General features: G+C 34.2%; 1 protein-coding gene across 3 annotated transcripts; it reads left to right on the top strand.

Moving 5' to 3' along the window:
• Positions 1–2,817: 2,817 nt before the first annotated feature.
• On the top strand, positions 2,818–10,083 carry LOC107848653 (probable serine/threonine-protein kinase ndrA). Of its 3 annotated transcripts, none has more exons than XM_016693427.2 (4): positions 5,245–5,666; positions 8,290–8,374; positions 8,617–8,748; positions 8,819–9,419. In XM_016693427.2, exons 2-4 carry the CDS (start codon positions 8,309–8,311, stop codon positions 8,909–8,911), a joined length of 291 nt encoding a protein of 96 aa, XP_016548913.2. In that variant the 5' UTR covers positions 5,245–5,666; positions 8,290–8,308; the 3' UTR covers positions 8,912–9,419. The 3 variants fall into 3 exon arrangements, 2 of the variants coding, with proteins under 2 accessions (XP_047254874.1, XP_016548913.2); XR_007046790.1 differs by lacking the exon at positions 8,819–9,419 and adding an exon at positions 9,852–10,083 and having other exon boundaries at positions 5,250–5,666; XM_047398918.1 differs by lacking the exons at positions 8,290–8,374; positions 8,617–8,748; positions 8,819–9,419 and adding exons at positions 2,818–2,952; positions 6,963–7,255 and having other exon boundaries at positions 5,506–5,666.
• Positions 10,084–72,089: the final 62,006 nt, after the last annotated feature.

Below are 72,089 nucleotides of genomic sequence, written 5' to 3' on the forward strand. Positions count from 1 at the left end.
TTGGGTATACACTGGACATCACTTGTAATTAGTCATTACTTCTCATGGTGATCTACTCTTTCTCAGAGCAAAAGACATAGCAACATACACTGGTTAGGCTACGATTTGGGTCCAACGACTTGTCAAGACTCCCTGTGACTAGTAGTCTAAGTCATAGTAAGGACAGTGAGGATAAAATTTTGGAAATTTTAAAGGACTAAAAGTCCGGGGAAGGATCATTCGTCCTCGAATCATTGGTCGAGGCATACATTAGCATGATTTAAACTAGAAATTCACTCACTTACCTTTAGAAAAGACAAAAAAACAAAGTTATTGAGATCATATACATACCTTAATCATGATTTTTCAATATAGGGAATAGGAAGGGATACTTTGACTTCATGTCCTCCTCGATTTCCCAAGTAGCTTCCTCATACTTTTGGTTTCTCCAAAGAACCTTTACCGAAGCCATGTTCTTCACCCACAATCGATGAACTTGCCGATCCAATATTTCCACTGGAACTTCCTTATAAGGAAAGGAATTCTAAATGCCCCCACCATCTAAAGGAACAACCAATGAAGGATCAGTCATGCACTTCCTCAACATCATAATATTAAAGACCGAATGAATGGAGCTCAAGAAAGAAGGCAAATCCAATTCATATGCCAAACATTGTCAGTCTTCTTTTAAAATAAATAAGGACCAACATTATGGGGAATATGCTTCCCATTCTTCTAAGTCAACTTAGTCAATGGGGAAGCAATAGAATATATACATTCCACAAAACTTCTATAATAACCGGCTTAACCCAAGAATCTTCAAAGGTCGGTTGGAGTCATGGGTCTAGGACACTTCTTAACCACTATAAATTTTTATGGATCCACCATGATCCATTCATTATAAACAACATGACTTAGATAAGTAACAATATTTAACCAGAACTCACACTTGAAGAACTTCGCATACAACCACTGATCTTTCAAGGTTTGCAACACAAGCTGGAGGTGATCAGCATGATATGCCTCACTCTTAAAATACACCATTATATCATCAATAAATACAATCATGAATAAACCACGAACTGATGGAATAATCAGTTCATAAGATCAAAAAGTGTTGTTGGGCATTAGTGTAACCAAAGGTCGTCACCAAAAACTAAAAATGACCATGCTGGGTTTAGAAAGCAGCCTTAGGGATATCCACTTCTCTAATCTTCAACTTATGGTAACTTAACCAAAGATCAATTTTGGAATAGTACTTAGCACACTAAAGCTGATCAAAGAGATCATCAATCCTTTGAAGAGGATACTTATTTTTCACGGTCACCTTATTCAATTGCAATAGTCTATGCACATTCGAAGGGACTCATCCTTCTTACACAAAAATAGAATTAGAGCACCCTAAGGAGAAACACAAGGGGGAATAAAACCCTTATTTAGAATATTTTTCAACTTCTCTTTGAGTTATTTTAACTTAGCTGGAGCCATTCCATATGGAGGGAAAGAAAAATGATGAGTGTTTGAAAGAAGATCAATCCCAAAATCAATTTCTACTATAGACTAATATCATATAAGCCCTATAGATCCTTCTATCCATAATGAAGTCACCCATAGGGGTAGAAACTGAGAAGGGATCTATAATATGCTCAGGATCAAAACCAAAATGAATAGCCACATAAAGGGTCACATAAGAGAGGGTAGACCCAGGATTAAGTAGACAATATATATCACGAGAAAAAAATTTGAGCATACCAATAACAACATCGAGGGATGCCTGAGAATCTTAGGAGGATGCAAGACAACACAGATGGTTCCAACCATTGTGGGAGCCAGAAGCAAAAGTAGAACCCTTTAGTGCAGGAGCTAAGGAAATATCAACAGTGATCTTATTTTCCTCAAAACCAACCCTAGAAGGACAATCTCTCTGTATATAACTAATCTGACCATATTTAAAGCACTTATTTCATACTTCTTCACAATCACCATGATGCACCTAAACATAAAATCTACAAGAAGGATATGATAGAGCTGACTAAGCCCCACTAGCCTGAGGCTGCGCACCCTATACCCTAGGACCAACACTATTCTAAAATTAACAATCACCCGAGAACGTTGGATAAGGAGCACTAGACGTAGAGTAGAAACCAAAATTACCCCACTTTATTTTAGACAATTTTCCACAATCTCCACCGCTCTGCTACTGACCTTCACCCTGATCCAAGTATTGAAACTTATTATACCGCTTATTACTCATCTCTGCTTGCTTCTTCTCTTCCTCTTCCATTCATTGCATATAAACCACAAGCCTTGATATACCCATATTTTTTTTCAAAAAAGGGGCCTTGCTTTCCAAGACAAATCACAAAAATAATTCAAAAGAAATTTCCTCATTCTAGCCCTTATGCTAGACAATAAATCCAAAGCATAACGCGACAACTGATGAATCTTCCACTAAAATAAAATGGTCTATTTAAGACTAATATTTAGGGACTGAAATATAATCTTATCTTTAAAAGTATATTTATTGAGACGAGATTATATTCTGGTCCCTAATTATGCAATTTATTGTAAAGATATAAAATCTGGTCCTAAAAAAAAATTTAACTGGTCCCTATTAATAATTTAGAGTCTTAAATGGGAAAGAAATACTGCCAAAACTCTAGTAAAATTTTTAATAAAAATAAAATTTATTTTAGCTAATAATTAATAAAACATATAATAAGGATCCATAAAAAATATTTCTTTATATAAAAATTAAAAAAATTATCGTTCTTCTCTTAAGAATATAATTATAATTAATACAAACCTTCTCCATACTGAATTAATGAATTTGGCCCTAATTTGCATTTCTCAATTTTTTCTTCTCACTGTGTGCGCAATTCTCTCCTAACTGTGTAAAATTCTCCTTAGCTACTTTCTTTGATTGGTAGTAGGATTCATGAGTGCAAACTTATTGTTACTTGATTCCCTGAGGTGAGCACTACTTTATTTTTCCACTCCAACTTGTTTTGTGTTTTATCATAAATCTGGTGTTAATTTGCATAAGTTTCAATGAATCTAGTGTCTTTTTTATCTGGATTTGGTACAATTTTATTTATATTGTTCTGGGTATGTCTAATTCCTTAATATGATGATTACTTTCTAATAAATTTGGTACTTGTAATGTTGTCAGTAACTCTAGCATAAAACCACCATTTGTTTTCTTTTTATTCGTCACTGTGATTGGGGCTGAGTCATTTCCATATGTACCAAGAGTCATTACCTTCTATTTATTCATCTTTGTTTATTCATCGCTATAATTTGTCACTGTAAATCATTATGGTAAACTTTTCTTGGGTTCATGAATTGTAACAAGAGATAACATAAGGATTTACTACTTTTATGCTTATGATAAAAGATAATTTTCCTTTTATGGATCCAAAATAGGGTACGCATCCATAAAAGGGTGTTTTGAATGTTACTGTTACACGGTGGGAGAGAGAACTCTAACATAATTACTATTACACAATCATAAAGGATTTAGAAAGAAGGTCGATTGAAAAAATCCTCTTTATCTTTTAATATAGTTGTAACTAGCTGCTTTTATCTTATTCTGGTGAATAACTTTTCTAAAAACCTACTAGCAAATATGATTGACACATGTTGTTTTGGGGCTACATATGTTTATATTTTTGCTGATTGGGGTGGATTTTTCATTCCACTATTCTTGATGGGGTTATAGCTAACTAAGTTATCTCTCCTCTTTTTCTGAAAAGTTTTTTTATACCTGTTGACTTCTATTATGAACTGTCCAACTGCTCGTAGGCATGACCTCCTTTCTGCATAAAAGTATAACGCGATTAGCATCTCCAAAGAAGGAAGTATTGAGTATTATTAAATTTTTTTGCTTAGTAATTGTCCAGCCCAAAAGTAAAACAGGTGAACATAGTGCAGTATTTGTTGGAAAAGGTGATAATTTAGTTTTGGTGAAGTCTTAACTCATGTTTCTGCTATGTTCACACAAATATTTTATTCTTTGTTCTGAGTGATTTCCTAGTGGATGTATCTCTTCGCTTTGGTAGTTTTACTATTATCAAATGATTCTAGTTTGATTTTTATATGTTGCCCTCTTGTTCAAATAACTTGGTTGCAAAATTATACTTTTAATGTTTAAACATTAAAGACACCATAAACATGTTCTTGGTTTCTTCAAGATCTGGATTGTTAACATAGCACCAGGTTATGATATTGGTGAGTGATAATTAAAGAAATTATATATTATATTTTTTACTTGCCTTTTGTTTGTCAACTTTTTGTCCTTTGTGCATTATAGTTAGTTATTTCCTGTCAAGTAAAATATCTATAATTATTGATGGAATTTTAGCTCATAAGTAGATATATTGTGATTGCTGTGTGGAAATAGAGTATTTGTTATGCAACTTTTCTACTTGATCTTATTCTTATCAGTTAAATTAATGTCAGATTTGAACTTATGACCTTTTGTATCTCCTCTCTTGATTGGTTGAGCATAGAATGGTACTGATATATGGCATTATTTCTTTTCCACTAAAATTCATGGGCTGGGAAAGTAGCTGCTTGTTCACTCTCATTTAGGTTGAGCATAATATGGTCATAATTAATGTTTGAGATAATTAATATTTTTTTGATCCTGAATGACTCGGTTTTCATTTGCCTTTGTAAGGTTGGCTCCTTACTAGTGTTGGAAAAATCATTCTTTGTATCTATAGTTATCTACTTCCTATGAAAAGCGAAAAATGCAATTCTTATTTCCAGTCCTTAGACAGATAATCTTGTTGTAGAAAAGGTAGGCTTAAGAAGTGTAGGTCTCTCTTAGAATGGAGGTTAATGGTAGAGGTTTATCATAGTTGTATATTGTTTTCTTACCATTGTATACACTCTCACACACACAAAATAGTATGGTGTGATGGTTAATTTAGATGCGCATTTTAAGCTTGTCTGGTAACCTTCTGAAAAATTGATGATGAAGCTGAAAAGGACAGCTCTAATTGTATTCTGTGCATGTAAACTTTCGATTTTGAAGCCCTTTGCATCAACTTTGAGTTTCTTGTGCAGGTAAGGAGGTGAATTTTGAGAACTCTATAAAATAGAAATAAAACAGAGTGTTGTTTGCAGGGACCACCTATAATGTATATACCATTGTTATTGATGAAAGGTAAGTTTTGAAAGACATATACAGAGAAGCTGTGTATTTTTTATATAATCAGAAGTTAGCTTTTAGCCATTTACATGTTAAATAAAGAATAAAGTTAGCTGTCAGGTGTAGTTTGTGTCACTGTGCGTATAAGTTAGAATGTCTCAATTTTCTATAGTACCAGTGTAGTTAGTAATAGCATTGATATACCTCTATTTTATATTTTTTTATTATTTTTAACATTAGCCACTTCTTTTGCGGTGAGCGCTTTAACTAATTCTAGTGCAACAAAATAACTGTATTATAATTCTAGCCACTTCTTTAATGTATCTCTCATATATTATTGTCTATGAACTGTATGTGATTACTGCTAGAAAGGAAATTGGAAAGCTCTGGTGTACCAGAGGAAGAACAAATGAACCTTCTAAAGGAATTGGAGAAAAAAGAGACAGAGTATATCCGACAAAAGCATCACAAGATATATGTTGCTGATTTTGAGATTTTGACAATCATAGGAAGAGGAGCTTTTGGAGAGGTTTGAGATTCATTCTCTCTTTAGATTGAAAAATATCATTCTCTAAGGATTCTGTTTTGTTAGTGGACTGTTCGACCATCATGATTGAATTATATGTTATGAAATAATAAGAACTTACTATAGAATTGGTTTCTCACCCATACATTTCAATAATCGACTGCTTCATATGCTTAATCAGAAGGATCATGTTCGATGAATTCATTCCATTCTCATGCAAAATTTACAATTATTTTGTACATTCTCAAGATGCAATAGAAAAAATATTTAATAATTAGACCATGAATAATTTAATTAGAGTCACTGATGATGCTTTGCTTTTGGTATCTCTCACTATTTTTACGTAGCTAGTTATTATAATAATTGTTGTTATTGGGACGCCCTAAGTGTGAAAGTCTTAATTGCTTCCCAAGGCTTCTGTACTATTCAGGTAAATTAATGCTCTTGGAAGATAAATTTCCTTTGGTCTTTCTATTGGACATTAAGGGCCACGTGGTACATTAAACTCCAGTTATGCATTGGTTCTGGGGAAGGAATGGACCATATTTCATCTATTATAAATAATCTTACCTTATATTTCTGCAAGAGGTTGTTTCCACATTTTAAATCCACGACCTCATAGTCATACAAAATGTGTTTCTTGTTTACCATCCCTGATAATAAGTTGTTGATTCTTATTCAAATCTATTTTATGGGTCAGGTTGTGCCCAGATAAAGTATCTAGAAATATATATGCAATAAAAAAGCTGAAGAAGTCGAAAATACTTAGTAGGGGGCAGGTGACACCATATCCTTCCTAAGGATCCAATTATCACTTTGCTCAACAAGAGTTTATTCCTAGTACTTTTGTCTACTCCTTATATCAATATTTGCAGGGAAATATAGCATACCTTTCTACTTCTCTTGTGAAAATCCAGCTAAATATGTGACAATACTGATTCCTCTGAACCCTACCAATGTTGCAGGGCAACTGCGTTTCAGTAGAAGGCTCTTTGCTTTTAATTCAAGTATATCCCCTCCAACTTTCAAGTCATTAATGTCAAAATACGAATTTCTCTACACCCTTATGTAATATATTAAACCTCTTTCTCTATCTAAATAATTTCCAAACTAGAACAATGAGAAAACTTGAAACCTTATCTTCTATAATCCTTCCTCAGACCTCACCCCACCATAACCAAAAAAAAGCATCCAAGAACAACTACAGTTGTCTAGACATTAGTTTTATGCATGAAATAACAAGATATACTCTTTATTTTAAGAAGTGATCTGATTTATTAACATCTCTTTGCATTACAGGTTGAACATGTTAGGGCCAAAAGGAATTTGCTTGCTGAAGTAGCAAGCCACTTTATTGTAAAACTTTTTTATTCTTTCCAAGATTTTGACTACTTGTATCTAGTAATGGAATATCTTCCTGGTGGTTATATGATGATGTTGCTGATGAGGGAGGAGACATTAACTTCGCAAGATTTTACATTACTCAAAGTGTTTTGTCCATAGAGTCTATTCATAAGCATAACAACATTCACAAGTAGTTAATCTGTACTTGGTAAACAATAATGGTATACACTGTAGACCTCTGCGAAAGATTTGAAATCGTCTCAATGGGTTATGTCTTTTACATAATGATTTTTTTGCAGGGATATGAAACCTAATAATCTTGTTTTGGACAAAAATGTCCATATGATGCTCTCTGATTTTGGTCTATGCAAGCCCCGTGACCATTCGAATTCATTGCCTATAAATGAAAATGAAATTATGGATGGTGAGAAAAGGGGATCTGCTAACAAGTGAACTGGTTAGAATAGCTCCCTTGAACAATAGCAGCATTGGTAAATAAATAGGAAAAAATTAGTAAGTATTAACAGAAACACAACTTATCTTATATATTATAAACTTAAATCCAGAATCCTTATTTTGCTTAATTTCTCAAGGATCATAGATGTCCAGAATAAAAATTAAAAATTGGAAAAAAAAAAAGTAATATGTAATACCAGAACAATTATATATAGTACTAGAACAATTGGTTCCAAGATAATAACATACTTTTCTCCATAAGTTTAGGATCTGGACTTGCACATTCTAGCTTCACATGAGTAATGTAAATGAACTAGAAAAATCATTTACTATTCAAAGAAATGACCTTTTGTTGCTACCTTAATTCCATAACATATTTGTTAATTAGTTGCCAGAACCTTTAATAGATCCTTGTGGTCGGGCCCTTTCCCGGACCCTGTACATAGAGCTGGCTTTAGTGCATTAGACTGTCCATTTTTTGCAGAACCTTTAATATTACCTGTTTCTCTAGAAGGCATTTTCGACAGTGCGCACTCCTAACTATATTGCTCCTGAGGTTTAACTGAAGAAAGGTTATGGAGTGGCATGTGATTAGTTAGTTTTCTTATCTGTGATTAATGTGGATTTGGATTGGCAGGGGTTTTAAAACTTTTGATTGTTTTCCTTTTCAAACTTTAAACATGACTGTTTAATGTACTGGTTGCTGAACGTAGCGCACATGTTTCACTTTATATTCTTTCTTTTAGGTATAATCACCTTGATTAGACAACGTAAAGGACATAGACCTAATCCATTATCCTCTTCTTCTTTTTTTGGCTTCATTTAGGTGGTCACTTGGCGCCATCATGTATGAGATGCTCGTTGGTTATCCCCCTTTCTACTTTGAAGACCCAATAACAACATATAGAAAGGTATAGTGGTCCACAAAAGTGTGTGTATATTCTTTAAGAAGCATTGACAGTACAAAATTTACATCTTTGGAAAGGAAATCTACTTTTTCCTGTTCAACATTAATAAATTCGTTAACAATTAAATTATATTATGAATACTTTGAAATGCTTGTGCAACTGTCCCATTTTATGGTAGTTCAGTCAGGTTTCTTACGTAGCATGATTTAAAGTCTATGCCTTTGATACTTATTCTGGTTCTATAGACTGTTCATTGGAGAAATCATATAACGTATCTAGAGGAAGCAAGATTGACTTCCAAAGCCAAAGACCTGATATGTAGGCTGCTTTGTGATGCTGAAAATCGCCTTAGCTGTCAAGGATCAGAGCAAATAAAGGTTTGTGCTACAAGGATAGTCTTATTTTTTTGATCAATTGTATATTCTTACATTTTATTAATACAATCAGGTTCACCCCTGGTTCAAAGACATAAAGTGGGATAAACTTTATGACATGGAGGCAACATATAAGCTAGAAGTAAATGATGATGTTGATACTTGAAATTTTATGAAGTTTTATGAGATGAATTACCATTTATGTCTTGTTCCATTTATGCTTTCTTTTTCCCAAATTTTAAAGAGTTTGTGAGAAGTGATATTTCATCTTTTTAATTTAATCATGACAATATGTCCACACAGTTCACTACTACACAAGCTACCTTAGGAGGTATGTTGTGATCAAAAGTTAACCTTGGTGATCTTATGACCAACCTTTGTTATTTTGTTAAACCTTGTTATTTTACTACGTAATATTTATCTCTACGCGTACACAGTGGCAAACAGTGAGTGTAACCTATAAGTTCACTGGAACAATAGATTTTGTGTAGATTTTATATATGTATTAAAACATCCACTAAATAACTATAAGGCTTAAACTCCATGATCTATAGATTAAAAGTTTGTATGGTTATATTCAACCACGACAAGATCAAAATTTTGTTGCCCTGAAGATTATTTTCCAGTTGAGTCCTATTAGTTTACTTTTCACCATTTATAAACCAACTTTATTTAGTAGTATCTTAATAGATCCTACATCTGCATACCTATCAAAGGAAAATACAAAACTAGCACATATAGAATTCAAGAAATATATCTTGTGTTAACGTGGATATGGGATCCCATATAAGTTGCCAGTAGTCTTTTTAGTATGGTCAAAAACTTGTAAGTCAGCATAGTGATAAATGTGAGATTTAAAGTAGTCAATACAAGTCTGGTGTTGCAAATTGAAAGGAAACAAGTACGTAATTTTTCATATTCATCTCATAGTAATTTTTCATATGTATCTCATAGTTGGACTTAGTTTTAAACTCTGTGTACTTGTTTTATCCATTGGCTAAGTTAGTTCTCCAGTGATGTAGTGTGTTCTAATTCATTACTTCTTACATATATTAAATTATATATAAATAGTTATTAATTGTGTCTCTAAAATTTTGTTCTTACAGATTTTTGAAGATTGAAGTTACAAGTGAAGATGCTAGTTCAGAGAATGCAAGGGCTTATTATTATTTTTCTAAGAACATTATATAAACTTGACATCAAATTTTAGGTCGGGATGTTAATTGGTTAAGTTTTTTTTTTTGTTTATAAAATATTGAAACTATTGACATCATATAGCTCGGGATGTTAATTGGTTAAGTTTTTATTGTTTATCAAATATTAAAACAATATTTATCATTCTTTGACATTTTCAGTAGTTATTTTTTATTTAGCAATGAAACATATAAATTTTATGATTTTAGTAGCAATCTAGGACGAGTTATATTTTTCGTCTCTAAAGGTTAATCAAGGATGAGTTAGTTGCTAGTCTCTAAAGGTTAATTTAAGATGAGGTAGTCTCTCTTCTCTAAATTTTAGTCTAGGATGAGTTAGATGCATATCGTTATAGATTAATTCAGGACAAGGTAGTTACTCATCACTAAAAACATTTAGCGACTAGAAAATAACTACTTTTTAAAGATGAAAATCCTCTATAAGGGACTAGATATACAGTCTATAAAAGTGTTTTTGAGACCAGATATGTTACCGTCTCTAATGATTAATGACCAGCTAGAGTACGTCGTCGCAAAAAACCTTTAGCGAAGTAGGTTATAAGGACGAGCTGCGACCAACATTTTCTCGTTCTAAAAGATTATTTGCGACCAGAATTGGGCCTTTAGGGATGGGAATTCCCTTCCCTAGTGGTTGGTTTTCTTGTAGTGTTCAAGGAATACCCTTTTAATATCATCCTACCTTGCTTCAAATTCTTGAATTCCTTAGAATTTTCCTCTCTCAACTCTTGAGGAAAGAAGCGATCAAGAAAAGAACTAGTGAAGTCATCCTATAAAGCAAACTTAGCACCATCGCCCCTAGACTGGTCCTATTTCTTATATCACTGATACGTACATCCTTCAACTGATAGGCCACAAACTCCACACCCTCCATATCAGTAGCACGAATCATACTAAAAATATTTTCTATCTCATCAATGAAATTTTAATGATCTTTCCCAACTTTAGAACATGTGAAAGTCAAAGGAGTCAACCTCATAAATTGACCAACTCTAGTATCCTAAGAAGATGGGGCAACGAAAACAACATACTCAGTCTAAGAGTCCACCAACTGGGTCAGCAAATGGATCAACTGGCAAAACTACACACTAGAAAAACCAGCCTAAGGTGTCAAAAGAGGGCTAGGGGGATCCGGTGGAACTCTACTAGGGCAATCAGAAGCAATGAACCTAGAATGGGTTTGAAATCTTTCAGCAGAATGAGCTTCCTCAATATTATTCTCTTATAGGACAGATGACTTTTTCACGAGCATTAGATCTTCTAGGAGGCATTAACTTAAAAGCAAACATATGATAATTAGATGAGATTTCAATAAGATATACTCTATAGCCCAACATAGATAGACAAGAAAGGGAAATACTCCTAAATGCCTCATAGTATTTCCCTTATGTGTGTGTCCCGCTACACACCCAGAAAAGAGACTCTACGTAACACAGCTTTGTGGATACCCAATTACACCCAACCTAGGATTAGATATAAATATTTTTCATGATCGAACAAGGCCCTATCCATAATGGGTATCTCAAGTACACCGAGGACCAAAGACCACCCCCTGCACCTAACCAACAGAACACAACACCCTTAATACTGAATAAATTTTGAACATATGATAAGATAACAAAAATTGAGCTCAAAATTCTATAACAATAAATGGTAACCGATGAAACACAACCAACCCACATCACCACCCAAGTCTATTTTAATACAATAAAGCCTTCTAAATAAAACAAAAATTAATAAAGCAATGGGATATGCCCTCGACCCAGACAATGATAATGTCAATATTAATGATAATATACACTCTCAATTGTACTGTATTAAAGTAACTGATGAAATGTCTAAGTCTTCCAAGGAATAGAAGCTCACTACTTTACCACACAAACTGACGAACCAAGTTGATTCACTTAACATTATGCAGGAAAAGTGGAAGTAGCTTCGATGCCTGCATCATGTAGGGATACAACGTTTGAAGATGTTAGTGGGTTGAACACTAATAGGTAAAACATGGATAGGTGATAAAATAAATCCATGATTAGTACTTCAAAATTAGTTAAAATCCAAAGCACATAATCATATGAAAGTACATATATACATAATATTAGATACCAGGGTAGAGAATGTCTTATCATAAATCTTTAAAATATTAGCTTGGGTCATGTAGCTCAACCGTCATATCATAACAAGGCACCCACGGGCTATATGGGCCTAGCTCTATCCTTGCTAGAAAGGCCTTAGTGCGTCTAGCTGCATGAACCTAAGGATGTATATATGCACCATGGGAACTCAAATATCCTAGCATAGTAAGGTGATTGAAGCATGCAATTATGTAATATAATATGGAAGGCTCGAACATCCCAATCATGTGATAATATAAGGAGGACTCAAACCACCCTATCATGTAGACCTCTACATAGGCGACTTCAGTTTTCGGTATTGTTCCATTAGGACCTCCACTTGTATGACTCAGCTATACAACCCTCATTAAAGTACAATTAAATATTTAACATACATTCTCATTCATTGTACCATGATACATATTTTGGCATACACTCTTAGTATCATCATTTCAACTGCTCTAGAAAGGTAACATCAACATGCCAAAATAATTATCATCACATGGGGAAATTCACAAACTTCTTAGTTCAATTTATAAATTAGCTTGTGTAATTGCACAATCCCATAAGCTCAATTCAAAATTGTTATGATTTATTAAATATTCACACTATGAAATAGTTAAAGAGTAATTCAATATGCATACTTTTCATATTCAAAACAAATTTCACAATAGGGGTTGAGGTCATTGAAAATTCAACTATCATTATTCGTAAAATCTAGGGACTTCACAATCCCCTAGTTTATTAACTATATCCATGGATCAAATTGGTTTAAAAACACCATTTAAACATAACCAATACATATAGAAACATGAAATATCATATAAACAATAATCATTCAAAACCCTCAACCAATGTTTAAAACCAATATCAAAACCGTATGAATAATACTTTAGAACACATACTTTTTGCAAAGTAATAATTTGGGAAAAGTGGCATGCCTGAAATGCTCAAGATTATGGAGAGAATAAAACCCTTGATGCTCTACTAGACCCACTTCTTGGAAACCCTAAGTATGGATGTTTGAGAGACTTGAGAGAGAAAAAAAAAATATGGTTAGAGCGTCTTATTGATGAAAATAAGGCCCCAAGTATGTTAATAGGTAATGGATTATTATTGGGATAAGAGGGAAATATCTAAAATACCCTAATTTAAAAAGATGGAAAAATAAATCGTTAGTTGTTACGAGTCTCATAACGACTCATCTACATGAGTCATTGTCAAGACAGTGTCACTAGGCACACATACTATTGACCTTACGACTTGTACACCATGGCTCGTAATGGGACCCTATGAGTCGTAGTCAATATAGTAACCATTTGGGTATACAATGGAAACCCTATGATTTGCACAAATTGGCCCGTAATGAGTCCTTTACTCTTGGTAAGTCACTCGTACTCAAAGAAAAATGCTTAGACACACACTGGTTTGGTTATGATTTGGGTTCAATAACTCGTCAAGACTCTATATGACTCGTAGGTTAAGTCGTAGTCAAGATGGCGAGGATAAAATTTCAGAAACTTTCAAGGATCAACAATCCGGGGTGTTATACAAAAGCTATTATTCCGCTCTAAAATGCAAAACCCTTGAAAGGCTTAAGGTTTTCTTCGTATGTTCATCTCCCGGGTTCTAAGTTCTAAATTTCTTCTAGATTCTTGTGTGTCTATGGCATGTTACTCTTCCCCAAAACTTATTTTGTTAAAAGAATGTATTCAATTATTATCCATATGCTTTAATTATTGGATTTAAATGTGGGTTGAGCTGTTTGGAATGGTTATTACATGAATTGAATTTTCATGGTTTTGAATTTATTATTTATGCTTTATATTCATTATTTTGAATTAATAAAATGCATGGGTGTGGGAATTGGAATGGAAAATATGGGATCCCTTAAATTGATTGTTTAATAGTTTGGAATTGGCTTTAACATCAACCTAATCTTGTGAAATTAGCTTTTCTTATGAGTGTGTATATATAAGTTGGACTGTTTTTGAAATCTTTCATTTCATAAAAGGTTAATGGAATCTAAATTGATTTTTAAATTTAAAACTTCGGAGTTCTATTGGCAGACTGGGTTAGAGTCTCATTGGCCAGATAATTTGGTTCTTTCTTGGAACTTTGAATTCCTATTGTTTTACTAGGTTAGAGTCCTATAGGCTTAATGGTTTACTTCTTATTTTGAATTTTGAAGTCCCATTAGCTAATTGGGTTAGAGTCCCTTTGGCCGATGGTTGAATTTTGCTAAATGACATGCATTGACAAGCTATAGTAGTTATAACGATACCACTTGATAATGCCTTAATGAATGACTCCTTGAGTGATTAAATGGGTTATGTTCTAATTGCTTTAATTGGGCTTAAAAGGTACTGTGTAGCAAGGCCATAAAGTTTGAGGTCCTGACGGGATAAATATTGGAAACCGTGTTTGCCAATGAGGGAGTCTAAATGTTTGGGTGGTTCAAATCCCCCTTATTATCGGGTGCTTAAGTCACCATACTATATAACTAGGAGGTTTGAGTCCCCCATGCATATATATTATGATTTTTCTCCAGTTCATGCGGCTATACGCAGTAGGTGAGAACTGGGTCCCACATATCCCATGGGTACTACTATGATGGTTAAGCTACACAGTTCAGGCTACTATTTTGAAGTTCATGCTAGACTTTGATCCCTATCCCAGCATGTCATTGATATATATATTTATATGATTGTGTGCACTATTTTTGAATGATTTTTAACTGATTTGATCATGGCATTAGTTTATCCCATCCCCAAGTTACATACTAGTACTCATTCCACTAACCATCTTCAAATTTTATATCCCTATGAGATGCAGGGTCCTAGGCACTTCTATTTTTCCTACACAGTGATATATTTCTGGGTTTTCATCTGTTATTTTTAAAGTAGTCATCTTTCATTCTCCGGAAGGGTTATCATTTTAAATTCATGTTTCTTTGGTGTCATAGACTATCTTTTGGTTTATTTTTGGATATCATCGAGGGCATGTCCCGACTTAGATTGATTTGGTTCTATTAAAGGATTTGTGGATTACTGTGGACTTAGGATTGGTTGTTGAATTCTTAGACTACTTTTGAGTCATACTTATAAATCTTGTTTTACATTTTGAATTCCATTACTATACTTATATGGTGCTCCATTTTACTAGACAAAGTGGGTGGTCTCCGATCTTCGTTGGATTTGAGATACCTGTTACGGCTAGGCCTTAGTTCGAGTCTTAATATTAAATGTGAGGCAGTCATTTCTCTGTAATAATATTTTCTTTGATTGAAGCAGGAATATAAGATTGCCTAAGTGAAAACTCGAGAAAATTTTTTAAAGTCTCAAAAATTCCACACGAAAATAGTATGTCAGCACTTAAGGACGTGTGAAAAGCATCTTTCATTCTAAACTGGGGTAGACATTTTAAGGATTCCTTAAAATTTTACCATGATAGAGTGCAAGCACCAATTCGAGAGATCAAAAAAATGATAAGGAATCAAGTCAAGTAAAGGTATGAGTCATCCTTACTTTTTGACTTACAATTTCTTTGATTGCAGATAGTAGGTATAAATATAGGAACTGCTTTGCAACCTCATCAAATTAAGCCCAAACTAAATCCCTAATAGGGGAAAAAAAGCTATGTTACTCTATTTCTTTAACTTTGATGACATCAAAATTGACAATATATTGCATTAATAATTTTTCATCAAACTTTGCATTAGGTCCCTCATCAAACCTTAAAATAAGCATGGGCTCCTTGTCGAACCTTAAAATAAGCGTGGGTTCTTTACCAGACCTTAAAATTAGCATGGTTCCTTGTCAAATTTTAAAGTAGGAATGGGTTCACCATTGAAACTTAAAATATTCAAGGATTTCTCAAAAAATTCTAAAATAGGGAGGGTTCCTCACCAAATCTTATAATAAATATGGTTTTTTCAGCAAACATTAAAATAAGAATGGGTTTCTTGCCAAATCTTGAAATAAACATTGGTTCCTCAAAGAATCTTAAAATAGGCATGGGTCCATCACAGAACCTTAAAATATGTATGGGTTCCTCATTGAATATTAAAATAAGCATGGGTTCCTTATGAAACCTTAAATAAACATGTTTACTCACTATACTTTAAAACAAACACTATTTGGTTCCCTATTGAACCTTAAAGTAAGCCACTATTGTGTTTCCCAACAAATACAAGATGACTAAACAATTCTGTCTCTTAAGCTTTTGAAATGTAACTCTTTATCCCTATATCTCGCAACATGGCATAAATCATATTCATACTCCATCTCTTATATTATAATCTCATCGTCTCATGTTATCCTCACTCAAATAAATCCATTTTATTTAAAAATCTCATTTTTATCTAATGTATAACTGCATAATGCTTGATTCTTGTAAAAAAGAGATATGTAGGTGACTTAGCTAAAATCTCGGCCACATCATTGCACAATTCTCTTTTATCTTTTCATATTCAATGAACTATTATATTGATTGGACAAAATTGGCTGCTAAGTCAACGTCCTTTGCTTGAGAATTCTTCTATCATTCCCAAGCAACGAAGGAACAACTGTTGATACCCAATTTTAACCTTTCTATATTAAATTAGGGCTTCTATTTGACTAATTAATGTCATTAGAACCTTTTAAAATATTATATTTATTTTTTTAATTATGTATACATTTGAAACAATTAGTCATACATTTTAAAATTTATGAGTGCATTATTCATAATCGTTATTAATTATGTGCATAATTATATGTATATACATATTATATCTAAATAATGCCTCATTTCAAATGTAACTTTTTTACAAGTTTTGTACTTTATTTATAATTAAGTTCAAATTAATATCTTATTTAATATTATTACTAATTATTATATCATAATTTATTTGTTGAATTTTATATATTTTATTTCATATTTATTAAATAGCATCCTAATTCTATTTAATTTTCCCCACATCTATTTAAATTATAAGTATTTTAACCCAATTTATATCAATTTTGGACAATTACACACAATTTGGTGAAATTACATTCCTAATTTAACCTACTAAACTTTTGTACCCATTACATTTTTTTAGCCCAGACGATACTCCCTTTATCACTTTCATCACCTCCCTTGATTTCTTTTCTCATTTTAAAATTGTTAAATAGAATTAATAATATATTTTTATATGGTTAATTTTCCTTCATTTTTTCTCTAGTTTGAGCATACTAACATCTTTTGGATTTTTTTAACCTGTGTAACCTTCATGATATAGTTCCTAATACTTATCTATTTTCGGTGGTGTATGAGAACTTTATCAACTTATTTCCTTTACTCTCTCTTGAATTTTTAATTATGAAAACCTCTAGCTTATTTATTTGGTAAGCTTTTGGTTGATTTCAGACATTATTGGTTGAGAAGAATCTTTATGGTTCATATTCTCATTTACTTGCTTTTTCTTATCATTATGGTAGTTTTGGTACTTGAGTAACTAAAATAATTTTGATTCTCTTAAACTCTTAATACCCATTTTTCTCAAAAAAAATTATTTTATTTGTTAACTTTAGCATACCTCTGCTCGCTTGCCAGATTTTCTCTCATAATTTGATATGGATAGCTTTAGTAGTTAGGTGTTTATAGTAGATTTCATTTAATTGATTGAGTGATCTAATATTTATGGTAAACTTTGTTTTGTTCGCACTAATTTTTATTTGGTTAGACCAAGCAAGTAAAAGGATTTCATGATTGATTCTTTGATTATGTCTTTCCCTTTTTCAATTATCTCATAATTTACTTTATAAACAAGACCTCCCTTCACTATTATTTTTAGACATTATTCATGCTCCTACTTTAGCTTACATAGACTTTCTTAGACTTTTACATTCTCACTCGCATGTTTTCTAGCATCAATCTTTTTCTCTATGCAAGTATTGTAAAGCTCCCATTTTACTTATTCTCAAAGTGGTGATTTCAAGGTTTTTTAACTATTTATTACTGCTAAAAGGTATGTTGCTTGAACTTTCAAGTTTATTGCTATTTCGTTAAATTCATTTTCCTTAGATGTCTTATCTCCTGAAATAAAGTCCTTAATACGTGTATAGTGTTTGGTATGAAATCCCGTATAATATAGGCTGCTTATGTTTTGTTGATTTTTTCCTGTAACCTGTTAGAATTTCATATCTCTACTACTTGGCTCTGTTAGCTTGGATTAAGTGGTGTAATTTCCTTTCCTTTTTGTAACATGTTCTCCATAATTCAATGTGGCAATGTAGAAAGCATGATTATAGGTTTAATTTTTGCAACTACAAAGGTTTTATTTCTGTTTTTGTTGGTCTATTTTTGTGCATATGGTTATGTTTGACAGTTCATTACTAGAAATGGAATGTTGGGGATTTGTGAAGCATTGCCAGTGTCTAGAGAGGTTGTTAGAAGACCGTCCAATCAAAATTTATTTTCTCTTTATTGGTTTCCTATTTTATATTTGGTTATAATTATTATTATTATATAAACACCAATATGTAATAACATATCGGGTACTGCTGGGAAAAAGGATTACTTGCTACTTATTGTATTTTGTATATTATAATCCTGATTATAGGATGTGTTTAAGAATAACCTGTCGCATAGCATTAACATCAGGTTAGGACATAGAAATTTTAGTTATCACTTTTAGAAACAATGACTATAAGATACAACCATGTGATAATTTCAATGCGTCTATGGGAATTAACCACTTCAACCATTTTTTAGTATTGTTTAGTTACTAGAGATTAGGTCTTTCAAGAATTTTTAGTTACAAAAGTTATCTTTCTTATCAGTTATAGTTACTTATTTTAGCATGTCTACGTGTCACTAATTTCCAGAATGCTGATTAAGTAACTTTCCCTTAGAAATTATATTTGTCGAATATAATCAATAAGTTCAAGCATGTTGATTAATGTTCCTCACCTAGAAATCATGTCTATAAGATTAGTAACATGCTAACTGGTCTACAACTCTAGATATCATGCCTATAGGACTTGCTAATTATTTTATCATGCTTATCACTTAGTCAAATCTAATTAATCAAAAGGCTTACTTGAAATCGATATGTTCGACTTGTCAACTCATGTTTGTTTTGTTGGATACAAATTTTGAGTCTAATTAAGCAATCTAAGCATTTTTTTTGGTCTAGATCCAAATTTAAAATTGTAAGTCCAATGCCTCTTATATATTGAGTTGGAACGGATAGGCATTTTATAGGAACTATAGTTTTGTCATTTTTCTTAGAGCGATTAAAGTTTAACAACCTAATTAGATGGATGGATATATAGAAGGAAATGATGAAAATTTACCCTAGCAGAATACAACAATTCAATATGTGATATTTCAATCTGTAAATATATCGAGCTTTGATTAAACCTTCTTAGCTTTAATTATATTTTACATTTTTTTAATTTTATATGTCTCTTTTGCTTTGGTGCAGTTTAAAAATCGCTAAATATTTCGTCAATATCATTGTGTCCCTTCTATTTCTCGCTTATCTAATTTAGATTTTATATATTTTCATAGTTAATTACATTATCACTTAGTTAATTATCAGTTATGCATTGATTACACCTAGTTTATATAATAGAAATTTCATATTTAAATGCTTAGTTAATTGTAAATGATTAAAATCAACTGACCTTTGCTTATTACATAATATATTAATTCATTCGGGACACATATTTATGGACACCAAGAGGTGTTTAACACCTTCCTTTCAAGGTAACTTGAACTCTTACTTGAATTTATGACGACATAGACTAAATAACAATTAAATAACTCACATTTATTTTAAAATGGTTTGCTAATGCATCTTAATTCGTTGGATGGTAACTCTTCTTTTTTAAACCATTCTAAAAGGAGTTATCATGTCGAATTTCGGGAGGACCCGATACTTTTTCTTTTATGGATTGTACTTGATGTATTCCTTGTAGTAAATCCAAGTAAGAGGATAGTCATTGATGAAACCACCAATCTTTCCACACTTATGGAAGTAGCCATTTTCGTTTGGACATTTGCTTATGTTAATTTTTCTAGGAAAATCATCTTTTCGTCTAATCACCCTTTGGAATCCTCTAGTAGTTGACTGATCTTCTTTTTGATTTGGTAGAGCAGCCATTTTAGAAGGATATCTCATTGCTTTAATCCTTTTAGATGGAAATCTCTCTAATACCAATTGATGGATTGTATGAATCTACCATTAGTCAGGGGACTAGATCCTTTGACTGAGATCGAGTACTGACAGTAAAATATACACAATAAGAATAGTGAATAGTAAAATACATACAATTTTTACGTGGAACCTCCTTGATCAAGGGAGTAATACCATAACCTAACTCATAGGATTTTCACCAGCAATTCATTAAAGTAAGAGCGATATTAGATTATTGATTCAAATAATCCAAGGATTAACCTCTTACCCTAACCCCTGGTAATAGCTTATCAGAAGCCACAATATGATAACTCTATTATAGACTAAAAGATCAACTAACTCTAGGCTAAATCTAACCCACTCTATCAGCAAACTCTAGTTGACATAACTATGGCTAACTCTATCCCACACTTTCATCAGTATTAACTCTAGCTTATAACTCAAATTGCTAACTCGAGCCCTCAACTAAGATATACAAGATAAGAGTGAAATGGAATATCTACATAAGTTTTTAAAAATGAGGAATAGGTATACAGTGAATAGAAAAAGACAAAGACTTAACAACCTAGACCTAAAGATATATCCAATTGTAGCTAACTAGTTTCGTGGTTGTTGAAGCTTTTTCATATTGAATACCTTGGTGGTATTACAGTTGAAGAGAGGCAATTTTTTATTGGATTAAGCTTGAGTTTTCATGTATTGATGTGTTTAATATATATATAGGGGGTGAGAGAAGTACAAAATTTTACATTTGACAAGATAGGGAGACTACAACAACTTTTCTACAAAGCTACCTACAGTGGTATGTATCTGCAATAATGGCAACAACTTAACAACTATGGGTAGTAGAGAGTATTAATTGGCACAGAATGGAATTATACATACATGGTCCATCATTATTGTCCCTATGAAATAAGATCCTTCTGAGAAACAATTTCTCTTGAATGAGAATTATACAACTTTTATCTTAGGTGTATTTATGCACATAAGTGTCATTATCTATATGTGTTTAGTCTAGTTTTAAGAACTTCTTGTGTGCATAATGGAGTTCTAATGGTTAAATTTAGTAAAAAAGTGTAAAAATACATGTTTATAAGGTTTAATGTGTTTTAATAAAACGTTAAGAATCAAATTAGTTCCATATAGTTTAGATGAGAAAACTAGTGTTACTAACCTGAGCAATTTGTTGTTCTAGGGTATCTCTTTGGACTCTATTATCTTATGTGAACTAATTAGTCTTTTTATATGTTATAGGTGACCATGTATGATATTAAAACCAATATTAGGAATCCAAAATATTCCAAAATTTAGTGGTAAAAGAACCCATAAAGTGCAGAACTGAAAGGCAATGGAATTAACGACTACGAAAAATGACATTTTTGAGCACAAGGGTATGCCACTCCCTGAAACCTATACAATAAGGGTTATACACACCCTAAGAAACAAATTAAAAATTTTAAAAATAGTGTGCATGCATGTTAAGGGCATGACACACCCTTGGACATCTGCTATAAGGGTATGCCATACCTAAGGTGAAAAGTGGCCAAAAGTGATTTTTTTCAACTTCTTAAGTAAGGGGAAATGTTGTCAATGCATCTATTTCCTGTTGGGATACCTATGGACTACCTAAAATAATATAAGAGGAGAAATTGGTAACAACTTCATACTATCTTTGGAACAATACACAAATTGGAAAGAAGAAAAGGAACCAAGGGGCTCAAACTAGGTTCTGTGTTCTTTAAATTTACTTTCTTGTAGCTTTACTTTATGAACTCCTATATAATGATATTTCGTAAGAATGTGTGTTTAAATACCTTAATTCTAAGTTTGAGGCTACAAATATGAATGTGTAATTATGGTTTGGTTTTTGGTTTATATATTTATAAAGAATGTGATTGTTCTTACAGTGTTATTATACTATTCCAAAGAGTAATGAACTTTAAATCTAAGTCCCAAAAGGAATAGACCATAGGAGTTGAGGGATAGAATGAGGAATGTAAGGAGTGTGGATCGTTTCTTTAGTTACTAGATACTAATTGTTAAAGGATGATTAGAGGTTAGGATAGAGATAAACCTAAACACTCCACGTAGTTAATAAAATGTGAAGATAATTTAACACATCAAAGTTAAAGAGTCATATCCCCGCTTAATGATGTAGTTGTGAGATTAATTTAGGTATATTACTTAGAGGATATCAACCTGGTTAATCAAAATTATGATAAACACCAACACATGCTAGAAATCATAGTTATGCATGAATGTGTAGTAAATGCCTCAACCCTGGAACTATCTTTAAATAGTTTATGCTCCAAACTTCATATCGTTGTTCCATTTTGCTATTTCATTTATAATCAACAAGGCTCAAAATTTTAATTGGTTACACTCAAACTTATTTAATCTTAATAATAAAGCTAAAATTGGATTCTTGTTGAGCACAAGTTCTATGGTATCAATACTTGTATTTTAAAGGCCACTTTAATACATGGGTAACTGCATACACTTTCATGTGTGATAGAAAGCAACAAGTTTTTATGTTATTGTTAGGGACATAATAATTGGCAACTGTTTGTGTTTTAGTTTTGATATTTTTTCATAAGTGTAACAAATTGATCTTAGATTTTAAACTTGAAGGTAAAGTTCTAAAACTTAAGTAATATGGAAAAGGCAAGAGATTTAGTTGACCTACATCTTGAACCCGAGTGATACTTAAATCGGCTAAGAAGAGAAGAAGTACTTCTCTACCGTATATTGTAAATTCAATAGGAAGAAGCTATTCCTGCACCAATAGTTGAAGATCCACCAACCCGTAGGATAGTTTGCAAAGTGGTAATTTCCTCACAACCAATGCTACCTCCTCGATCTACAAATTGAAACTTGAAGGTAGATTCGAGCTCAAACAAAATATAGTACAGTTGATGCACAACAATGGGAAATTCATAGGTTTGTTATATGAGGATTTTTTATTTCTAAGATACACCTTCTCCCAAAAGATGATACAGTCATTGTCAAATATAGAAACCCAACAAAGGTTTAGGTTGAATCTCAAATAGTTACATGGAATCGTGTCTCTTAATTGCTGTAGTCAAATGGTGGAACTGGAAAAGTAAATGGGCGATTGTTGAGTATCAGTATCGAACTAGTAGCAAATATCAACTTTAGTGGTAATCAGTCGTAAGTGAACAATATAATTATGTTCCCCCTAGCTTCTCAACTCAGTAAGATTATTGTGTTATGTTGAACCAACCCGATACATTGCATATAGAATCAATAGGTTATTTACCTTCTACAGTCTTTTGGATGATTAGAAGGATTTCACCCTTTACCTTTTAAGTCTTAGGATATCACCGTACCAACCCTTCTATGGATCCTAGTTAACTATTACTTTTTGAATCTCTATTTATTAGATGGAACCTAACCATTTTACTAAGATAGAACCTAAAAGAATGGATCGACAATTAAACTCCAAATTATTGTTGTCTTTACAATTAAACTCCAAATTATTGTTGTCTTTATATTTTCTAGTCACTACCCCTCATTTGGACTAAGTAGCAATAATCTAAGTAGTATCCTAGCATGTGTACCCATTATGAAAACTATTCTAGTAAAGATAAAACAATTATGCATGGGTATCGGTTCTGAAGAACAATAGAACTTCCCCTACTTTGTTAATCTTCTAGGGTTTCCATAAATCTTGCTATGGGTTTTAACCGGTCATTCTTATGAAGAAATAAACAATATTCATAATTTAAAGAATAGAAAAAATCACAATAATAAGAAATAGAGAACACACAACTATAACTGAATTAATCAACTGAGGTCAATACAAGAGAATCCCAAGATCAAAATTTAGTGTTGGAATTAAAAGGTGATTATGAATATTAAATATGTGTCACTCCTACTAAAAATACACTTAAAGAGTATTTATAGTACATGAGGAAACACTAAAACCAAAGATCGAACGAAATAGGTAAAAATAGGGTCAGTGGCTACTTATGGTCTACATTTGCACCTTGACCTTGGGTAAAGGTAGCATTTGTTGCCTGCAGGGTGGGTGCAATTAGTGGGAGTAAGTGCTAGGACCTAAAAATCCTACATGAAATCTCTCGAGACTTTGGACTTCTATCACATGCTTTTTCTAATTTTGGTCCATAAGTGCTACTTATGGTCCCCTTATTGACTTAGTAAGAGTTAGGATTCATCTTTTCATCTCTTCTTTCCTTCTCAAACATAGTTCGATCACGAAAAAATCGAAAAGTATCCCAAACATCCATAATTCCTCCAATAATTAGCCAAAAATACCTTTTTATCTTTTTCATAAACTTAGCATCCAAAATATGATTTCCTACAAAACATAGTCAAAACACATCATATCTAACAAAACAACCTCAGAAACATCCATATTTTCCTCATTTTAAGCTTCGAAAGTGCTATATTTCTGCAGTACATAAACACCGTAAACTTATAACATCTGCATATTTTTGGGAAAAAAAATAAGAAAACAAAATCAAACCAAAAATGACATTGTAATACCCCGCACTTCTACCTATCTTAAAATCATCTCAGAAATGTTAGAAACTTACTTTGAAAGATGAATCCATTTTTGTACATGTGTAATTTTTAAGATTTTCACTTTTTGTCAAGTGGGAAATTGAATTAGCTTTCCAAAAATACCAATTTTGTCGAAATTTGATATCAGGGTAGAAAGTTATGACCGTTTTACAGAAAGCAGTTAAAACCTCCCAGGTGCAACGGTGAGGGTCGACGAACTGTCGAGCTAGAAATGGACCACTGCCCAAGCCGTTGTAGTGGAGGCAGTGAGACTACCTTCTTCCTAGGGTTGATAGCTCAGGCCGACGAACCGTTGAGTTAGCGATGGACCGCCGCCTAAGCCGTCGCAGTAGAGATAGTGAACCTCTATTCTACCTAGGTGCGATGGTCAGGACTGACGGACTGTTGACCCAGAAATGGACTACCGCATAGTTTGTTTAGTTATTTTAAAGTAATTTTTAAAAGGGTATTTGGGTCTTTTTCCTATCATTTTAACCCCTAATAATATCAGATCAAGGCTCATAAGTTCATTATCCATCTACAACATCAAATTAGGGTTTTCTCTCAAAGATAATCCCCAAGAACAAGATCCAAATCATTCTTCCAGAAACTAAGAGATTCAGGTTCTTCAAGTCCAAGAACTTTAAGAAACTCACAACCCAGGTATGTCATATGTTGATTCATGGGTCCATTTTACCCATGAAGCTCAAGAATCTCTTTTCAAAATTCAAGATTTATATATATATATATATATATATATATATATGATTGTTCATGATTTCAATTGAATTAAAATTCATGTTCATGATGTTGTGGGATTTTGATTCATGTTTTAAATTACATATTCCAATGATTGACCCTAGGATATGATCATTTGTGTAATAATCATGATAAACCTTTAAATTTACACATTGATGAATGTATCGATGATTATTAGATGTGTTGATGAATGTATAACCAAAGCATGCTCCCCATGTGTTCGATTAAATACCTATGTAAAGGAAAAGTGCCATAATAGTATGATAATATAGAATCCCCAATCATGCACAAACTTATGCATGAGGAAGGGTAGTACTTCAGTGTTCAGAGGTCAACTTGTTTCCCACCTTCGGGTACAAAAAATGATATCTAAAAAATGTGTCTATCATCTTGTTCGAGTTAAGGACACTAGTTCTGAAACTTCCAGTCTCAAATTAGTCCCAGTCATAATTGAATATTCAGATGTCTTTCTCGAAGATCTTCCAGGAATTCCTCCTGAAAGAGAAATAGACTTTGGCATTGATCTTCTTCCAGATACTCATCCTATATCTATTCTACCATAAAAAATGGCACTAGCAAAACTCAGAGAATTGAAAGAGCAGTTGAAGGATCTCTTAGATAAAGGATTCATCGACCCAGCGTGCCCCCGTGGCATACACGAGTCTTATTCATGCACAAGAAAGACGGTTCTCTCAGAATGTGCATTGATTAATGTTAGCTCTCAATAAAGTCACTGTCAAGAACAAGTATTCTCTTCCCATAATCGATGACATGTTCGATCAAATTTAGGGTGCCAGTTATTTCTATAAGATAAACATCAGATCAGGCTACCATCAGCTCAGAGTTAGAGAAAGTGACATTCCGAAAATAGCTTTTGATACTCGGTATGGTCACTACGAATTCCAAGTTATGTCCTTTGGTCTTACCAATTCCCCATCAGCTTTCATAGACTTGATGAACCGGATGTTCAAGCAGTACTTAGATATGTTTGTCATAGTCTTTATAGATGATATTCTGGTCTATTCCCACAGTGAGCATGATCATGCAGACCATCTCAGAATAGTGTTACAGACTCTCATAAATTATTAGTTGTTCGCCAAATTCAGTAAGTCGGAATTTTGGCTAAGGTCATAGATTTCCTTGGTCATATCGTTTCCGGTGATGGCATTAGGGTTGATCCTCAAAAGACCAAAGCATTAAGAAATTGTCCCAGACCTGTCTCTCTATTAGATATCAGGAGTTTCTTGTTTTTGGCTGGCTATTATAGACGTTTTGTTGAGGGATTTTCTTCTATTGCATCCCCTATGTCCAAATTGACTCAGAAGAAGGTCATGTTTCAGTTGTCAAATTCTTGCGAGAAGAGTTTTCAGGAGTTGAAGACTCGACTCACCTCAGCTCTAGTTTTGGCTCTTCCAGAGGGTTCAGATGGGTTCATAGTGTATTGTGATGCATCCAGAGTAGGTTTAGGTTGTGTCCTCATGCAACATGTTAAGTTCATAGCCTACGCCTCTAGACAACTTAAATCCCATGAGAATAATTATCCTGCTCATGATCTTGAGTTAGCAGCTGTATTTTTTGCCTTAGAGATTTGGAGGCATTATCTACATGTAGATGTGTTCACAGATCATAAGAGCCTTCATTATGTCTTTTCTCAGAAATATCTCAATCTTCATCAGAGAAGGTGGTTAGAACTCTTAAAAGATTATGACATGAGTGTCCTTTATCATCCGGGCAAGGCCAACGTTGTGGCCAACACTCTCAGTAGACTGTCTATGGGTAGTGTTGCTCATGTTAAGGACAGTAAGAAGAAGCTAGCTTAGGAAATCCATCAGCTTGCCAAACTAGGCATTCTCTTAGTTAATTCTGAGGAGGGTGACAAATGAGTTCAGAGTAGTTCAGAATCATCTCTAGTTTCCAAGGTAAAAGAAAACCAAGATAGAGATCCCAGCCTTGTCAAGTTAAAGAGACGGTCAAGGATCAAAAAGTAGAGGTTTTCTGCTAAGGGGGAGATGGTGTATTGCATTGTCAGGGTTGTCTATGTGTTCCAGGTGTAGACGACTTGATGCAGGAAATTCTTAAAGAAATACATGGTGCATGCTACTCTATTCATCCAGGGGGCACAAAGATGTACCACGACTTGCGAAAAATCTATTGGTGGAGTGGGATGAAGAGAGATGTTACAGAGTTTGTGGCTAAGTGCTTTATATGTCAGCAGGTTAAGATAGAGCATTAGAAGCCTTGTAGGTCCATGCAGGAGTTCAGTATACCTACTTGGAAGTGGGAAGAAGTGAACATAGACTTTGTGATATGTTTGCCTAGTACTCTTTACCAGTATGATTCAGTTTGGGTCATTATAGATAGGATGACCAAATCAGCTCATTTCCTTCCAGTCCATATCTCTTATTGAACTGAGTATTACGTCAGACTATCAAGGAGTTGGATAGATTGCACAGTGTTTCGTTGTCTATTGTTTTAGACAGAGGTACCTAGTTCACCTCTCACTTCTAGAAATAATTCTAAAATGGTCTTGGTACCCAAGTTTATCTCAGTACAACCTTCCACCCTCAGACAGATGGTCAAGCAAAAAGGACCATTCATAGTTTAAAAGATATACTAAGGGTATATGAAATTGAATCCAAGGGTAGTTGGGATGACCACATATAATAACTGCTATAATTCCAGTATTTGGATGGATTCATTTGAAGCTCTCTATGGGAGAAGATGTAGATCTCTAATCGGTTGGTTAGAATTTAGTTAGGCCTCAGTTATAGGGTCTGACTTAGTATTCGATGCTTTAGAGAAGTCCAGTTGATCAGAGAAAGACTCTGGGTTGCTCAAAGCCGATAGAAGTCTTATATAGATGTGTGTATAAAGGATCTCAAGTTTGAGATTAGTGATTATATCTATCTAAAGATCTCTCCCATGAAGAGAGTAAAGAGATTCAGGAAGAAGGGAAAGCTCAGTCCCCGATATATCGGTCCCTTCAAAATTCTCAATCGCTTCGGTAAGGTAGATTATGAGCTCGAATTGGCTTCAGTTCTAGCCTCAGTTCATCCAGTATTCCATGTATCTTTGCTCAAGAAGTGCATAGGTGACCCAGTATTTGTAGTTTCTATTCAGAGAATAGATGTTCAAAACAGCCTCTCTTATAAATAGATTCCAATCGAAATCCTAGACTATCAGACTTATAGACTGAGGAACAAAGAAGTCCCTCTAGTCAAAGGTCATTGGCAGAATCAGTCCGTTGAGGGAGCTACTTGGGAAGAAGAAGCAGACATGCAGACCAAGTATCCTCACCACTTCTCCAAAAACTCAGATCTAGCTCAAGGTAACAGTTCTCCTTAAGCTTCTTAGTTTCATGTTCAGATTTTAGTTACAAGCTTGGTATCCATTTCATGTTCAGAATTTCATTATAAACTTGGTATTAAGTACCATTACATAGTCATTCATGCATTCATGTATCAGTTCAATTATATAATCATGCATTGACATGCATTCTCATTGTGAGAACCTTGATTCATCAGAACACTCAGTCATGTTTTCATGAATCAGTTACACATGCATCAGATATGTATGTTCGGTATGATATATTCAGTTATCAGTAATGTCAGTCATAAGTTCATGTTTCATTTGTTCATGTTTAGTATTTACGTCACTTTATCTTCTCTCCTCTCACTCAGTCATAAGGTCATATTCCAGTGCCCAAGCTGTCGTAGCCGAGGCAGTGAACCCATATTCTGCCCAAGTGCGATGGTCAGGACCGATAGACCGTCGACCCAGCAATGGACCATTGTACCCACTGTCGTATAGTTCATTTAGTTATTTTAAAGTCATTTTTAAAAGGGTATTTGGGTCTTTTTCCACCCGTTTTAACCTCTAATAATATTAGATCAAGGCTCATAAGTTAATTATCCATCTACAACATCAAATTAAGGTTTTCACTCAAAGATAATCCCCAAGAACAAGATCTAAATCATTCTTCAATAAACTAAGAGATTCAAGTTCTTCAAGTCCAAGAACTTCAAGAAACTCACAACCCGGTATATCATGTATTGATTCATGGCCCCCTTTCACCCATGAAGCTCAAGAAGCTCTTTTTAAAATCCAAGATTTGTGTATTTATGATTGTTCATGATTTAAATTGAATTAAAATTCATGTTTATGACGTTGTGGGGTTTTGATTCATGTTTGAAATTACATATTCCAGTGATTTACCCTAGGATATGATGATTTACATAATAATCATGATAAACCCTTAAATTTACGTGTTGATAGATGTATCCATGATTATTAGATGTGTTGATGATTGTATAACCAAAGCATGCTCCCCATGTGTTCGATTAAATGCCTATGTGAAGAAAAAGTGTCATACTAGTATGATAATATGAAATCCCCAGTCATGTACAAGTTTATACATGTCAAATGTTTGATGAAATGTCTTAGTCAATAAATTATGGATACATGTGTAACCCTTGTGGTGCTTTAGAACTTCTACTTCATGAAATCTCCAACTTATTGTATTATGGATTGTGATGTTGGTCAAGTATTGAAGAAAGTCATGCTTTGTTATTTTCATGTTATCGAGTCCTAGGGGTACTTGTACCCGACAATTAGTTGTGTTCCTATAGCCAGTGTCATTTTTTCAAGATACTCTCAGTCGAGCCATGTTCATAGAAATTCAGTCAGCCATGTGACTCAGGAAAACTTATTAATCTTAGAAATCTCAGAAATTCTGTAATCTCAGTAGTATTCCATCAGTCAACAAAACTCAATTAATTTAGTCCAGTTTAACTCAGTAATCCATGTTCAGTATCTATTCAGATGTGAGTAGTAATTAACACTGAGTGAACCCAAGGATGGGAACACACACTATCAGATAAGGGCGTGATTCTTAGAAGTCATCCTTGCATTCCATAACTATGTATCCAACATAGGTTGACATATCAACACTGTCAGATGAAGGTTGATGAGGTGGATAAATATTGTCAGAGGAGGGTCCCATCATTATCTTTTGGGGACACTATCAGATGAGGGTCACCCACAGCTTATCCTTATCGGTGGCACAGTATTGACACCCTTCCAATTGAGCTTACAGATTAGACCCCACCTCAGTTATATTGCTTTTTTTGGGAAATGTCGATTAGAGAACTACTTCCCACAGTTTCTGTAAGAACCAGGACTATCAGATACAGTCATTCAGTCTCAATAATAGAACTCAGATAGTTTTATAGTATTCAAGACCGTCAGATACAGTCAACTCAGAATAGTATGGAACTCATCTAGTTCTATCAGAACCTAGACTGTCAGATACAGTCACTCAGTATCAGTTTTTTAGTTATACAGATATCAATAACTTATGTTATCAGTACTCAGACTCAGTAATTATGTTATAACGAACTCAGTTATAGTTATTAAGCAGTCATGCATGTATTCTCACGTTTATGTTATGCAGTCAGTTAGTATAGTTCATGCATGTGAACCCTTTTTGCATTCAGCCTACCTCACATACATACAAGTATATTCTAATGTACTGACGCATTTGCGCTATTATGTTTTACACCATAGGTTCAGAATCACGAGCTCCAGAGCATCAGTAGTATTCCAGTCTCAGCAGTTAGAGTTAGCAGCGAGTCCTCATCCTTCGAGGAAATGACTATTACTTTATTATCTCATTAATTAATTTATTTCAGTAGTTGGAGTTAGTTGGGGCCATGTCCCATGAACACCTTACTCAGAAAATTCCATCAGTTAGAGGCTTTTCAGACTATCATATTTAGACAGTTTATTTCAGTTGTTTTGGATACCCAATCCATATGTTATGTTTTATCAGTTATCTTATCAGTTTTGAACCTTATGGCTTTACAGCCTTTATTTTTGTATTTATACAATATATTATGCAGTGTTCAGGTACAGATATCAATCATGGGTTAGCTTGTGGTCCTTCGGGGTCATAAGCACCATATGCATTTTGGGTACCAGATTCGAGGCATTATAGATGATTAACTAGGAGATTCTAAGCTATTAAAGGCAATCATTCAACACTTTAAGCTTAAAACACAATACCCTCTCCAATCCCACTTTTCAAAATCAACTTTATATGAATATGAAGCACAAAATGTGACACAATGGGATCAAGTATGGTAGTTACATTAGCAACAGACGACCATGAATATGTACAAGTTACACAACCCGAAATAAGCAAATGGCTAGCAATATGACTCATGTTCCTTCATGTAAAGATGTCCTACTTACTCATATGAACTAGTGCATGTCATTGTATGGATAATCAAGAGATACTAACACTCAAAAATAAGTTCCAATCAATGCATGTCAAATACCATAGGCTTGACTTTATTTTCTTTACCTTAGTTTTCAGATAGTCAGAACACTATAGGACTTTTCTCAGCTTGTAATGTAGGCTTGGTGGTTGGTATAGTACATATGGACATATCAAGTGACTAGGCCTCATTATAACTACACTAACCTTGGGTTCTTACTTACTAGCCAATTTTCTCTTTATCCCACCTTTATTTCTCCTTTTTTATTCTTTATTGCACATTCAAGTTGAGTGTGGTCTTTTATTCTTTCTTTTTCACCTTTCCACAATTTTTATTTTATCTTTTTTTTTCTTTCTTTACCTACTAACTTTTTCTCTTATTTCACCCTTCTACATACCCATTTTACACTATGCACCCCTATGATAGCCACCTTCAACTTAAGCATTTTGCCTGAGTTAAAGTGCACAATGTCCAAGGACAACTAGGGCCAAAATAGTTTCACCATAATATAAATGGGGAAATGAATAGGTGTAACAAGAAAAATAGGCTATAAGGCTCAAAACAGGGATTAAGGGATATAATTCTCACATAGAAGGTAATTTAGGATAAGAGTGGACTAAAATAAAAAATGACCTATGATCCCTTCCTAACAAACTATAATTTAACATAGAATAGACTAATCCGCTAAGCTCTGAATTCAACATGCAAAGGATACTAAGTAGCATCTCATACACACATAACACAGTCAATATTAGAAGCTACTACTTATGCATTTCCTGCAATTGTTAGTAAGTGATTATCATGTCTTTAATCCCAATTCCATATAAGATCCACAATGTTCACACATATATACATTCATATACTTCTAAAATATAATATTTGTATAGTGATATAATTTTTCTTAAAAATTAATTAAAATATGACAACTTCCTTAAATACTTAAAAATATCCTAATTACACAAAAACAGAACAAAATATGAAACAAAACATAATACGACACAAAAATTAACGTAGACATGCCCGTTCTACAACTATTCCACGGTTGATAGGAAAAGAAGCATAGAAAAAAAAATCCGCAGTGGGGTATGGTACATACCACCCCCAACTAAAAACTAAACATTATCCATAATGTGCTAAAATAGAGTAAAATAGGGGAAAATAATAACACACCTAGGATGCACTAAGTGCCTAAGTCATGAGCATCCCCTGATGAGGGTAGATCAGTTAGTGGAAGTGGTGGTGGTGGTGCACTACTTGGTGATACGCCCGCTACTAAATATATACTCCAATTCCTATCAATGACTTCAGAATTAAGAAAACCATGTGTGGCACTTTTAACGACTTGGTATATGGCATATCAAGATCCTGCAAGTCTCCTATCTGACCTCTCTTGGCCCCAACTATTGGGACCACCGCATATCCTCTATAAAGAAATCAAATTATCTTGGTATGAGTGCAGGTGATATTTAGACCATTAAGGGTATAATTGAGAGAGTGGATGCTACACAACTCTTTGTGGAAGAGCGTACCTCTACTCATAGTTTATCAAAATCCTCCCTCATCTGGGATAGATCTGATGCATTTATATTTATGAATCGGGTTGTAACCCATCTCTCAAACTCATAAAGATATGTCTAGAAGTCAATACATTGAAAATACATTACCTCTCTCTATGTGGCCACCCATTAGGCCTCTGCCTACAAAAATTTAGTTTGAACCCCTGATCTTATTAGCTCGTAGAAAGTAGTCATCTCAATCTTAAAATACCTCAATCGAGCATTGATGGCCTTTCCAACTGTCCACTAAGGTATATAAAAACTCTCTAGATATAATGATCATACCTGTGGCAGGAGTTGTAGTAGATAGAAGAGTAGGCTCTAAATATATACCAACCGGCTCTGAGGTTAAAGTTAGGGTTGATGAAGAAGTAATTGGTGTACCCTCACCCTGTATACTTATCTAGAGCCTCTCTCTGCTCTGTTATCTGTATATCAACACCAATACCCATATCGCCTCTTCAGCAGGCTCTTTGGAAACTTCTAGGCTCAAGGTACTACAACTGGCTTTGTATATCTCTGGGGAAGGCCTGAGTATGCCAGATCTATTATCCTCTTTGTCTGCATAATAGCCGTAGCATGTACCTTCTCATCTAGGGCTTGTATCTAAAGTACACCAGTTTTATCGATAGTCTTTATATCAGGCAAGGAAATGGAAGATTAGTCAACTCCCCAAATACTCAGTCATGGATTTCATGATGGAGGATAGATGCAAAATCAATAGAATATCCAACAATCATTCAAGCAACCAAGGCTACTCTCCCTCACGTAAACAAATTATCCAAAATAGTATGGAATAGTCAGTATTTAATCAGCAACCACAAAAACATAGTCTTAACTATTAATAGGACCTTATTGCTCACACCATGACCCTCAATCCATAGGGTCACATCACCCAAATGTGAAATATTGATAGCTATCCACCTAGCCATTTTAATTATCTCTTATCTGTGCTTATCCTTCCATATGATGTGTCGATTTTTTGTAACTCTCAATCTATAGTCACACTCAGCTGTAGATGTAAGATTAATATATTTAGGACCAAATATGACCCGGTGGATAGTCTCTACTGAAATATGAACTCTGACCCCTCCCACTAGAGTATGATCAAGTTGTGGATGCTCCACAAATTTCACTAGGCATGGAACTCTATGAATAAGAAGGACTATTATATCTAGATAGAATACATAGAACTCATATACTATAGCTAGGCTGTAAGATCTGAGTTGTCTAGTCATCTACTCTAACTGATATCGATTGAACGCAGCTCATAACTATGGTACTCAACTCAAACACGATAGATCAATCTGATGCTACTCATAAATAACCCTCGTAGGCCTTCCTACAACCTAAATAAGACTATATATATATCAAATATCTCCCACATCCCTTCCTCACACCACCTTTGATTTCCCTCCTTAGGATATGTATCTAAGAAATGTGTGGTTTTGGGTCTCTACCCCTATTGTACTGATGCATCATAGGTAGACTTCTATGTATACTTCTTAGATTGGGGTAACTCTAACTGTTGTACTTATGTGGAGGTAACCTCATCATACTGGGGTACCACTGAAGAATCCTCCTGCTCAGTATCCTCAGATGAGTCCTGGGACCCCTCCTTAGACTGGGGGTCCTGAGCTGCAACCTGTAGACTACACTCAGAATACATCTTCTCATCATCATCATCATCATCATCAGGTGGAGGATTGTGTGGGGGTGATATCCATTCTAACGTCATTCTTGGCCAGGCTGCAGCAGCCTGACACTTCTGCCCTCTAGTAACTCTATGTATCTCCCTAACTGCAATAACTCTACGTCGTTGAATTGGGTACTCCTCTACAAAAATACTAGTCTTGGGGGACTCGACCCCTCTCCTTAAGGTCTCATCCTTCTTTTCCTTACCTTTTGGTGCCATGTGTTCCTGAAAAACTAGTCGTTAGTTTCCAACAAAATAAAGGGATCGCAAAAATTGATGAAAAATTGAAAATTTAAAAAGTTTGAATATTTTCTTAATTTTCACCCCTATAACCGATTTGAAATCCCAACAAGTCCAATGTGTACAGACCTATCAAGAGTCATGATTTTTAAATAAAACTATCATCCTTAACCTGTGGATGTACTTTATTAATTCAAGTTCAACTTCTGGTTGGGGACAAATCTTAGAATTTTATTCAGAACAAGGCCCTACATTATGATTTTAGGTTATTCCAAGGCTTTGACATACAAACATGATATATTCTATACATTTTGTAGTGAAATACACATATCAACTTATTAAATCATAAATAACTCAATATATAACAATTAGGAGCTAAGAAAGTTACCTCTTTTAGGATGAACAGGAAGTGAATAACAAAGAAGTTAAGAAAAACAAAATTTGAAACTTATTTTTTATTTGTTGGGACAAGTTGGTATCTCAAACAAGCGTTAATTTAGTATTTACTTAAGTGTAGGGTTAGTTTTTGTTTAAAGAGGGAAGTTTGAATTAACAGAGAAAAGTAAAGTTGTAAGAATTTGAATGAGTTAGAATAAGGTTAAATGAGTTTAAATAGAGGTGAGAGGTTATTTTAGGTCACATATTTTAGGCATAAAATTTCAACTTACCTGGTTCACATGGGACTTGTGACCATGATGGGTTGATCACATAGTCCCCTTACCTAGAAATCAATGAATTTGGTAGTCTAACCATATTCCGGACAAGTTCATAAACTAAAACCTACAAAAGAAAAACAACAAAAATGTGCACACCAAAATAGTAGCTTTTCTCCCACTCAGCACTTGATTTAATGTTGCAGCATGATGTGGCTATGCTGGTTACTCTGACTTGACCAATAATCCCATGAGTTGCCTCTCATTCAGTGCTTGATTTAACATTGCAGCACGACGTAGGTATCTTGATTACTCAGAATTTATTAAGATACGAATGAGAGTACCCTCTAGGGTCATCATACAATTGATCACCGATACCACTCTCATGTAGGTAGGTTGCTTCTTTGATTTTTGTATTTTGAATATGACCTCATCACTATTGACTGTAAATTTCAACTCTTCTTTCTCCATGTCAACCATCGCTCTACCTATGGCAATAAATGGTCTCCTTAATATAATAGGCACTCGGTGTCAACTTTATTGTCCAAAATGATAAAATAAGCTACGAATATGAAATTGTCCACTGTTACAATCACATCAAAAAAATACTAACAGGTTTTTTCACCATTCGCTCAACAATCAATAGTTGCATTGATGTCGGTTCTTGAGGGTTCAGACCTAATTATTTGAATACGGCTAGTGGCATCAAATTTATGCTGGTACTTCTATTATATAAGGCTCTGGTGAATCGAGATGACCCAATAGTACATGGTATAGTAAATGCTCTGAGGTCACCCTTTTTCTGAGCCAAAGATCTCATAGTGACTACACTATAGTGGTGCAAGACATCAATATCCTCAATAGTCTCTCCTTTATTTTGCTTCATAAACCTTGCATTTCCAGGCATTTGCTACAATGCATTGAGAATAAAAATATTCAAGATTAATTCTTTCAGCATCTCAATAAATTGCTTGAACTTTCTTTTCTCTCTTTTCTACTTCAGTCGCTAAGGAAAAGATAAGGGCGGTCTTGGAATCTATCTTATTTCTAGCTCAATAACTAGGTCTTACCTTTTTCCTTAACAACCACATTATAACCACCTAATGTATTTTCTGGCTCCACAACATGTGTCTCATCAATATCAGCTTTCGTATCTGGTAATGGGGATCCACCATAGTTGTAATACCACTCCTCATGGTAATGGTAAGAACATGTACATAATTTTTTTGATTCTGTACAGTATTGCTCAGAAGGATTCCAAGCTACCTCTGGTTCAGAGTTGTTGACATCTTTCTAAAATGGTGCTCCAACTATTTGATAGCAGTTGTATGAGATTCGACCTTTTGGCTCGACCTTAAAATATAGGCCTTAATATCCTTAAGGCTAATCTTCTGACTTTCTTGACCCTTCACCAGCTTAGTCAGCATCTATTCCATTCTTTATTTTGTATCTCATCTGCCAGGAGGTATGTACCTATCCCTCTTCTCTCTGTAGTCATCCTTCTTCCTCCAGTCACCATATCACTTTCTACTATGGTCTCTATATCTATCATAATATTTCCAACCTTGGTTTTATTGCCCTTGTTCTTAGAAACCTGCTATCTGATGATCTAGGTAATTTGTTTCTTCTTTTAATTCTGAATCGTAAGCTTTGGAAGTTGAACCCTATGTTGATACTATATTTACATTCTTAGAATGTAAACTACTTTGATAGTACCCCCTAGATCATTTCTTAGCTACGTGATTTCTTGCTCAATAGAATCATCATCTACTTTCTAGTCTAGGAGGGACCAAAAGTATATATGCTAGATCACCTCTCAGCCTCTGAGTTTTCCATCTTAGTTAGTGAGTTAGATCTAATCTGACATCTCCAAAGCTTCCTCCCAGCATAGTCTCATAAAATCCCTTCCAGATATAGTGTTTTCCTTGGCTCTGGAACTGATGGTCAAGGCTCAATAAAATATCTCTAATAAGCTCATACATAGATTCTGACTGAAGCTATCTAAAAATTATATATCTTATCCTTACGATACAACATCCAGGATGGAGGAAAGAATAGATTCAAGAATTGCCTACTCAACTTGTTCCATTTAGTGATAGAGCCTCTTGGTAGTTCCCCCAACCATAAAGATGTTTTTCCTATAAGTGAGAAGGGGAACAACCTCAATCAAAGTGTTTCTTGATTCACCCCTAGATTTGTATATGAAATGCAATTTTGGATGAAATTGGCAAGGTGCAAATTTGCATCAACTGTAGGAAAACCTGCAAACATACCCTTCAAATTTAAGAGCTAGATCAATGTGCTCGTCATGTCAAACTTGATGCCTGGGTATAAAAAAGGATAAATAATGTCTCCATTCTCTGCTGGCTCAATTTATCCTAAATCTTATTCATTATCTATTTATGGATAAACATACTAATATATTAGGATCACTTGAACACGGGCATATCTTGCTCTATTCTAATTTCTATCAAGTGCTGGTCGACTATCTGCTTCTTGTCTCTCCTCAGCTAGCTCTACCTCCCTAGCTTCCCGCTGAGCTTCTTCTATTTCCCTCCTCTCATTCTCAAATTGAGCTAAGAGTTGATTGGTCTATGATTAATAATATCCTATACTCATTCATGAGGAGGGGGAGGTACAAGATCATAAACTTTTTAAGGTTATTATCTCTTTTTTGTTCCATCATCCTACTAGGTAGTTGTAGAATCCTCTCTGGATTTGGATTTATTAGGACTAAGGTATTTCCTTTACTTTGTGTGCTAGTCATACAATGACGTATGCCTAACTAACAACAAAAAGAAAAAGAAAACTCAAAAACTGCAACAACTTTAAATCATAAATCAACACCATATTCCCGACAATGATGCCAAAATTTTGTGATGTCCAAGATACACCAAGATGATATGGTCTCTGCCAAATATATTAACCCAACAAATGTTATGGTTGAATCTAAAGGAATACGTGGAATCATGTCTCTCAGTTGTTGTAATCAATGGGCGAAACTAGAAAAGTAAATGGGAGGGTTTTGAGTATCAGTATCAAACTAGTAGCAAATAAAAAATTTGGTTGTAATCAATCATAAATGAACACTAGGATTGTGATCCCGCTAGCTTCTAAACTCTATAGGCTTATCGTGCTATGTTTGACCAACCTAATGCCTTACATGCAGAATCGATAAGTTATGTACCTTTTATATTCTTTTAGACGATCACAGTTAACTATTACTTTTTCAGTCTCTAGTTATTAGATGAAACCTAACCATCTTACTATGATAAAACCTAGAAGCATGGATCGACATTTAAATTAAAAATTACTTTTGTCTTTATATTTTCCTAGTCATTACTCCTTTTTGAAGTATGTAGCATTAATATAGGTGGGATTCTAACATGTGAACTTGTTAAGAAAACTATTCTAATGAAGATAAAGCAATACATCATAGGTATCGGTTTAGAACACCAATAGCAGTTCCCCTACTTCATTAATATATCAGGGTTTCCACAACCCTAGCTATGGGTTTTTGCCATTCATGCTTGTGAAGAAATCAATAATATTCATGGTTAAAAGCATAGATGAAATCACAAAAATAATAAGTAGAAAACCCACAACTATAACTGAATTAGTCAACTAAAGTCAATACAAAAGAATCCTAAGATCAAAATCGAATCTTGGAATAAAAATATATTTGTGAATATCTAAAGTGGGTAACTCCTACCAAAAAACACATAAAGAGTATTTATAGCACATGAGGAAACCCTAATACAAAAGAAAGAACAAAATAGGAGAAAATAGGTTTAGTGGCCACTTATTGTCAACACTTGCACGCTGACCTTGGGCGTAGGTAGCACTTGCAGCCTACAGGGTGGGTGCAACTAGTAGGAGTAAGTTTTAGGACCTAAAAATCCTGCAGGTCAGCTTTTGGGATTTTTGACTTCTAGCACTTGCTTTGTCCACTTATGGTCCATAAGTGTTACTTGTGGTTAACATGTTTATTGTGTAAGTTTTGGGAGTTATCATTTCACCTCTTCTTCACTTCCCAAACAAGCTTTGATCACAAACAAGCCAAAAAATGTCCCGAACATCCATAATTGCACCAGTAAGCATCCAAAAACACCTTTTTCATCTTTTTCACTAACTTAGCATCCAAAAAATGATTTCCTACAAAGCATACCCAAAATGCATCATATATAACAAAACAACCTTAGGAACTTGCATATTTTCCTTATTTTAAGTCTCAAAAGTGCTAGATTTTTTAGCACATCAAGGATATACAAGGTCATCTACAAAATTTCTTGGAGATCAGTTATACCTTTATTCCCACTAGAATCTCCACTGGCTATATAATGCTTACCCTTTTCCTCTTCTCATTTTTGGTGGAAACTAATATATGGTTGAAGGTTTGACCTTTAAACTCCATTACTCTATGGGAGGATCTAGCATAGAAGTTCCTCGTCTAATTTCTGCCATCTAGCAAGACTACAAGGTTATACAATGAGATTTTGAGTTTTAAGCAAAATCCATATAATAACTTATATCATGCATGAGAGAGGTTCATATTTTTTCTCCAGGACTTCCCACACCATCAACTTATCAATAAGGTATTAGATCATACTTTTTCCAAAGCTCTTGCTCATATTATGAAAGTTTTGTTAGATTCAGCTGCAGGTGGTCAAGCTTTGGAGAAAACTTATGATAAGTTATATAACTTCCTAAACCAAATTGCACATGGTAATCCCGGATGGCAAGGGATATGTCCATAAACATAGTAAAAAATCCTATTGGGATGATTGAGGAGGATCCTGTTACAGCTTAGCAGCTTAATTGTCAACCTTTAAAAAATAAATGATGACACAGTTTAGTAAGTTGAGTGTGAACCAACCTTAGGCCCAAGTAAATATAGTCCAGCAGACCCCAACTTGGTATGAGATTTATGGTATTAGTGGTCACTCTAGTGTGTAGTGAATCTATAGTTGGTGAACTTTGTGGGAAACACAGAAAGGGAAATCTTAATTATGGTGATGCCTACAATCATAAGTGGCAGAGTCAGCCTAACTATTCATGGGGAAATAATTAGGTTCAGGCTTGGTAATTTTAGCAGCAACAGAACATGAAGGCTAGTAATATTAAGGAAATATTGAAAACATACTTATAAATAATGAGAAGTTGGTTGCAAAGATTAAAAATAAGAAACTTGCTCCAAAGAATCTAGAGACACAGTTGGGGTAATTAGCTCAGGCATAGAATGCCAGATCTCAAGAGGGTTTGCCAAGTGACAAAGAAAATCCATAGCAGGAAATGAAAATTACCTTAAAGAGCAGAGAAGGCCTTATTTATAGACCTGCAAACAAAAAATAGGAGGTAAAAGTAGAGTTAATCTGACAACTGTATAGGAAAAGAAAGTTGCAACCAAAGATGTTAAAAATTCCGGAAAGGTTGAGTATCTAAAAGCTAAGAGAGTTATCATGTAAAAAAGAGACCACCATCACCATTCCCTTTAAGCCTTAAAGAAGCTAAGGATTATGCATGCTTTAACAAGATCTTTGACACATTTAAATAATTTTATATCAACCCTATTATTAGACATTTTATAGGGTATGCCTAAGTATGCCATGAACTTAAAGTATATGGTGACTAATAAGAAAAATCTTAGTGACATTAAGAAGGTGGCCCTTACTGAAGAGTGTAGTTTAGTTGTGATGAGTAAGATGCAAAAAAATCTTAAGGACCTAGGGAATTTCACCCTCCCCATACAAATAGGTAACAGTGATATGGTCACACTTTAAGTAACCTAGGGGCGAGAATAAATTTGATGCCCCTATCTATTTTCAATAATCTTGGATAGGGAAGCTAAGGCCATGTTTTTTTGTACTCCAAATGGAAAATAGAACTAGAGTGTAGCCCAAAAAATCCATTGAGGATATGCTCATTAAGGTTGGTAAGTTCATTATTCTTGTTGACTTAATTGTTCTTGATTATGATGCAGATGGAAGGGTTTTAATCATAGTGGTGCACCCATTCTTAGTGATAAAAGGACTCTCATAATTAGACTTGACTATAAAGGGGAGAGGTGTACTTCAAAGTATACAAACCACTCAATCCACCTTTGCACTATAAGAATTTTTGCATAAACACAGTCAAGAAAGTGGATGAGTATGGTGCAAGTCACCAATGACCACTTTCGACTACCTCATAGAGTGCCCTTACAAAAAATTGAGCCTGATATTAAAAAATATGAGAAGTTTCCTTAAAAGGCTAGTGTTGAAAAAGATGTAGAACTAGAGAGTAAACACTAAAGAGTGTAGAACTAGAGAGTAAACACTAAAGAGGTCAAAAACAGTAAGAAAATAGCCTACGAGTAAGAGAAAAAAATTAAAGGAATATGGATGAAGAGTAGTGATGTAGATCATGCCGCCACACTAAATCAGACGCTACTTGGGAGGCAACCCAAGATAAGGTAGGTGTTTTATTTTTCTTATGTTTATTTTATATTACTTTTATTTTTATTTTTGTTGAGTCATAGGTTGATGAAAAATTTGATTACCAATGACCTAATTTAAGGAGCATAGCAAACACTGGGTGTGGGGTCCATCAAACTTCATTGATGATTAAAGATGCGCTAGCTAGGACTAGAGGCCTTAGAGTGTATTTGTATCCTTTTTTATGAAATATCCTTGGAGAAAAAGTATGATTATAAGTGTAGGGTGGGAAATTTTTTGATTAGTTAGTATGAAGTGATGATATAGGAGTTTTTTTCATTTACTTTTCTAGTTTTTTACTACATTTGAAAAAATTACAAAAAGTTCTTTCTATTATTTTTTATCTTTTGTTGTGTCTGTTTCAAAGGAGTTCACTTCACCCACCCCTTGTTTTTTCCTTTAGTTTCTTTTATGAGAAGGAGCCTTTGAACCTAGTATTCCTTTTTTACTTTTAGGAGTAAATTTTTAAATTTTTGTATTAGGAATAAGTGAGATGTTCTAGCTAGTTGTTATCTATGATTACATGATGCAAGTGGTTTTGAATGAAAAAGGCATGTCGAATTAGTTGAATGACTACTTTTAGACACCTATCTCATTTTTATGAGTCTTATGTAATGTTGGCTTAATATGTTACCATTGCTTTTTTAAGAGTCTATAATGATCCTACTTGATTTGATCATGTGTCATGTGTGAGTGAGGTCATTTGTTGTATTTCTTATTTCATGTTGATGTCTAGAACTTGTCTAGTATGTGTACCAAGTAAAATAAAGAATGTGGGTTTAGGAGATAATATAGATATTTCTTTGATATCGATATTCGTACTCTCTTTGTCTATCCTTGTTTCATGATCTTACTTAGTCCCTTTGAGCCTTTAACCTATTTTTCGATAGCCTCATGTGAAGATTATTCTCCTTATTTGATTGGCCATAATTTGATACAATGATCCTAAGCTTTATTTGAAAATTTAATATGTTTAAGGAGTGTAACAATTTAAGAAGGAAATTGGTGAAAGTGAAGCCCAATGACCACAACTCGTGGGGTGAAAAAGTTTGTGTTGTGGTAGGGTGGAATATAATGAAAAGAAAGAAATAAATCAAATATGAATCATGTGTTCAAGAAGGTCCTCCGTAATTAATATATATGAACTAGCTTAACTAGATGGAGCAAAACAAAAGAGAGTGGGAGGATAGAAGTGGTGAGAAATTGGTTGTTTAGAGAAGAGTTCAATGTATAATGTGATGTATTAAATCATTTAGGGATGATATTTAAGTGATTTATATGATCTCAATGATTGATTAATGTGCATGAGTTTGACAACTTGGTAGACTCAATTATTTAGTCCAAGATGTTTCAAAGTAGTGTTCATTTCTTATGTGCATAATAGAGTGTTAATGGTTATTTTGAGTAACTAAGTGTTAAATTACCTATATAGAGGGTTTAATGTGTGTTCAAAATAAGTAATGAATCAAATTGGTCCCATAGAGTTTAGTCGAGAAATCTAGTGTTACTAGCTTGAGCAATGTGTTGTTCTAGTACTTCTCGGTGGACTCTATTGTATTGTGTGCCCTAATTCATCTTACGTGATGTTAAAAGAGCCCATGTATGATATTAAAATAAATTTTTGGAAGCTAAAGATGTTCAAAGTTAAGTGGTAAATGCAGCCATAAAGCGCGGAACTCAAAGCCAAACAAAAAGAGTTAACAACTATGAAAAATGATATTTTTTAGCACAAGGGTGTGCAACGCCCTCAAACCTCTAAGATAAGGGTGTTACACGTCATAATACACAAATTAAACATGTCAAAAATATTTTTTTCATCCATGTTAAGGTCATGACACACTCTTGATAATCCGCAATAAGGGTGTGCCACGCCCAAGGGTCAAAAGCGACTTTTTCAGCTTCTTCAGTGAGGGGCAATGCAGTCTATACATGTATTTCGTGTTAGGATAACTATAAAAGACCAACACACCCTGTAAATGGAGCACTTAGTAATAATTTCATCCAATCTTTGGAGAAATAGACGAATTGGAGAGAAGAAGAGGTACCAAGTGGCTCAAACTAGGGTTCTTTGTTTTTTAACTTGCTTTCTTGTTGTTTTACTTTATGAACTCATCTATGGTGATTTTTTGTAAGAATATGAGAGGATAAATACCATCATTATAAGGTTGAGGTTATGAACATTATTGTGTTATTATGGTTCGATTGTTGGTTTATATGTTTATCCTGTATGTGATTGTTCTTATAATCTTTTTTTACTATTCTAAAGCGTCATGAACTTTAGTATAAATCTAAGTCCCAAAATGATATGACAATAGGAGTGTACGGATGGAATGAGGAATGTAAGTAGTGTGGATCATGTCCTTAATCATTACATAGTAATTTTAAAGAATGATTAGTAGTTAGGACAGTAATACACCTAAATGTCCTACTTTGTTAATGAAACAAGAAGTTAGTTTAATGCATCCTAGTTAAAGACTCAGATTCCCGCTCAATGATGTAATTGTGAGATTAATTTGGATAGATGACTTAGAGGATGACCATTTTCAAGTTATAATATCAACCCCGTAAATCAACAATCATGATAAACAGCAACACCTGCTAGAAATAATAGTTATGCATGAATGTGAAGTAAATACCTCAACTCTTGAACTCTCTTCATATTATTTACACTCCAAACTTCATACCGTTGTTATTTTTTGTATTTAGTTTATAATCAACAAAGCTCAAATTCTTAATTGGTTACACTTGCACTTATTTAATCTTACAAGTAAAGCTAGAGTTAGATTGTTACTGAACTAAAGTCCTTATGAGATTGATACTTGGTTTTTAAAGATCACTTTACTACTTGAGTGACCATGTATACTTGCGTATCTAATCCCTCAAACAGGTCTGTCAAATCACCAAAACAACATATAGTACCATAATGACTAGGGTTGGGCATTCGGTTTATTTGATTTGATTGTTGAATATCGGTTCGATTTTTTGATTTTCAAATTCACGAAAATAACAACCATAACCAATTCAAAATTATTTTAGTTTGGTTCAGTTTTTACAAATTTGGTTCGGTTATTTCAGATTTTTATTTTTATTTAAAAGATTAAAATAGTGAGCATTTAAAATTGGTGACTTTTTTAGAAAAATAATATTTTTTCAAACTTATTTTTCATTTTCAAATACAATTAATTCAACACGCATGAAATAATATAAATATTGACGTCGTTGATTCATCGTTGCTGGCGTGACAACAGTGGTCGCCCTCGACAATGATGAACTGAGCAAACAACTGTCGTTGGCGATGGTGAAATTTCAAATGAACCGAGGATGTCTAAGCGTCCCTGCAGCCTTCATGTTAATGTTAGGGTCTCAAGAAAATTTGTATATTACGATTTAGGGTTACTAAATGATTATAATTTATATATTTATATGTTATTTAAGATAAAATTATATTTTTAGTATATATTTACATATATAATAAATATATATATGTATATATATATGTAGGTATGTATAAATTATAATATTTTATTTATATAATTTTGATTTTTTGATTTATCCAAATTTATTTTTTGAAAATCTGAAAACCAAATCGTTTAACTGAATTTCTAAAATTTAAATCCAAAAACCAATACGAAAAACCAAAAAACCAAACCAAAACTAAATTTTGATTTGATTTTTTGATTTATTTAGTTTAAACTAAAATATGTCCAGCCCTAATAATCACTATAATTTATCACTCCACTAATTAATGGCTAACTTAGTTATTTTTATCCTTTCCTAAGATTTGCCATATGGAAATACAGAAGTTTGACTAGTATCAATAGTCAAGAAATTTGTTGTTCATTACATTATCATACTAGTAATTAATTTAGAGCGATCATATTTTATATTTTGGGTCTCGAAATATGAACAAGTTGGCATAGCCATCCATTTGAAGAGATAAACTTTGTTTGGTGGGAGAAAATATCTGAATATAGCAACTTCCACTTAGCTTGGTAAGTAAGGAATAATAGATAAAATAAGTTGTAAATGTGCATATAGAAAAATATCAGTTCTTACAAATGCCACAAATTTTGATCATAATTGCCAGATTGATGAGACTTGAGCAAGATGCATATATAAGGGCGACCAATGGCCGCCTCCTGGATTCTCAAGTTTCTTTTTCTGTTGCTTTTTTGACTCCAAAGCCAACAAAATCTAAGGAAAGTTTGCTTTCCTACCATGCAATAAACTTTTGGCCAAACCCATCAATAGCCTCTCAAACTTGTCCCGAAAATTCACTTGAACCCCTAAACTAAGACTTGTACCTATCAGGCACCTCAACTGCTTAAATTGATACCTATCAGGCACAAAATGCTGACTTGGCAAGGAGAGTGTGTTACACTCTCCTTGGGAGCGTGAGTTGAACAAAAAATAATATTTTACTTTTTTTATTATTAAAAAACATATACTTTAATTATTTTATTAATAAAAATTTTAATTATTATAATTTTTTTAATTTTAAAATAAAAAATAAAAAGAAAAGAACAAACCCCTCCTCCCCCTCCATTCATCGTCTTCACAGCCCCCTCCCCCCGCATCATCATCTTCACCACACCTCACCCCCAACCCTCCATTGCCCCCCCAGTCCCCAGCCATCTTCTTTATCTCTATTTCTTTTTAATTCTTAACAATTTGTTAGTACGGTTAACAATTTTCAATTAATTAAAGAATAGAAAAATAATGGAAGACATGAACTTTAGCAGTGGAAAATTTTTCAAATTGTTAATACGTGAACTTTCCGGCAAAAGTTCTAGCTATGATGGAAAACAATCTTGTTAACATAGAAGAGTGACTGGCGAGGTTAGCATTAACAATGTATCAACACTTTGATTTAGGTGGAAAACTTTAGCAGTGGAAACAATATTTTTTTAGAAATCAAATTCTGGTCACCATTGATTTCGTCTTCAATGGCGATTTACGATGACGAAGGGAAGTTGATGAAGGAGGGAGGTTTGGGGTGGGGGTGAAGGTGGGGGTGGGGTATATCAATTGTCATTTGTGGGTGGCTGGGTGATGACATGGGGTGTATGGTGAAGAAGACGGCTACGGGAGGTGGGAGTGTTTTTTTCTTTTATTTTTTTTAATTAAGAAATTATTATTAAATAGAAAAATAGGAAAAATCAGAAATTCCACTTATAATTTTTTTTGTCACGTTCTTCTTTTTAATTGGTTAATTTTTGTCATGTCAGCGTGTGTGTGCAACACACACTTTAGCTTTTAGCTAATTGGGTAAAAAAGGCCCAATTGGAACCAAATTGGGGGGGGGGGGGGGGAGGGGTTTGATAGGTACAGACCTTAGTTTAGGGGGCCTAAGTGAATTTTAGGAACAAGTTTAAGGGGTTATCGATGGGTTTGGCCTAAACTTTTTCAATAGCACCTCATAACATCAAAAATTTCTAGTTTGTGTCCTATTCAAGTGACGATATTATATTCCACTATTTTGATGATGATCATGATGTAATATCATGCTTGCAAACAATGAAATATTTCAATGGATTTTTGTATCCCTTCAGTATTTAAATTTCACTAACCCATTTAATTCCAATTTACATGGGTCAGGGCCCACTAAAAGAGGAAATTTTCTTATTAGGAGGGATTTTCATTTGACGTGTTTGAACTCAGACCTATACTTAAGGGAGGAAAAATTCCATTCATACTACCACACTTCTTATGATTCTCTTAGTAAATTTTATATCGACAAAATAGAATGAAATACTAGGACATTAGAAAATAAACCTAGCTATGTAGATCTATTATGGTAGGCTGATCTTTATTCTAGTGACATGTATTAAAGTCTTGCGGACCTAAATCATATAATGAGAAACATCACTAGTGGCATTTAGTTGTTGCACACTTATAGTCAGACATCCTTTGAAGTAGTCTTTTAAAATAACTGGCAGAGTGTATAATAGTTAAACTCACTCTGTACATGCATTTAGGTATAAAGTTATAATTTTACCAGAAAAGAACTTATCTATCGCTATTTTCCGGTTTTACCTCATTTAAAGAATTAAATATTTTTCATGGCAGGAAGTATAAGTTTTAGCTTTGGGATACAATACTTTTTAAATGATGATAATAATTTTGGCATTGTAAAACACTTTAGTATCCATTAATTACTGGCAGTTTTTCCCAGCTGCGGACCTTTGACAATGAACGTGGCCCCGATAACTTTAAAAATTTTGTTGTATAAACATGTATAGATATTTTAAATAAGGTTAATCAATATATCTATATATCTATATATCTATATATCTATATAATCTATATCATATATTAAAAGTGTGAAGCCCCTTAGAAAAGTCATTTGAACTTTCATTACATGAATTGAAATTAAAAAAAAAAAAAGAGACAAAATAGAACCAAATTTAAAACCCAACTTTAACGTCCAAAATTAAAAAGGAAAAAGAAAGCTAAAATTCAAATTAGTAAAGTTTAATAAAAAAAATTGAACCAAATTAAAACGGAACTCTATTATCTAGAAAAGAAAAGGAAAAAAGACTGAAATTCCTATATAAGTAAAGTTTAGTTTATTTGGAACTCATATTATTTTAATATTAATAAATAATATATGGAATAATAATAAAGACCTACCATATGAATTTTGTTTAATTACGATATTAAAAATCGATCCTAAACATACTGGAAGGCTATTTTATTAATCTATATCTTTAATCTATAATCTATATCTACATGTATAATCTATAATCTATATATATCTATAATCTATAATATATTACAAATGTGAAAACCGTTAGAAAAGTAATTTGAACTTTTTACCCTTCATAAAAAATCTCATTAATAGACAAAATTATCTTTTCACTATTTTTTAAAATTATTATTTAATTTTATTAGGTTAACTAATTTAATTTATGAGTCCTTTTAAATGTAGGATTTATTCGGAATAAAATTAGTTTAAGTATAAAACTCATGTAATATTCTTCAATTTAGGTAAACTAATTTTCCTTACCTATTTTAACAAGACATTAGTTGTTGTAATTTTTTTGACTAAACTATTTTTGTCAGCATAATAGAATTCAACGCGTGTGTGTGTATATATATATGTATATATATATATATACATATATATGTATGTATATATATGTATATATATACACATATATATGTATATATATATATATGTCTTCCTTATTTTCACTCAAGTCATTCTTTAGTGTCAAAATTTTTTCCTCGGACAAGAATTATTTCATCAAAACTGAAGCTTTGGGATCACTATTGTATTATTTTACTGTAGTTTATAGGTCGGAGATGAATTTACAGGTGGTAGATGAATGTCGGTTGGCTTTGAGGAATTTTTAAATAAAGGTTATGTTTAATTGTATTATTTTTATATCTCTATTTGATATTTTTTGGTGTAAAGGTAAAGTTAACCTGTATTATTTGATGTCTCTATTGTCGTATTATTTTGTTATAGTTTACAGATGGTAGATGAGTGTCGAATGACTTCGAGAAAATTTTTGTATAAAGGTAAGATTTAATTATATTGTTTTGATGTCTCTATCATCGTATTATTTTGTTGCAATTTACAGGTGGTAGATGAATGTCGATCGGCTTTGAGAATTTTTTTTGGTAAAAGTAAGGTTTAATTAAATAGATTCTCCAAAATATATTGAATTTAATTATTGTATTCAACTTTATTATTTAAACAAATATTCTAATGCTTGAACTCAGTAAAATGAGGTACACGCGCGAGGCGCATATACTAAATGTGCACCCTCATTAACTAAATAAGTCATGGCCTACTAGGAAAAATAGAGACTGTGGGTTGCTCATATAGTGCTACTCCGCAAGTTTGAACCCAAGTGGATGTAACTTAGTATTTTTGACGTAAAATTTTAACCTTACACGATTTTCTACCTTTAAATTTTATTGTTTGCTGCCTAATCTAGTCACGCCCTTTTTATACTCCTTTCTTCATTTAAATTAAAAGTATCACGACATGATTTATCAAGTTATGATACGGCTACTCTATCTAACCCATAGCCTAAAATGACGAGTAATGGACAAATAGGAGAAAACCAAGGAAAGGAAGGGTAAATGAACACATACAATAAAGACATAAGCAGAAACGAAAACATATACACACATACATACACACATATGTATATAAAATATATTAGGGGAAAGGAAGAGGATGTACTATACAAGATAATCCCTTCCAAGACCTGGTAAGGAAAGTACTAGAGCTATAACTAACAAAATAAAAGTATTAGACCATATCCAAAATATACATAACATATACACAGTAGTCTCAATGACAAAAGGCTATACTAGAACAGATAGAGGAGAATCAACCCCGAACGCTATCAAGCTCGCCCTACTCTGAATCAATACTAGGATATGAAGATCATGACAATTCTAGTGGATGATACTCGAATTTCCATCAAAAAAATATAGAAGTACTGTATGAGTACCAAAACAACGGATGCACAGTAGGCATCATCGACCAACTAATCTCAATATGGCAATATAATAACTAAAATATGAGGGTGAAGTCTAAGTCAATTGTAAATAAGAATAAAAAGGTAACCTACAATCGAGCTATGCAAATGCAATCAAGGAATAAGTAAAAATATTAGCAGTAATGAGAAGGAATGCCAAACATAGCCTAACTGGGCTCTCATAAGCCCATCAAGCACACTGAAGAAGACAAATAACCCAATTATTGTCCTTAAATTGGCGGGACACACAAGAAGTAATTAAAGAAGAAGAGAATATAATACATAACTGAACTAGTCTCGAAAAACTACAATGTCCATCTAGATGTGCAATAAGCTTGAACCAGCACCAATAGATAGTAATGAGAAGCCGCCAGACATCGGGCTCACACGGGTGATACTGGATAATAATAAGAGGTCATCCACTGGATTCGAACTAGACATAGTGAGTAATAACGAGGTTTACATAGATAATATACAACAGATCTCATAACTAGATGTTGGACTCGATCCAAAACACAAGGAACCCACAACATCAGAACAATGGTACCTAGTACCAAAACTCTTAGATCGTACCATAATCAGATGCCGAAGTCAAATCAAAACTCATAATAACCATAAAATAATTAGAACTCGGTGAATCCATAAGTAATCAAACTCAACTATAAAATTATAACCCAAATCATACTGTAACTGATGCTAAAGAGGTTCCAAAACTCATAATAAATAATAGGAATAAAGTATATGCTGACTATAAATCGTAATTAAAATGCATGTAATAAACATATCAGATAAATGTGAGGAATTTGAGATGTCCAAGCTGAATACCATGCTCTAAGTTCAAAAATATTATGCCATTCTACAGGATAACGAGACAAAAATCTACCAAAATGGGGTGCTAACCGAATAAATAAGGCATAAAATATTTCAATTACCCGAAGTACAACTACTTGCCCAAAACTAAAACATTAGTGTACTAATACCATATAAAAGCTCAATCAAAAAAAGGGTAAGCCTAGCCTACCTAGATGACAAAATTAAAAGAATCTCCGAGAAACCTCCTAATAGTGTCGAAGTAGAATTTGAGCTTGAACAACTTAATGTAGATAATTAATTTCTTTGGGTGACTAGGTAAAATTCCACAACAATTTCTTTTTCCTTTGAAATCCTTTAAGAAATATGCACAGAAATGTAGGAACACAATACTATGCATTGAAATGAAAGAAAAATATAGTGAAAAGAATTTCATGAGTTTAATTAGTTGTGTGTGTATATATATATGTGTGTGTGTATTAAAGTGGATTCTTCATTATTTATTGGATATATACCTACTCTTAATAATAATATCATAAACATGTATAACTTATTCACTATATGTCTTGACTCGTAGACGCCACCTGTAAATATGGTGTCACTTTATTAGTGTCACGACCTGAACCAGGGCCTGGTCGTGATGGGTATCTCAAGTACACAGAGAATCATAGACAACTCTATTTGCCAAACAAAATAGAACATAGCACACCAAGCAGCATTTGAAAAAATACGAACATATAACAAGATGGAAAAATGATAATAATTAAGGATGAGTAAGAGTGTCAACATCAATACCCAATCATAGTGATATCCACAAAGCCTCTACAAACTAGAAAAATAATCTAGGTCAGGACACGCCCCTGACTCTGAAAATGATAATGGCAATAACAATGATAATGTTAATGTGAACTCTTCAATTCTAGTTTATGAAAGGAAACTGATGAAATCACCAAGTCTTTCGGAGAATGGAAGCTCACCACTTCACCAACAACAACTGGTGAACTAAGTTGATCCAAATAATTGTACAGGAAAAGTAGACGTATCTAAGGTGTCTGCATCACATAGGGATACAACGTCTAAAGACGATTAGTGGGTTGAGCACTAGTATAAAACTCAAGGATAGGGGAAAATATAATGCCAAGTCATATCCATTTCAAACCCATTGTACATGTTTACATACATGCACATATATATATATATATATAAAATAGATGTTGGGGTAGAAACAAGGGTTACCTTTATATATATATATATATGTATGTGTGTTTGTATGTCTGTGTCTTTGTGTGTGTGTATATATATAATAGATGCTAGGGTAGGAAACAGGGTTTATCTTGATAGTTAAACATTATCTTGGACTATGTAGCTCAACCGTCATAAACAGGTACCCACAGGCTATATGAGTTCATCTCTCCCTGCTGAATGAGGCCCTAGTGCATGTTAGACACATAAACTAGAGGTATCAAGGATGACCAGGTAATACCCTGACCCCAAGTTAATCCAAGATATAATTATATATCAATAATGAGAATTGTGCATACGGTCATCAAGACCAAACCTCATGTATGCAAACACGAGTTTCCAGTATAAGTCTTCTAAGACCCACACCTTCACGACTTAGCTACATTACCCCCATTAAGCACAATTTAAAATAAATTTCAAATAAACTATTTATTAACCAGTAAATGAACTGCCACGACATACCATTACACTTGCAAGCTTATCTCTATGGCATAACAATCATATTAACTCAAGGGAATGCCTTGACCCCCTTTGTTCATTAAATCAAATCATAGATAAAAATAGGCCTTCAAAATCTTTGTTCATTGTTTATCCATTTATGCAATGCAATAATATAGGTGGGTAAGTCAAACCAACTGTCAATTTCACAGTCAAAGCCATTTACACAAGTCGATTGAAGGAATACAATTATTCAAAACCAATTTCAAGTTCAAAATATAAATTTGTTGGAAAACCACAACCCCCGTTCCAAAATCCAAGACCCATGCACTCTATTGGTTCAAAATGTTCAATTAAAACCATGAACTACTCATAAAAACCATTGGAAAGAAATTCAAAGATCAATCATTCCAAAACCCTTAACCACTTCAAAACCCATATTCAAAGACATACAATGAATGTTCTTTTATTAAAATAGAAATGGGAGGAAGAGTAACTGCCTGATATAGCAAGATTTATGGATAGAAATCAACCCTCAATCCCTTAGATGACAAACTTCTTAAAAACCCTGTATATCTTGACCTTGGAGAATTTAGAGAGTTTAAAAGAGTTCTTTGAGTGTTAAAGTATTGAAAATAACACCCCAAGAGTGTTTTATGGTCGTAGGTATTAAGTAAGGAAAGACAAAAATGTCCAAAGTACCCTCAACTTAAAAGTAGGAAAATTATCGCCAGTGACTATGAGTCACTATACGACTTGTAAGGACTTACTACGGCTCGTATGTTATAGTCTGGACAGTAGAAGAAGGACCCTACTTTAGTAACTCTATGACTAGTAGGGTCCAAGTTGTAGTCAAGATAGAATACTTTGGCATCACACTGGTTTGGCTATAGTTGTGACTATACGTCTTATTTTGGGTTTTTACGACTCATAAACTCTTAATCATAGCCATAACAAAATCTCCAGGCTAACATACTGGCTAGGCTAGGATTGGGTCTGCAAAACCCTAATTACATGTAACAACTCATTAGGAGAGTCGTAGTCAGAGTAATGAGTTTAAGAATTTAGAAATTCTCTGGGATGAAATTCCAGAGTGTTACATTCTGCCTCCTTAGAATCATTCATCCCCGAATGATGATTAAGACATTTATTAGCACGAGTTTAACACAGAAAACATACACACTTACCTTTAACAAAGACAGAAAAAGATATTAAGGAAATCACAATTTGCTTTAACACAGTTATAAAAAAAATGTTAAGGAATACAAATACCTTACGCACGGAAACAAGAACAGATATTGGGACTTCATGTCCTCTTCAGCTTCCCAAATAGAATTTTCACACTTTTAATTCCTCCATAGAACCTATACCCAAGCCATGTCCTTCACTCTCAACCGACGGACTTACTGATCCAAAATCTCAATCAAGACCTTCTCATATGATATGGAATCTAAAACAGTGATGCTCACCAAAGAAACAACCAAGGAAGTATTGCCTAAACATTTCTTGAACATTAATACGTGAAAGACCGGATGGATGAATCCCAAACTCAAAGGCAATTCCAACTCATAAGCCACCTTGCCTACTTACCTCAAAAGATGATATAGACTAATATAACGGGGAATGAGATTCCCCATCTTTCCAAACCGCATCACTTCTTTCATGAGATACACCTTGAAGAACACCAAATCATCAACATCAAACTCCAAATCTCTTTGTCTTACATGCATATGACTTTTGCTGACTTTGGGAGGTCTTAGGTCTATCTTAAACACTTTTACCTTTTTTATAGAATGGTGAACCAAGTCGGGACCATACAAACTATTTTCACTATCTTCAAACAACCAGTAGGAGACCAATACCTCCTACCATACAAGGAAGTAAAAGGATCCATCCCAATACTAGTGTGATAACTATTATTATATGCAAACTCTATGAGAGTCAAATAATCAACCCAACTACCACTAAAATAGATAACACAAGATCTTAACATATCCTCTAAAGTCTATATCATCTTTTTTACCTGTCCATCTATCTGACGGTGAAAAGTGGTGCTATGGTTCACCTTAGTTCCCAAACCTTTCTAGAAGAAATACCAAAAGTGAAATGAAAAATAAGTACCTCAATTGGATATGATGGATACTGTAGAACTATATAACTTCATGATCTCCTGAATGGAGAGCTTGACATAATCCTTTACGGAATGATTTGTATTTACTGGTAGAAAATGAGTGTACTTTGTGATCTTATACATAATGACCCAAATCAAATAAAACTAATGGTGAGAAAATGGAAGAACAATAATGAAATCCATATTAATAACTTCCCATTTCCACATGGGTAACTCAATTTCTTGAAACAAACCACCAGGCCTCAAGTGCTCAACCTTCACTTGTTAACATACCATACACTTAGCCACAAAATTGGCCACATCCCTCTTCATGTTATTCCACCAATAAATCTCTTTCAAATAAAGGTACATCTTCATCGAACCAGGATAAACAATGTATCTCGATTCATGAACTTTAACCAATATCCTTTCTTGTAGCCCATCTATATCGAGAACACATAATCTAACTTGGTACTGCAAGATCCCATCACCATCAATCTCAAAAGCCATCACCTTTAGGTGCCCCATATCATCCTTGATCTACGTCAAAATAAGTTCAAAGACCTATTTCTCCTTTGCCTCAGTACCAAGATATAAATTCACCACCTTATGCTCAATCACACCACCATCCTTAGAGTCTAAGATACGAAATCCAAGACTAGCTAAATAGTGAATATCCTTCACAAAATCTTATTTCTCCTCATCAACATGAGACAAGCTCTCCATGGATAACCTACTAAGAGCATCAACAACTATATTAGCCTTACCTGGATGATAATAAAGGCTCATGTTGTAGTCTTTAAGAAACTCAAGTCATCTCTTCCACCTTAGATTTAACAACTTCTAAGTGAACGCATACTGTAAACTCTTATGGCCTAAGAAGATTTTAACATGAACCCCATATAAATATTAATATTAAATCTTCAAGGAAAGACCATGGCTAACAATTCTAAATCCTGAGTTGGATAATTCTTTTAATGAATCTTCAACTACCTAGAAGCATATTGATGAATTGTGAATTTACAACTCATTTGCACTAATAATTTAAGCACATTACCATGATTTAAATGTTTAAATAAGATGTATGTGTGATTAAATTCACTAATTTACACATTTATGGGTCATGAACTAAAACGTATTAAAAAGTAGAGAAGAAGTGCAACTTGAAGACCTGGAGCAGAAGTAAGCCCCAATTACTGCAATGGCATTCTGAGGGCCTCTATTGGGGTCATACAAGATTATTCAATGAACCGTGATTATGAGTGTTGAACGTAATATCTTGGAAAAGCATCTGTGATCATAGACTAGCGGGTTTAATGAACAAGGAAAGTACGGTAAAAAGACATAGTTGATTCCAATTACCTTATATAAGGCATAATTTTTTTTCCTCATGGCATTAGACAAGATAGGAGGATTGAAAAATTAGAAAATTAGAAAACCGTAGAATTTAGGAAAACATTTTTGTAGTTAAAATTTTAAGTTGAAATTGGTGAAATTGAAGTGTAAAGTGAAGATTTTATTTCTTCCCCATTATTATGGATGCCATGAATGAATTGTTTGGTATAGTTCATCTGTTTTATTTCATGAGTATCTAAATTTTCTATTCTTGGGATTATGTTGAATTAAGGTGCAATTGTGTTTGGAGAATGATGTGTTTGTGTAATTTTAGTTGTTGGTTATGGATTCCATTATTTCTAGGTTTACATTAGTTGGAATTTGTGGGTGAAAATCCCAACTACCCAAGATGTGTTTTTTGGGTGAAAACTCCAAACTCTTGAAAGCTCTAATCATACTTGAAACAAGGATCAGTGTGAACCTTCGGGAACCCATAGCATTATTTAAGAAGAGCTATGGGGGTAAAAGTAATAATGGAAATTATGAATATAATTGGTAAAAGTAATAATGGAAATTGTGAATATAACTTACTTTCTTTGACCATCATAGAAATAAGGGTAGATGAAGAATTGGCTATGTCTTGGGCATTTTCCTAGAAATAGGGACGTCCAAATTAAGGCTCTGGGTGGCTTGTTTTGACGCACTTGCTAGGTACTCAAAAGAATAAAGGAGTAATATTCTTGATTCCTTGTGAAAAACTAGCCTCAAGGACTTTTAGCCTAGCCACCATGTTATTAACAATTTGAATTTATACAAAACCATCATGATCCTATGCACATCTTTCCCTTAGGTAGACATAATCCCAAGACTCTACCTAAATTTGAATTCAAAGTAGTGTGTCACGTGACTTGATATTCATAACATCCTATTCCAAACCAACCCCCCCTTTTATTACTTATTTATGTATTTTACATTGTGTACACTTTGCGTATCTTTTTAGTAACCTTCACACCCATAAAACTTGAAATCAAAATCTTTCTCCTTGTGGATTCGACTTTAAAAAAAGTTGAACTATTGACAATGACCATCCTCTACCACTTTAGTTGGTATAGGTAAGCATTATCAAAGTAGTGTCATTTCCAGAGAGAAAAATCTAGATTTTGGTAGTGTGTTATTGAATATTACTTTGGGTATACTCATGGTGATTGGGATTTAATTTCCTTGTTGATTTTGATTTTTGATTAGGTAATCACTGTTTTTCCCAAACAGCTATGAGTCAAAATGGATTGGACTATCTTGGCACCGATGAGTATGAAAGTGCAATTCGTATCTCGCTACCACGGGAAATAGAGTATTTTATGTTACTAGCGTGATTCTTTAATTACTCTATTTGAAGGGCCTTTTTGGGGGTCAAGCACATAAGGACCTGAATTTTCACTTGAAGAACTTTGTAGAAGTTTGTTCCCCCTTTAATATTGTGCACATATCCTAAGAGTCCATCCGTTTGCACCTTTTCCCATTCTATTTAACAGAAAAGGCGGCGGTATTATGGCTATGTCTTTGCCCGCCGATTTCATCAACTCATGGATTAGACTTACGGAGGATTTCTTAAGGAAATACTTCCCACCATCTATGATGTTTCAATTGTGGGATGAAATTATTAATTTACGCGGATTTCATGAAGAACCGTGGCATGATGCTTTGGGAAGATTCAAGGAGATGTTCTTGAAATGTCCTTACCATGAGAAGCCGGAGAAGATGTTTCTCCAAATCTTCTATAGGGAATTGAACCAATTCAACAAAGTTATAGTAGATAAAGCATCTAGCGGATCGCTCATTAAATCGCCATATGGGGATGCATCAAATGTGTTGGGATTAAGTGGGAAGTTAGTTTAAGGATGGGATATGAAGGATCTAAAGTTACCTGTAGGGGACCCTTCTTATAATTTATGTGCCAAGATGGAAAAATTCAATAGGAGGAAGAAGATGCAAACATGACCAAGATAATGCCACACCTTCAGCTCCTAATGAACTATATAATGGGATCCCCAATTGAAAGCATAATTGTGATATATGCAATAGTGGCTAAGTCATGTGAAAACATGAAGAAAGGGATAATTGATGACAAATTGAGTGTGTCACCTACATAAATGGATGGTTTCCACCTTAGATCTCAAGGGAAAGGCAGGAATCAAGGTCAGAACCATTAAAGTCATAGCATGATTTAATGCGATCAGGAAGGGTGCATCAATAAAACTATTTTGTTTTGGATCTTAATTTGTGTTGAGGAGATCAAAAAAATGGTTCCCTAAATGTGAAGAGATTTCTCCATACTCTACCAAATGATTGAGTCCCATTTAACTGTCATTCAACAACTAGAAAAGGCAAGGTTAAATCATATATCGGTGTATCTAATGGGGTAGCAAGAGGAAAAATACTAAGTGGGATGGTGACAAAAACTATGGGCACTCAAGATGGAAAATGTCTTGGAAATATTATATATCTTTAGAACTCTGATGGAAAAGAGGAAGATAAACAAACAAAGGCAAAAAGAAAGAGGTCAAATAATGACGAGCCAAAACCAAGTGGGATTGTGTTTGAAAAGTCAAAGGTAAATGAGTGTCAAATTGTCTCTACGCCATCAAGAAATATCCCTCTGCATTTTACTAAAGGGTTCTCACAAAAAGGAGAAAATACTAATTCCAACAAGCTCTTTGATAAATTTAGTGCCCTATCTATCAATATTCCTCAAAATTGAGGCTTGGCAGGATATGCTGGGATATGCTAAATTTTTGATGGATTTAATATCTAAGAAGAGGATTGTGGGTGAAGAAATAATAGAGATAACACATAATTATAGTTCCATCATGTCAAGAACATGGGTGAAAAAGAATAACGACCCCAGTGCTTTTATAATTCCATGTATCATTGGAGTATTCAATTTCGCAAAAACATTGTGTAACCTTGGAGCAAGTGTGAATCCAATGCCATATGCCATATTATGTAAGCTTGGATTAAGAAATCCATAACCTACAACGATTAAATTGCTCATGGCCAACCATTCCATCAAGAAGTTGATTGGAGTTCTTCATAATGTATTAGTCAAAGTTGACCGGTTTATCTTCCTAGCCAATTTTGATCTTGGATTGTTCTATGGACATTGAAGTTCCTATAATTCTTGGAAGGCCGTTCTTAGCCACCGGAATAATGAGGAGGTGTATGTAAATGTGTGTATGTCCATAAAGTAACCAATGGACTTATAAGTTATCTCGATTATTAATGGGGAGGTGAAAAACCATGTTGTTGTGAGCTTGTTGGATTATCCTTTTGTAGGGTTATTATAGAATTTTGAAAGGAAGGAAGTGAAAGAATTTGATGAGGTGGTTGAATCCTTAATGGGACTTGGATCCTATACCAAAATACCGACAAAGTTGGACCTTGATCTTAAAAACCCGTGAGAGCCCTCGTGCAAAACCATCCATCCTTGAGCAACCAAAAATTGAATTAAATCCTTTGACACCCCATCTTAAATATGTTTTTTTGGGAGACGGAGATATATTACCCATCATCATTACAAGTTACCTTGAACCCTCTCAGGTGGAAACTTTGATGTTAGTGGTGAAAAAGTTCATTCTAGCCATTGGATGGACAATTATGGACATCATAGGGATAGCACCCCACTTTTGTTCCTACAAAATCAAGATAGAGCATGATCATGTACCAAGTATGGAACATCAAAGAGGGCTAAATCAATATATGCAAGCAGTGGTAAAGAAAGAGATCATAAAATAGCTTAATGCGAAAGTAATATATCATATATCAAATAACACATGGGTGATTTTGGTACAATGTGTCCCAAAGAAAGCTGGTATTGCGGTAGTTCAGAATAAAAAGAACGATCTGATCCCATCCAACCGGTCACTGGGTATGCATGGATTACCAAAAATTGAACTTGTCGATCGAAAAAGACCATTTTCCAATGCCTTTTATGGACCAAATGTTGGATATGTTGGCCGGAAAAGGATGGTGTTTCTTCTTGGATGATCTTTTAGGGTATTTATGGATGATCTTTCGGTCTTGGGGAATTCATTCGACTAATGTATTGAGCATCTAAGCAAGGTTCTTGATAGGTGTATCAAAACAAACCTTGTCCTCAATTGGAAAAATAAAATTTTATGGTCAAGGAAGGCATCATCTTGGGTCACAAAATATCAGGGAAGGGCATATAAGTATATCAAGCGAAAGTAGAGGTGCTTGCCAAATTAAACCCCTGTCCCCCCATTTGGTAAAGGTTGTTTAGAGTTTTCTTGGATATGCCAGTTTTTATCATTTCTTTATCAAGGATTTCTCCAAGATAACTCACCCAATGTGCAAACTCATTGAGAAGGAGACAAAATTTAACTTTAATGAGTCATGCTTAAAATCTTTTGAGCATCTTAAGGCATTGTTTATTTCGGCCCCTATTATTGTGGCACCGCATTGGTCATCCCCTTTTGATGTAATATGTGATGCAAGTGGCATAGATTTGGGTGCACTGCTAGATCAACGGAAGGAGAAGATCTTTAATCCTATCTATTATGCGAGCAAGACCTTAAATGAGGCTAAATTTAACTAAGCTATCACTGAAAAAGAGTTATTGGCGGTTATGTATTCTTTTGAAAAATTTTGCCCCTACTTGTTAGGAATAAAATTGTGGTGCACATGGATCATGACACCCTCAAGCACCCCATGTAAAATAAGGAATAAAATCTATTCCAAATTAGATGGAATCTACTCTTGAAAGAATTCAACTTTGAAGTAAACGATCGAAAGGGGTGTGAAAACCAATTGGCCGACCATCTCTCGACCCATAAAGGTAACCATAAAAGGCATGAAGAAATTTATATTGATGATGCTTTTTGGAAAAAACATGCTGTTGTATGATGATTATGCCAACTATGTAGCAAGTCATGTACTTCCCGAGGGGATAAGCTACCATCAAAAGTAATAGTTCTTTTTTTATGCTAAGAGTTATTTTGGGATGAACCATTCCTATTTTGGGAGTGCGCGGATGGTGTAATTAGGCGGTGTGTTATTGAAGATGGGGTGAATAATATCATTAATGTTTGCTACTCCTCGCCTTACGGTGGATAATATGGAGGAATCCAAACGCTACCAAAATCCTCTAATGTGGCTATTATTAGCCCTCCATGCATAGGGATGCCATTGAGTGGGTAAAATCATGTCACTGATGTTAAATTCAAGGTGGCATTTCAAGAAGACATGAAATGCCCCTCAATCCAAACCTCAAAGTTGAACTCTTTGATGTATGGGGAATTCACTTTATTGGCCCGTTTGTAAGTTTATTTGGAAACAAATAAATATTGTTGGTTCTTGACTATGTTTCTAAATGGGTGGAGGTCGTGGCACTTCTAAATAATGAGAGAAAAAGTGTTACCCACTTTTAAAGAAATACATCTTCACAAGGTTCTAAATGCCGCAGGATATCATTAGTGACAGATGATTATACTTTTGTAATTCGGTTTTTGAGGCCCTTTTTGATAAGTATGATGTTAAACACAAAGTGTATTCCCTATACCATCCCTAAACAAGTGGCTAAGTTAAAGTTTCACACTGGGAAATAAAAGTAATACTTGAGAAGACTGTGAATATAGGTAGAACCAATTAGGCAAGACAGCTCGATGAGGCATTATAGGCTTATAGAACGGCTTAGTAAACCCCAATTGACATGTCCCCCTACCAATTGGTGTTTGGAAAGGTATGTCATTTTCCCGTTGAACTCGAACATAAAGCCTTGTGGTCTTTAAAAAGATTGAACATGAATTGGGAAGAAGCATCCAAGGCAAGGGTCACAAAACTCCATAAGTTGGAAGATTTTCGACTTAAGGATTATGCGAGTTCTATATTGTATAAGGAGAAAATGAAGAAATGGAATGATGCTCGAATATTAAGATAGGAATTCTTTGTCGGTGAGAATGTACTCCTTCATAATTCTCGATTGAAAATCTTTGTGGGGAAGCTTCGTTCTAAATGGTTGGGGCTATTTGTGATTTCTCATGTTTATCCTAGTGGTGCAATTGAATTGGAAGATTATGAAAGAAAGAAGTTTGTAGTGAATGGACAAAGGGTAAAGCAATACAATGTGAAAGACCCCATGGTGTCCAAAATGGAGTTTGTTCGGTCCAAAGATGTTATGTGGTGAAGAAGGATAGTCCTACTGCCATGATAAATTAGTCACTTGATGGGATGAAACCCATCCTTGACTTCTTTCTTGTTTGTTTTGATGTTTTTTAGGTGTTTGACTAAAGTATAATGTCCAGAAAAATAAGGGAAAATAGAGCTGGAAAATAGCAGTTATGCTGGAAACTAAAACAGAGCAAAAATAGGGGATTTTTAGCTTTAGTTACTGCTATCACAGTCTGAGGGTTGCGATCGCGGGTAATGTGATCACAGATATCTCAGTTACGATTATGCCATTTTAAGAGAAATCTGCTTGCTGCTTAATGGAGTCCCTTCTAACCTTTGTTCTTCTTAATTTCCTGCAGTGAGGGCACTTTCGATCCCTAAGTTGGGGGTGTGTGAGACTACCCTTGTTTGCTTTGAGGGTAACTTGGGATGATCTTTTCCCTATGATGGACTGGTTGACTATATTCTTAAGGGAAAAGCATCGTGTTTGGGTTTTAGCTATGGATGCAGGGAAATTCTAAGTACCCATGGCATCAAGGTCATTATTGCAAGGGAAATTTGAGTACCTATGGCATTATGGAGTTGGAATCGCACTTATACCTATGACGAAGTCTGATGAACCATATTGTTGGCGTATGTAAAAGCCAAAATGTGAGATGAAGGTTTATGTTCATGCCATATTTAGTAAATTTTAAGTGATGCAAATGAAAAGCAAAATCCCCCCTCCATCCAAAAATTTTTTAAAAATCAAGGGTATGGACGTGATCAACCTTGTATCAATGATTTTTCTCTTTTTATGACTCCAAAAATTTTGGCATGTGAAAATTGATAGATACTCTAATTTTGTATCAAGCGGGAGGGGCAATTGAGACTCTTTGGAGAATTTGCATGCCATGTGTATTGAGCTCATTTTTTCAAATCTCATGCGTACTTGTTTCATCTAGAACTTGCCCCATTAGTCTCTCAAGGCTAATTTTGATTGTACTTGGTGGGGAGATGATCTTAGTCCATCTTTGTGACATTAGAAGTTCACTTTAGCCTAAAAAACCTACCCATGCATAGATATTATCTCTAGTCACCCACTTTAAGCCTTTAGACCTTTCTTTGGCAAACACATTGTAAGCCGTGAGCCTTTCAATCCTTATCCCATTTTGGAACCCTACCCTTCTAAACTTAAAATTATAATTTAAGGCTAAAAGCCTAAGTTAGGGGTGGTGATGATTGAAAGAGGTAACTTTGGGCCACGAATTTGTAAGTAAGTTCCTATGAGCTTAAGTATTGAGAGCGAATGAATAAGAAAAGGAAAGGATCTAACAAAGGAAAGAGAAGCAGAAAGGCTTCAAGTAAAAGAAATAAAGAAAATGGGTTAACCCAAGAAATAAAAAGTAGGCACATGTGTAAAGAGTGAAAACAAAAGAAGTGTCCCATGATCAAAAGTTGGATGGAATAGTGTGATGTAGATGTTCAAGGAGGGAATATCCATGTTGTTCCTAAAAGATATCCTACCCTACCCCAAACCTACGTTACAAGCTCAAAAATCAATTCGTGATTTCTAACCAAGTATTTTTACTGTAGTGGCAATTGAAAATAGGGGCAAGCCTATGGCATGGTACTTGTTAGCATTGAGAATTATTGAGAGAGAGAGAAAGTGTTTTACACATAAATTTCTTATTGCAAAATTAATGACTTGGTGTGTGAAATTTCCTTTCCTATGAGGAGGCATGTAAATTAGTCGAGGTGTGTGATTTTATCATTTCCCAAAAATGAGGCAAAAAGGAGTATAGTGTAGTTGAGGTCAAAGGTAAGTCATTTTTAGAGTATTAGTGATTGTTTAATGGTTTCTCTTTAATATCTGTTACATCCATGAAAAATTGCATTTTATGTTGAGGGGTGTTGTGAAAATAGTTTTATCCATGTTTGAAGAGCTAAATTGTGGTAATAACTAAGCTTGAAGTCTTTATGATAATTTGGGTCATTCAATGTGGGAATAAATATGCATAGTCTCATGGTAAGGGGTAGTGTTTCTTGAGGACAAGCAAAGCTTTAAGTTTGGGGTATTGATGAGTGGTGAATTTACCACTCATTTTCACTAAACATTCATACACATTACCATGATTTAAATGTTTAAATAAGACGTATGTATGATTAAATGCACTAATTTCCACATTCTGCAAGCATATGGGTCATGAGCTAAAAAGGAATAAAAATGAGAGAAGAAGTGCAAGTGGAAGACCTGGAGAAGAAACATGCCCCAGTTACCGCAATCGCAGTCTGAGAGCCGTGATCATAGTCAGTCAAGATAGGTGAATGAACCGCGATCGCGAGGGCTGATTACAGTCGCGGATCCATGATCACAGACAACCATTTGCGATCGTAGCCTATCGGATTTAATGAATAAGGGTAGTTTGGTCAAAAGACATAACTAATTCTATTTCCCATATATGAGGCATAATTCTTCTTCCCGCAAGGTATTAGACAAAAGTGGAGGATTGAAACATTAGAAAATTGGCAAACCCTAGATTTTGGGGAAACATTTTTGTAGTTAAATTTTTAAGTTAAAATTTGTGAAATTGAAGTGTAAAGTGAAGATTTTATTTATTTTCCATTATTATGGATGCCATTATTGAATTGTTCAGTACATTTCTTCTCTTTCATTGCATGAGTAACTAAATTCTCTATTCTTGGGATTATGTTAAGGTGCAGTTGTGTTTAGGGAATAATGTGTTTGTGTAATTTTTAGTTGTTGGTTATGGATTCCATTAATGTTAGGTTTACATTAGTTGGGGTTTGTGGGTTAAAACCCTAAATACCCAAGATGGGTTTGTTGGGAGAAAACCCCAACCTCTTGAAAGCTCTCATCATCCTTGAAAGAGGGATAAGAGTGAACCTCGGGGAACCCATAGCATCCTTGAATAAGGGCTACGGGGTCAAATCTATAGTGGTCAATCGTCAAATCCAAAGATTCCTCCTAAATTTGAATTCAAACGTAGTGTGTTGCGTGACTTGATATTGCTAACATACTATTCAAACACCCCCCCCCCCCCTTTTTTTTTTTTATGTGTTTTACATTGTGTCCACTTCGGGTATATTTTAGTAATCTTGACACCCATAGTACTTGAAATCTAAATCTTGCTCCTCATGGATTCGATCTCAACAAAAGTTGTGCTATTGACAACAACCACCCTCTACCACTTTAGATGGTATAGATAAGCATTATCACATATGAAACCACCTTGGAACTCTGTATCAACACACAACCCAGTCCCACACGAGACGCATCACAATAGACAACAAAGCCATTGGTACACTGGTTAGAGTCAAAATCAGAGCGGAAATCAACTTATCCTTTAACTCTAGAAACTACTGTCACAAGCATTCGAACACTTGAACTTTACCCTTTTCTGATTCAACCTTTTCAACAACGCAACAATAGAAGAGAAACTATTCAAAAACCTTCTATAATAACTGGTTAAACCTAAGATGTTCCATATATCTACTGTAATTATGGGTCTAGGCCACTTCTTAACTACTGCAACTTTTTGTAGATCCACCATGATCCCTTCACTTGAAATAACATGACCCAGATATGTTAAAACATTAACCCAAAGCTCACACTTTGAAAATTTTGCATACAATAGCTGATCCTTATGATTCTGCAACATTATGCAGAGGTGATTGACATGATCTGCCTTACTCTGGGAATAGACCAAAATATCATTAATAAGCACAATTACAAACAAACCAAAGAACTGGTAGAAGACTGATTCATAAGATCCATGAATCCCGCTGGGGCATTAGTCAAACTAAAGGACATCACTTAAAACTCAAAATGACCATACCGGGTTCGAAAAGCAATCTTAGGGCTATCATCATCCCTAATCTTCAGATGATAGTACCCAGATCAAAGATCACTCTTAGGAAAGTACTTAGCACCCTGAAGCTGGTCAACAAGATAATCAATCCTAGGAAGCAAACATTTGCTCTTCACGGTCACCCTATTCAATTAGTGGTTATCTACACACATACAAAGGGACCCATCCTTCTTATGCATGAAGAGAATTGGAGAACCTCAAATGAAAGGGTGGATAAAACCCTTATCTAGAAGATTTTTCAAATGCTCCTTACATTCTTTCAACTCAAGCAGAGCAATTATGTATGGAGGGATAGAGATAGGATGAGTTTACAGAAGAATATCGATACAAAAATCAATTTTATCTATTGGGAGGAACACCTAAAAGATCACCAGGAAATATCTAGAGAAATTCACAAACCACAAGGATAGATGGCAATGGAGGACCCTGGAAACTAGAGTCTTGAACATGCACTAAATGGTAGAGACACCCTTTGGAAATCAACCTACAAGATATAAGATATGAAATGAATCTTCCCTAAGGTACGAAGGAACTCCCATCCCAATCAATCGTGGGTTTATTTAGAAATTTGAAACTGACCCTTTGGAGCCGGCAATTAAGAGAGGCATAACACGAGAGAGACTGATGCATCCTAAATATCAGATCGAAGACTAACATTTCAAAATCAATCAGATCTACTAAGGTTTCCCTACCGCAAACTGATACAACACAACTCTTATAGACTTCTCTAGCAATAATAGAGTCACCAACTACTGTGGACATAGAAAAGGGTTCCAAAATACTCTCAGGACCAAAATCAAAATGAATAGCCACATAAAGGGTCACATAAGAAAGGGTAGATTTGGGATCAAGTAGATAATCTACATTATGGGAGAAGAGTTTAAGTATAACCGTAACAACACCAGGAGACGCCTCAGAATCCTGATGGGTGGTAAGATCATATAGATAATTCTGACTAGTGTTAGAGCCAAAGGTAGCCCCATTTGGTGCAGTAGTTGAAGAAGTAGCAATTGGGACCTTATTATCCCCAGTAGCAATATTGCCTGAAGGATAGTTCCTCTGAATATGGCCTGGATGGCCTCATTTAAAACACTTATTCCTCCCCTTATAACAAAATCCATGATGCATTATTCATATAATCTATAAGGAGGATTCGATGGAGCTGACTGGGCCCTACTAGCTTGTGATTGGGCACCTTGTGCCTTAAATCCGTTGTTGCTCTAGAATCGGTGATCACATGTTAACTTAGTATATGGGGCACTAGCCGTAGAATAAGAACCAGAACTCCCCCACTTCTCTTTAGACCAATGCCTAGCATCTTTACTACTATATTGTTGGCCACCACACTATTCAGAATACTAGGATTTTTACTTTGCCTCTCCCCTAATTTGATTTATTTCTTTTTTTCAACTTTTACCTACTGCATATACACCACAAGACTAGAGATATCTATGTTACTGTTTATCAAGATGTCCTTACTCTCCAACACCAAGTATCGAGACAATCATGAAGCAAACTACCTTATTTTATCTCTTATGTTGCACACTAGCTTAGGAGCATAATGACAGCTGATGAAACATTAAAGCATACTCATTCACAGTCATCTTTCCTTGCTTTAAATTCATGAACTCCTTAGCCTTTACCTCCCTTAACTCTTGAGGAATGAAGCGATCAAGAAAATCACAAGAGAAATCCTCTCATAAATGCAACTCCACACCATCTCCCTAAGACCAGTCTCACTCCTCATACCACTAATACACCACATCCTTTTACTGGTATGTAGCAAATTCTACACCCTCAAAGTCGAAGCATGCATCACATGGAAAGTCTTCTCCATCTCATGTATGAACCCTTTGGGATCTTTCTCAACTATAGAGACAGTAAGGGTTGGAGGATTAATTTTCATAAACTAGCCAACCCTAGTCATCTTAAAAAAAACTCACAGCAGCACTAGTAAGACCCAACATATGTGATTAAGATGTCAGCAACTGGGTCAATAGATGGATAGAATGATAAAACTCAACATTAGTAGCATCTCCTAGAGGTGACTGAGCAGGAGTGTTACCAGCGGGAGAAGGATTAGTAGGGACTAGTGGAACTCCAAGAGGGAAATCAGAAGCAGCGACCCTACATCAGGTTTTAACTCAATGAGTAGGATGAGCCCCGTCCACATTTTCCTCATGTAGGATAGAGGATTTTCCACGAGCATCAAATCTTTTAAGAGGCAAGATCTTAAAAGAGAACAAATGGGAATTAGAGGATATTTCAAAACCCTAGACTCTAGAACCCAAAAGTAGATCACAAAAAAGGGAAATATTTCTAAATATCTCGTATCGTCTCTCTTATAAGTGTAGCACACTACACACTCATAAAAGAGATCTACTTGACACAACTTTGTGGACACCCAATTAAACAAAACCTAGGCCTGGATACAAACTTTTTTATGACATGGACCAAGGCCTAGATGTGACGGGTATCATAAGTCCACCTAGAATCAAAGACCACCCCCTTTGCCTAATCACATAGAATATAGCACACCTAGTAGTGGCTGAAATATGAACATATAACAAGATAAAAAGATGATAAAAATCAAGGATGACTAAGAGTTTCAACATCAATCCCATCCATAGTAATATCCATAAAGCCTCTACAAATCTGAAAAATAATCTAGGTCGGGACATGCCCCCAATTCTGACAATGATAATGATAATGTTAATGTGAACTCTTCAATTCTAGTTTATTAAAGGTAACAATTAAATAACCAAGTCCTTCAGAGAATAGAATCTCACTACTTTATCACAAACGACTAACGAACTGAGCATATCCACCTAACATTGTGTAGGAAAAGTAGAAGTATCTCTAATACCTAAATTGCATGTGGATATAATATCTAAACACGGTTAGTGGTTTGAGAACTCGCATAAAACTCAAGGATAAGGGAAACTAAAATGGAAACTCATATCTATTTCAAACACATTGTAGATTTTCACATACATACACGTACACACACACATATATAATAGATGTTGGGGTAAAGAACAAGGTTTAGCATGATAGTAAAATATTATCCTGGATTATAAAGCTTAATCGTCATAAATAGGCTCCAATAGGCTATATGGATTCGGCTCTATACTAAAAGGGCCCTAGAGCGTGTTAGCCATACAAACTGGAAGTATTAAGGAAGACCAGGGAACGCCTCGACTATACTTCAATCAAAGATAAAATTATATATCAATAGTGAGAAAAATTTACACAGCTATCATAACCAAACTTCATGTAGGCAATCATGAGTTTCCATTAAGCCCAATTTATATCAAGTTTCTCATAAACCATATATTAACCAATGAATCAACCGTTAAGACACACTATAGGTAACGTTACACCCTTACACTTGCAAGCTTATCTCTACGTCATAACAATCACATTTACTTGAAGGAATGCCTTGACCCCCTTTGTTCATATAATCAAATCATAGCAAATAATGCCTTCAAAATTCATGTTCATTGTTTAACCATTTATACAACACAATAATATAGGTGGGTAAGTCAAACCAAGTGATAATTTCATAATTCAAAACCATTTACGCAAGTGGGTTGAGGGAATACAGTTACTCAATAGCAATTTTATGTTTAAAACATCAATTTAGGGGAAAACTGCAACCCCCATTCTAAATCCAACATCCATGCACTGACAACGTCCAAGCTTACACGCACTTGTATGAGGTCTATAAAGTGGTAAATTGGCCTTTAAGAAAGCTGAGTATCAATCCCACAAGGACTTGATCCAGCAATGATTCAATTCTAGTCCACAATTAAGATTCAATTGGTGCAAGAATAACCAAAAGAGAGTTTTGAAATTGTAATTTACAAGTAAAGTAAATAGTGCATAAATTAAAGTTATTGAAACAAGCAATGTATTTAAGCCCAGGGTTAAAGTTCTTTAAACAATCATACTATGTTACTGAATTTCATTTGTTAACTTGCTTAAATTAGTTGTTGATTCGTAGGGTTAATTGTATGATCATGGTCTCCCGAACTCTAACAGTTTACCAAACTTGAACCTTACAACTGCATTGTTGAATGGGGATGTAATAATCCAATTAGTTTTTTAAGCTATCATCCTATGTTTCAATCATGTAAGGCATCTAAGTACATCCCTCTCCTAGACACTAATCCAAATTCCTTATTTTATAATGAAATAAGAACCATACTTTGTTCACCTCCATGATCTATCTCCCTATTCCCTCTCTCGAGATTAAAAGGTTGACAATTGATGTATTTTATGGGTGATCCATCCATCCTGCTTTAGGGCCCTGCTCCAGCCAGAGCACCACGGGTTTTTCTACATACCCTCTTTGGAAATTGCTTCCAAAATTTGACTAAGTGTTGAGTGCTCCTCCGTTTATCCATGCCTTGTGGTCTTGTTTTCCTTTAATTTAAAGCTTATTCAACACAAAAATATCATCATATTCAGCTTAAAAATATTTCTAAATAATCACACACCATAAATTAGAGACAATCATAAAACAATATCCTCAACGCTGAATCAAAAACCAAAGCTAAGATAAGGCTAGTTCATGTTAATCTTTACTTATCATTCTGACTTTAGACATGACTCACTTGAACCTTGTACCTTACATATAAGTTGTTCCACATAATATTACACCTTCAAACCAGAAGAAACTCATATAAAACACTAGAATCCATCGAAACCAACTAGACACACACCTAGCTCAAGCTATTAATGCTAGTTTCCACGATTGAACCCTAGATGATCTATTTAAGTACAAACTTGTTTGGAATTCACTTTAAATATTTTAATCACTTAATTTAACACTTAGATACATATTTATCTCATTATCAACTTATATAGAATAAGAATCATCCTTAAAATAAGGCTAAAAAAACTAGAATAGTGACACCAGAATGCATAATTACACCCAACATCACCACCCCATACTTAAAGCCTTGTTCATCCTCGAACAAATCTTAAATATAAGCATCAGCAACTAAGGAGACTCTATACTTCTATTATGCGCAAGACATTCAAGTTAGCACTACAATGATTACACAGAATTTAAGTTTCTACCCTAAATATGTTATATACACAATTGATAGCTCATGAACACTACTTCAAAACATCCTAGGCACAAAAA

This window comes from Capsicum annuum, chromosome 11 (genome assembly GCF_002878395.1).
Source record: "Capsicum annuum cultivar UCD-10X-F1 chromosome 11, UCD10Xv1.1, whole genome shotgun sequence".
Classification (NCBI taxonomy): domain Eukaryota; kingdom Viridiplantae; phylum Streptophyta; class Magnoliopsida; order Solanales; family Solanaceae; genus Capsicum; species Capsicum annuum.

Coding starts and splice junctions, on each gene's coding strand:
- LOC107848653 (XM_047398918.1), top strand. CDS start 5,547: ATGAACCTTCTAAAGGAATTGGAGAAAAAAGAGACAGAGTATATCCGA. Junction 5,667..6,962: donor GAAGAGGAGCTTTTGGAGAG/GTTTGAGATTCA, acceptor TTTGCATTACAG/GTTGAACATGTTAGGGCCAA.